The 70000-nt window shown below is 41.3% G+C and overlaps 2 protein-coding genes across 5 annotated transcripts in view; both read right to left on the minus strand.

The window, feature by feature from the left end:
* LOC127000642 (uncharacterized) overlaps positions 1–3295 on the minus strand; it is a 47873-nt gene extending 44578 nt beyond the window's left edge. The window contains exon 1 of one of the 2 annotated variants that reach the window (XM_050864589.1): positions 3160–3295. The gene's annotated coding sequence lies outside the window, so the exon portion shown is untranslated. Of the gene's footprint in view, positions 1–3110 lie in introns of both variants that reach the window. The other variant, XM_050864588.1, reaches the window with a different exon arrangement.
* An 11552-nt stretch (positions 3296–14847) lies between these two features.
* On the minus strand, positions 14848–47219 carry LOC127000643 (cyclin-L2-like). 3 transcript variants are annotated; one of them, XM_050864591.1, is made up of 8 exons: positions 46744–47217; positions 43279–43463; positions 36636–36756; positions 30902–30966; positions 24873–25077; positions 24295–24485; positions 22760–23017; positions 14848–20680 (listed from the first exon to the last, which is right to left on the minus strand). In XM_050864591.1, the coding sequence occupies exons 1-8, from the start codon at positions 47038–47040 to the stop codon at positions 20227–20229; spliced, it is 1776 nt and encodes a 591-aa protein (XP_050720548.1). In that variant the 5' UTR covers positions 47041–47217; the 3' UTR covers positions 14848–20226. The 3 variants fall into 3 exon arrangements, with proteins under 3 accessions (XP_050720548.1, XP_050720547.1, XP_050720549.1); XM_050864590.1 differs by having other exon boundaries at positions 22760–23029; positions 46744–47215; XM_050864592.1 differs by lacking the exon at positions 22760–23017 and having other exon boundaries at positions 46744–47219.
* Between the last annotated feature and the right edge of the window lie 22781 nt (positions 47220–70000).

Here is a 70000-nt window from a genome sequence, read left to right on the forward strand (position 1 = left end):
AGCCTCCTCTATTTCCTCTATTCGTTAATCTTTCTTTCCTTCTTTCGTCGTTTCTTCCTTTCTTTTTTCATCCTATTTGTTATTGCTTCTCTTGTTCCCTTTTCTCCATCTCTCCTTTCCTTCCTTTTCTCCTCCTCCTCCTTTCTTTCATCTTCCTCTTTTTTTTTTTTTTTTACAGCAAAGGAGACAGCTCAAGGGCACAAAAAAGTAAACATTAATAAAAAAAAAAGCCCTCTACTCGCTGCTCCTAAAAAGAATCCAAAGAGGTGGCCGAAAGATAGGTCAGTTTCGGGAGGAGAGGTGTCCTGATACCCTCCTCTTGAAAGAGTTCAAGTCGTAGGCAGGAGGAAATACAGATGAAGGAAGATTGTTCCAGAGTTTACCAGCGTGAGGGATGAAAGAGTGAAGATGCTGGTTAACTCTTGCATAAGGGGTTTGGACAGTATAGGGATGAGCATGAGTAGAAAGTCGAGTGCAGAGGGGCCGCGGGAGGGGGGGAGGCATGCAGTTAGCAAGTTCAGAAGAGCAGTCAGCGTGGAAATATCGATAGAAGATAGAAAGAGAGGCAACATTGCGGCGGAATTTAAGAGGTAGAAGACTATCAGTATGAGGAGGAGAGCTGATGAGACGAAGAGCCTTAGCCTCCACTCTGTCCAGAAGAGCTGTGTGAGCGGACCCCCCCACACATGAGATGCATACTCCATACGAGGGCGGACAAGGCCCCTGTATATGGACAGCAACTGTGCAGGGGAGAAGAACTGGCGGAGACGGTACAGAACGCCCAGCCTCGAGGAAGCTGATTTAGTAAGAGATGAGATATGAAGTTTCCAGTTGAGATTTTGAGTTAAGGATAGACCGAGGATGTTTAGTGTTGAGGAAGGTGATAGCTGGGTGTTGTCAAAGAATAGGGGATAGTTGTTTGAAGATTGTGTCGAGTGGATAGGTGGAGAAACTGTGTTTTGAGGCGTTGAAAGACACCAGGTTCTTCTTGCCCCAATCGGAAATAATAGTAAGGTCTGAGGCTGTTCTGCAGCCTCCAGCCTTGAGTCGTTAAGTTCCTGAAGGGGGGGTAGTCTATTAAAAGAAGTTGAAGAATGCAGAGTGGAATCATCGGCGTAGGAATGGATAGGACAGTTCGTTTTGGAAAGAAGATCATCAATGAACAACAGAAAAAGAGTGGGAGATAGGACAGAACCCTGTGGGACACCACTGTTAATAGATTTAGGGGAAGAACAGTGACCGTCTACCACGGCAGAAATAGAACGGTCAGAAAGGAAACTGGAGATAAAGGTACAGAGAGAAGGATAGAAACCGTAGGAGGGTAGTTTAGAAAGCAAAGATTTGTGCCAGACCCTATCAAAAGCTTTTGATATGTCCAGCGCAATAGCAAAAGTTTCACCGAAACGGCTAAGAGAGGATGACCAAGAGTCAGTTACCAGTAGAACGCCCCTTGCGGAACCCATACTGGCGATCAGATAGAAGGTCAGAAGTGGAAAGGTGCTTTTGAATCTTCCGGTTAAGGATTGATTCAAAAGCTTTAGATAGACAAGAAAGTAAAGCATTATCTACATTCTTCCTTCCCTTTCTTTCTTTTCATCTCACTAATTTTAATTCTTACTCATTTTCCTTTTTTTCTCATTCCACACACACACACACACACACACACACACACACACACATACACACACACACACACACTTGCCGTTTCCCAGAGGTCCATCATTTAGTTTAGTTAGTCATAAAACCTCTCCTCGAAACTTCCGTCAACCCCCAAAAGTATGTAGATAAATATATGAATAAATAAAAGAAACTGACGGTGAATGGAAATGAATGCTTCTCAGGTTGATAAATTGATAGATAATGTTAGATAAGGAGAGATATGAAGAAAAAAAACTATATTAATTTTGAGTGGAGAATAAGAAGAAAAATAATAATAATAATGAGAGAGAGAGAGAGAGAGAGAGAGAGAGAGAGAGAGAGAGAGAGAGAGAGAGAGAGAGAGAGAGAGAGAGAGAGAGAGAGAGAGAGAGAGAGAGATAATGAAATGTTTATTATAGCCTATTATTTGTTTGTTTGTTGTTGATGTTTGTGTGTGTGTGTGTGTGTGTGTGTGTGTGTGTGTGTCACCATTAAGAAGAGAAATGGAGAAAGAGGAAAATGAATAATCAAAATTAGTGTTAAGGTGAAATGAAAGGAACAGAGAAGAATGTAATGAAGGATGAAAAGAAGGAAGAAAGAGGAAGAAGAAGAGGAAAGGAAGGAAGCGAAAGGAAGACATGAAGGAGGAAAAAAAAACTAAGAAAATAAGAAAGAAAATGAGAGGAAGAATAAAAAAGGTGAAGAAAAGAAAGAAAGATGGGAAGGAAGGAGAATGCAAGGAAGGAACGATGGAAGGAAAGGAAGTAAAGGAAAAGGAAGGGAAAGAAATTTTATGTAAAGCAAAGACAATGAAAGAGAAGAAGAAAAAGAAGAAAAAGAATATAAGAATAGAAGACGACGAAGAGGAATATCGATAATAAAAATAATGAAAACAACAACAACAACAACAACAACAATAATAATAATAATAATAGAAATATATAAAGCACATTCCTTGGTAAAGAAATTAGAAGAGCAATGATATTAATATTCATAACACATATATAATAATAAGAAGAAGAAGAAAAGAAAGAAAAATATATATACAAACGAAAATTGTTAAAAGAAGAGGAAGAAGAAAGGAAATAAAAATAAAAATATACAAACAAGATAATTTACAAAAGGAAGGGAAGAATATATGAAAAAAAAGAGGAAGGAAGAAAAAAAGTAGATAGGGTAAAAAAGGAAGAAAAAGGTAAAGAACAAATGAAAGGAGATGAAAACGAGCAACAACAACAACAACAACAACAACAACAACAACAACAACAGCAATTAAGACGAGTAAGAAAAGAAAATGAAGAAGAAAAAAGATATGTATAAATAGAAGCCTCAACAACAACAACAACAACAACAACAACAACAACAACAAGAGGAGTAAAACGAAGAAAAAGAAGAAGAAGAAGAAGAGGAAGAAGAGGAGGAGGAAAACACAGACAGCGATTATTCAGCAATCAAGTATTTCCTTCACCCACCTTCTCCTCCTCCTCTCAAATCTCCCAGGCCCGCCCCTCAGGCACCCACCAAGACGTGCCTGGCGAAGCAGCGGCCGAAGCTCCTCCTCCTCAACCTGACATCAAGGTAGAGCACTTAAACTCCCTTACTAATCCAGGAGAGGCGGCGCACACCTTCCCTCATCACTGACTCACGAGGTACTGTGGAGTGTGGGCGGGGCGAAGTGACAAGGAAGGAGGGAAAGAGTTTCTCGATATTTCATGTTTTTAGTTCCCTATTCATTCCAGAAAACATATTTAGTCATGTTTGCAGTGATTCTAGGTACATAAAGGCTCACTACAGGTAACTAGGAGGGAGTGCAGGATCTCAGGTCATATTAAATTCCGTAAAATGATGAAAAGTAGAGGTAGTGTAGAAATGTGGTGCCGTTGTGAAGATGGATCCCACCATGGCCTCAGCCCGCCAACCAGACAAAACCGAGTGAAAAATTTATTAGCAAAGTCGTTCTCTGTGGCCTGAAGAGGAACAAAGGGTGGGGATCGAGAGGCTGGCTGGCTCCTCCTGAGTGGCTGTGAGAGTTTGGTGAATTACGGAACGGAAGAAATGGGATAAAAAAAAATGTATGACATTGAAGTAATGATTTTTGACGACAAAAAGTATTTCGGCGGAGTGGCTTGGCCCACGGCGTTATGCCCTCGCTCAGCATGAGTATATGGCGTCGATACCTGTGCAGGACAAAGACCCGAGTCTTGAAAATAGATATCTGTGCGGCATGTAGCCTACACTGAATAGCAACTTGAAGAGGATAATTGATGCCTTGATCTATTATTTAATGAGTGCCCACGTAGAATCATTGAATATCGCTGGAGTGACTAACTACTCGCATAGTTCTTGAACGCCGACTCCGGCCATACGGGCACGTGATACGCCACCCAGGTGACCCTGAGTGAAGAAAGCCACGGGACGCCCACAGAGTTCGTGACTTGAGTATGCTGATAGATCCTGCGACGAGTTACTTGGGAAGGGGGCCTGCATGGTGACTCGCATGGAGGAACCTCTGGGGTTGACGGCGCGGGGTGGGCGAGGCGACGCCCCCCACCCCCAAGGCGTATTCTCCATTGATAAATTGATTGATTGAGGTAACGATATGAGTGACAAGTTTTATAAATTGTTATGTAACGGATAATAAAAATAAATGAATATTTTGCTTATGATTACTTAAGAAAAGATTTTATTGTCATTATATTCACCTTTCGTAGACAAATAACCAGATAGATACAGAGATAATGATAGATAGATTAATAAATAAATAAGCATATAGAATGATAGACAGATAGATAGATAAATAAATGGATCAAGATATGGGGTGGGAGAGAAAACTGTCAATAGCCCACTAATATATTTCACTACGAAGACTAGCATTCAGAATTAGTTTTAAATAATAAGCAAAACATGCAGGTATGCGCTTAGCGCATCATTAACGGTTCTCCTTGTACTCTAACATATATATATATATATATATATATATATATATATATATATATATATATATATATATATATATATATATATATATATATATATATATATATATATAAACTGCCAATACCGCTCGCTTTGTTCTGACGTCAGTGAAATCGAGCGACAAGGGAAATGTTTTATCAATGTCACTATGGCTTATGGCGGAGGCAGAGCTATAAAAAAAGAGAAAAAAGTAGTAGTAGTAGTAGTAGTAGTAGTAGTAGTAGTGATGATGATGATGATGATGATGATGATGATGATGATAATAAACGTAGCAATAAGAGGAGTACAGATTTCACGTATACAGATAATTCATTAATAAAGAGAGAAATAGAACTGAAAAAAATATTAAGAAAAAAGAAGAAACAAATAAATAAATTAGTAAACAAAGAAAGGAGAAAATAAAAGAATGAATATATTAATGAATAAATAGATAAATAGGTAGAGATGACGGATAGATAGATAGATAGATGAGTAAATATAGTTAGATAAATAAATAGATAGACAGATACACAATGATAAAGTAAAAGCGAAGAAAGACGAAAAGAAAGACACACAGAAAGAAATTAAAGAGGAGGAGAAGGGGAGGAGGAGGTGGCATTGATCAGGTGAGCAGGACCGCCATGCACACACAGGTAAGCCAGCCCAGGTGAATTGGCTTACCTTACCTCACCTGCTCTCGCCTTACTGTACCTTACGTTACCTTACCTTACCTCACCTTATCCTTCCCTTACTTCTCTTGTTTTTCCTTATCTTACCTTACTTTACCTTACGTCACCTTACCTTACCTAACCTGCTCTTGCCTTACCTTACTTTACCTTACGTCACCTCATCTTACCTAACCTGCTCATACTTTACCTTACCTTACCTTACCCTACCTTAACTTATTTTTTTTCTTATTATAATTGAAGAAGAAGAAGGAGAAGAAGAAGAAGAAGAAGAAGAAGAAGAAGAAGAAGAAGAAGAAGAAGAAGAAGAAGAAGAAGAAGAAGAAGAAGAAGAAGAAGAAGAAGAAGAAGAAGAAGAAGAAGAAGAAGAAGAAGAAGAAGAAGAAGAAGAAGAAGAAGAAGAAGAAGAAGAAGAAGAAAAGGAAAAAGAAAAATAAGAAAAATAAGAAATAGAAGAAATAGAAGAAGAAGAAAAAAAAGAAGAGAAGGAAGAAAAAAAAGAAAAAAAGAAAAAAAGAAGAAGAAAAAGAAGAAATAGATGAAGAAGAAGAAGAAGAAGGAAAAAAAAAAGAAAAAGAAAAAAAAAGAAGATTAAGAAAAAGAAAAAAGAAAAGAAGAAAAAGTAAAAGAAAAAGAAGATGAAAAAGAGAAAGAAGAAGAAGAAGAAGAAGAAGAAGAAGAAGAAGAAGAAGAAGAAGAAGAAGAAAAAGAAAAGAAAAAGAAAAAGAAAAAAAAAGAAAAAAAGGAGAAAAAGAAAAAAGATGAAGAAAAAGAAAAAGAAAAAAGAAAAAAAAGAAAAGAAAAAGAAAAAAGATAAAGAAGAAGAAGAAGAAAAAATAAGAAAAAGAAAAAGAAGAAAAAAAAGAAAAGGAAGTACCTTACCCTACCTTACCTTACCCTACCCTCCTTACCTTACCTTGCTTTACCCTACCCTACCTTACCTTATCTTACCTCACCGTACCTTGCCTTATCTTACCTTACCTTACCTTACCTCACATCACCTTACCTTACCTTACCTTACCCTACCTTACCTTACCTCACCTTGCCTAACCCTACCTTACCTTGCCTAACCCTACCTTACCTTACCCTACCTTACCTTATCTTACCTTACCCTACCTTACCTCACCTTACCTCACCTCACCTCACCTTACCTTACCTTACTTTACCTTACCTCACCTTGCCTTACCCTACCTTACCTCACCTTACCTTACCCTACCTTACCTTACCTTACCCTACCTTACCTTCTTACCTCACCCAACCTTACCTTCCCTTACCTACCTACTGGACACTAATATGCGACCTTGCCTTCTTCAGTAGACTAATAACTCTGACACTCCACCAGCCTTGAGGTGAAAAGTGGTACCAATCTTAACGTAATTGCAAACGACTTGAAGAAAGAGTAAGAGAAGAAGAATGAAAAGAGAGAAAGAGTAAGAGAAGAAGAATGAAAAGGGAGAAGAAAGGAAGGGAAGAAAGGGGGATAAAGAAGCAAAGGGCAAGACGAAAACAAGAATGAAAAGGGAATGACAAAGAAAGAAGAATGAAAAGGGAATGACGAATACAGAAGAATGAAAAGGGAATGACGAAACAGAAGAATGAAAAGGGAATGACGAATACAGAAGAATGAAAAGGGAATGACGAAACAGAAGAATGAAAAGGGAATGACAAAGAAAGAAGAATGAAAAGGGAATGACAAAGAAAGATGAATGAAAAGGGAATGACGAATACAGAAGAATGAAAAGGGAATGACAAAGAAAGAAGAATGAAAAGGGAATGACGAAAACAGACGAATGATAAGAAAGAGTAAAGAAAGAAGAATGAAAAGGGAATGACATAGAAAGAAGAATGAAAAGGGAATGACGAAAACAGAAGAATGGAAAGGGAAAGACAAAGAAAGAAGAATGAAAAGGGAATGACGAAAACAGAAGAATGGAAAGGGAATGACAAAGAAAGAAGAATGAAAAGGGAATGACGAAAACAGAAGAATGGAAAGGGAATGACAAAGAAAGATGAATGAAAAGGGAATGACGAATACAGAACAATGGAAAGGGAATGACAAAGAAAGAAGACTGAAAAGGGAATGACGAATACAGAAGAATGAAAAAGGGAATGACAAAGAAAGAAGAATGAAAAGGGAATGACGAATACAGAAGAATGAAAAAGGGAATGACAAAGAAAGAAGAATGAAAAGGGAATGACGAATACAGAAGAATGAAAAAGGGAATGACAAAGAAAGAATTATTAAAACGGAATGACGAATACAGAAGAATGAAAAAGGGAATGACAAAGAAAGAAGAATGAAAAGGGAATGACGAATACAGAAGAATGAAAAAGGGAATGACAAAGAAAGAAGAATGAAAAGGGAATGACGAAACAGAAGAATGAAAAGGGAATGACAAAGAAAGAAGAATGAAAAGGGAATGACGAATACAGAAGAATGAAAAAGGGAATGACAAAGAAAGAAGAATGAAAAGGGAATGACGAATACAGAAGAATGAAAAAGGGAATGACAAAGAAAGAAGAATGAAAAGGGAATGACGAATACAGAAGAATGAAAAAGGGAATGACAAAGAAAGAAGAATGAAAAGGAATGACGAAACAGAAGAATGAAAAAGGAAATGAAAAAGAAAGAAGAATGAAAAGGGAAAGACCAAAACAAAAGAAAGAAAAGCGAATGACAAACAAAGAAGAATGAAAAGGGAATGACGAATACAGAAGAATGAAAAGGGAATGACAAAGAAAGAAGAATGAAAAGGGAATGACGAATACAGAAGAATGAAAAAGGGAATGACAAAGAAAGAAGAATGAAAAGGGAATGACGAATACAGAAGAATGAAAAAGGGAATGACAAAGAAAGAAGAATGAAAAGGGAAGGACGAATACAGAAGAATGAAAAGGGAATGACAAAGAAAGAAGAATGAAAAGGGAATGACGAAACAGAAGAATGAAAAGGGAATGACGAATACAGAAGAATGAAAAAGGAATGACAAAGCAAGAAGAATGAAAAGGGAATGACGAAAACAGAAGAATGACAAGAAAGAGTAAAGAAAGAAGAATGAAGAGGGAATGACATAGAAGGAAGAATGAAAAGGAAAAGACGAAAACAGAAGAATGAAAAGAGAAAGAGAAAAGGAAGAAGAATGAAAAGGGAATGACATAGAAGGAAGAATGAAAAGGAAAAGACGAAAACAGAAGAATGAAAAGAGAAAGAGAAAAGGAAGAAGAATGAAAAGGGAATGACATTGCAAAAAGAATGAAGAGAGAAAGAGAAAGAAAAAGAATGAACAGAGAAAGGCAAAGAAAGAAAAATGAAAAAAAGAAAGAGCAAAAGATGAAGAATGAAAAAAAGAAAGAGCAAAAGATGAAGAATGAAAAAGAAATGACAAAATGAAGAGAAAGAGAAAGAAGAATGAAAAAGAAATGACATAGCAAGAAGAATGGAGAGAGAAAGAGAAAGAAGGATGATAAAAGAGCAAAAGAAGAAGAATGAAAAGAAGGGAAGGGAAAAGAGGATGGAAAGGTAAGGGAAGGAAAGGAGAGGAAAGGGAAGGGGAAAAGATGGGAAGGAGAGGAAGGACAAGTAAAGGAAGGAAAGGGAAGGGAAGGATGGGAAGGAGAGGAAGGAAAAGTAAGTGAAGGAAAGGAGAGGAAAGGGAAGGGAAAAGGATGGGGAGGAGAGGAAGGAAAAGTAAGGGAAGGAAAGGAGAGGAAAGGGAAGGGAAAAGGATGGGAAGGAGAGGAAGGAAAAATAAGTGAAGGAAAGGAGAGGAAAGGGAAAGGAAAAGGATGGGAAGGAGAGGAAGGAAAAGTAAGGGAAGGAAAGGAGAGGAAAGGGAAGGGAAAAGGATGGGAAGGAGAGGAAGGAAAAGTAAGGGAAGGAAAGGAGAGGAAAGGGAAGGGAAAAGGATGGGAAGGAGAGGAAGGAAAAGTAAGTGAAGGAAAGGAAAGGGAAGGAGAGGAAGGAAAGGAGAGGAAAGGGAAGGGAAAAGGATGGGAAGGAGAGGAAGGAAAAGTAAGTGAAGGAAAGGAAAGGAAAGGGAAGGGAAAAGGATGGGACGGAGAGGAAGGAAAAAAGAAGGAAAGGAAAGGAAAGGGAAGGGAAGGGATAAGGATGGGAAGGAAAAGTAAGTGAAGGAAAGGATGGGAAGGAGAGGAAGGAAAAGTAAGTGAAGGAAAGGAAAGGAAAGGGAAGGGAAAAGGATGGGAAGGAGAGGAAGGAAAAGTAAGTGAAGGAAAGGAAAGGAAAGGGAAGGGAAAAGGATGGGAAGGAGAGGAAGGAAAAGTAAGTGAAGGAAAGGAGAGGAAAGGGAATGGAAAAGGATGGGAAGGAGAGGAAGGAAAAGTAAGTGAAGGAAAGGAGAGGAAAGGGAAGGGAAAAGGATGGGAAGGAGAGGAAGGAAAAGTAAGGGAAGGAAAGGGAAGGAGAGGAAGGAAAGGAGAGGAAAGGGAATGGTAATGGATGGGAAGGAGAGGAAGGAAAAGTAAGTGAAGGAAAGGAAAGGGAAGGGAAGGATGGGAAGGAGAGGAAGGAAAGGAAAGGAAAGGGAAGGGAAAAGGATGGGAAGGAGAGGAAGGAAAAGTAAGTGAAGGAAAGGAGAGGAAAGGGAAGGGAAAAGGATGGGAAGGAGAGGAAGGAAAAGTAAGGGAAGGAAAGGAAAGGGAAGGAGAGGAAGGAAAGGAGAGGAAAGGGAAGGGAAAAGGATGGGAAGGAGAGGAAGGAAAAGTAAGTGAAGGAAAGGAAAGGGAAGGAGAGGAAGGAAAGGAGAGGAAAGGGAAGGGAAAAGGATGGGAAGGAGAGGAAGGAAAAGTAAGGGAAGGAAAGGAAAGGAAAAGGAAGGATGGGAAGGAGAGGATGGAAAAGGGAAGGAAAGGAAAGGAAAGGGAAGGATGGGAAGGAGAGGAAGGAAAAGTAAGCGAAGGAAAGGAAAGGGAAGGATGGGAAGGAGAGGAAGGACAAGGAAGGGAAGGAAAGGAAAGGAAAGGGAAGGATGGGAAGGAGAGGAAGGAAAAAGAAGGGAAGGAAAGGAGAGGAAAGGGATGGGAAAAGGATGGGAAGGAGAGGAAGGAAAAGTAAGGGAAGGAAAGGAGAGGAAAGGGAAGGATGGGAAGGAGAGGAAGGAAAAGTAAGGGAAGAAAAGGAAAGGAAAGGGAAGGATGGGAAGGAGAGGAAGGAAAAGGAAGGGAAGGAAAGGAGAGGAAAGGGAAGGAGAAAGGATGGGAAGGAGAGGAAGGAAAAGGAAGGGAAGGAAAGGAGAGGAAAGGGAAGGGAGAAGGATGGGAAGGAGAGGAAGGAAAAGTAATGGAAGGAGAGGAAAGGGAAGGAAAGGAGAAGAAAGGGATGGAAAGGATGGGAAGGAGAGGAAGGAAAAGGAAGAGAAGGAAAGGAAAGGAAGGGGAAGGATGGGAAGGAAAAGGAAGGGAAGGAAAGGAGAGGAAAGGGAAGGGAGAAGGATGGGAAGGAGAGGAAGGAAAAGTAATGGAAGGAAAGGAAAGGAAAGGGAAGGAGAAGAAAGGGAAGGAAAGGATGGGAAGGAGAGGAAAGGAAAGGGAAGGATGGGAAGGAGAGGAAGGAAAAGGAAGGGAAGGAAAGGAAGGGGAAGGATGGGAAGGAAAAGGAAGGGAAGGAAAGGAGAGGAAAGGAAAGGGAGAAGGATGGGGAGGAGAGGAAGGAAAAGTAATGGAAGGAAAGGAAAAGGAAGGAAAGGAGAAGAAAGGGAAGGAAAGGATGGGAAGGAGAGGAAAGGAAAGGGAAGGATGGGAAGGAGAGGAAGGAAAAGGAAGGGAAGGAAAGGAAAGGAAAGGGAAGGATGGGAAGGAGAGGAAGGAAAAGGAAGGGAAGGAAAGGAGAGGAAAGAGAAGGAGAGGAAGGAAAAGAAAGGTAAGGAAAGGTGAGGAAAGGGAAGGGAGAAGGATGGGAAGGAAAAATAAGGGAAGGAAAGGAAAAAGGATGGGAAGAAAGGAAAAGGAAGAGAAGATGATTATAAAGAATAAGAAGAATGTTAAAAAGAAAAAACATGAACAATAATAATGTATATGAATCAACGAGGTAATTCAGATGTAATTTAAATAGTCAGAGTTTATTAAGGAGAGAATGAGAGAGGAAAGGGAAGGAAAAAGGATGGAAAGGAGAGGATGGAAGGAATAGAAGGTAATTATAAAGAATGTCAGAAATAAAAAGCATGAACAAAAGAATGATAACGTATATGAATCAACGAGGTAATTGAGACGTAATTTAAATAGCTGGAGTTTATTAAGGAAAGAATAAGAGAAAATTGCTTAAAAGACACGAACAGGAGAAATAATAGAAAAGTAATAAAGAAAAATGAGTAATGAGAAAAGAATAACAAGAAAGATAAGAATAAGAAAAATGATAAAGAAGTAAATTAGAAAGGAACGGAAAGAAAAAAAAAGAAGAAAGTGATAGAAAAATGATAAAAATAAGGAACAGAAAAGATTAACAAGAAAAATAGGAATAAGAAAAATGATAAAAAATTGGAAAGGAACGGAAAGCAAAGAGAAAAAAAGTGATAGAAAAAATGATAAAAATAAGGAATAGAAAAGATTAACAAGAAAAATAAGAATAAGAAAACTAATAATCACTGTATTTAGAAACGAACACAAAAACAAAAGTAGTAACAGAAGTAACAATAATAAAAGATAATAAAAATAATAAAAAAAAGAACAAGAAAAAAGGGAAGTTATAATTACAAAAAAAGAATTAAGATGAACAGAAGGAAATAAAAAAAATATGAATAAATAGATAACAAAATGAGAGAGAGAGAGAGAGAGAGAGAGAGAGAGAGAGAGAGAGAGAGAGAGAGAGAGAGAGAGAGAGAGAGAGAGAGAGAGAGAGAGAGAGAGAGAGAGAGAGAGAGAGAGAGAGAGAGAGAGAGAGAGAGAGAGAGAGAGAGAGAGAGAGAGAGAGAGAGAGAGAGAGAGAGAGAGAGAGAGAGAGAGAGAGAGAGAGAGAGAGAGAGAGAGAGAGAGAGAGAGAGAGAGAGAGAGAGAGAGAGAGAGAGAGAGAGAGAGAGAGAGAGAGAGAGAGAGAGAGAGAGAGAGAGAGAGAGAGAGAGAGAGAGAGAGAGAGAGAGAGAGAGAGAGAGAGAGAGAGAGAGAGAGAGAGAGAGAGAGAGAGAGAGAGAGAGAGAGAGAGAGAGAGAGAGAGAGAGAGAGAGAGAGAGAGAGAGAGAGAGAGAGAGAGAGAGAGAGAGAGAGAGAGAGAGAGAGAGAGAGAGGGGGGGGGGGGGTGCCGAGGTCACCCGCCACCCAGCACCAGCGGACCTTCACCTCCAGGGTGTCCCGCCTGTGGAACACATTCACTGCATCAGGGCCAACAGTGAGGGAAATGATTGATTGATTGATAGCACCCAGCAGGTAAAAGTGGCTGCTCACAGGTGGCGAATAACATGCCCCACACCACTAGTGATGCTAAATACACAGTGAGCAAGTGTAAAGGGCTTTTAAAATAATGCACGAGAAAAAGTGACATTTTAAGCCCTGAAAAGTGCACAGAGAAACATATGCTACTCGAACGATCGCATAAAGTGTCGTCGGCGAAATACAAATATGTTGTGTACAATAGATTCGTCAGTTTAAATAAAAAAAAAGAAGAAAAAAGAGAGAGAGAGAGAGAGAGAGAGAGAGAGAGAGAGAGAGAGAGAGAGAGAGAGAGAGAGAGAGAGAGAGAGAGAGAGAGAGAGAGAGAGAGAGAGAGAGAGAGAGAGAGAGAGAGAGAGAGAGAGAGAGAGAGAGAGAGAGAGAGAGAATTACATATAGAATTACATAGAAAATCAGACCACACAGACCCCATGGTCCAGACTTGGTGGTCTGTCTGTCCTTAAACCTAAGTGATTTTACATTAATCAGAAGGCTCCAAAGCGTTGCATTTCTACTCTAGTTGATATTAAGTTGAAGGAAGTGACGGTTGAGCTTATTTTTGAAGGAGTCAATCGTGTTACACTGGACCACTGATGGTGGAAGCTTATTCCATTCTCGCACAACAACGTTGGTGAAGAAAAATTTGGTGCAGTCTGAATTTACTTGTCTACATCTGAGTTTTACGCCATTGTTCCTCGTGCGCAAAGTGTCATCGATCATAAACAATGTTGATCTGTCTACATTCGTGAAACCATGAAGTATTTTGAAACATTCGATCAGTTTTCCTCGGAGGCGACGTTTCTCAAGAGAGAACATGTTAAGGGTAGAAGGCCTTTCTTCGTAGGATTTGTTGCGCAAGGAAGGGATCATTTTCGTTCCCCGACGCTGAACACCTAATTTAGCAATATCCTTTGCATGGTGGGGAGACCAAAACTGTACCGCATATTCTCAGTGGGGTCTGACTAAACTATTGTAGAGCGGGAGTATTACATCTTTATTCTTGAATAAAAAGTTTCTTTTAATGAAGCCCAACATTCTGTTCGCTTTATTTGCTGCATCGATGCATTGCTGTGAGAATTTGAGGGTTGACGCGATTTTGACCCCCAAGTCCTTGACACATTGAACGCTTTTGAGAGAGAGTCATAATGTTCTTTCAAGGCGAGATTAATGGTGTATGTGTGTGTGTGTGTGTACAGCTAGGCATGTCAAGAGGAAAGGGGGAAGAGGAGGAAAAGAGGAAGGCAAGGGAAGAGGAAGAAGAAAGGAAGCAGGAAGATGAGGAAGAAAGAAAGGAAGGAGGGGGAAGAGAAGGAAGAGGGAGGAGGAGGAAGAAAGGAAGGAGAGGGGAGAGAAGAATGCTAAAGTGGAAGAGAGAAGGAAGGAGGAAGAGGAGGAAGAAAGGAAAGAGGGGGAAGAAGAACAAAGGAAGATGGTAGAAGAGGAAGGAGGAGGAATAGAAAGAGAAAGGAACAAGAGGAAGAACAATAGTGGAGGAAAGATGAAGAGGAGGAGGAGGAGGAGGAAGGGAGACAGAAGGAAAGGAATAAACAGGAAGAAATGAAAGAAATTAAATAGAAAAATGAGAGAGAGAGAGAGAGAGAGAGAGAGAGAGAGAGAGAGAGAGAGAGAGAGAGAGAGAGAGAGAGAGAGAGAGAGAGAGAGAGAGAGAAAAATCAATGTTCAAACACAGGTTACTATGTGGAAAGGACTACCACCACCACCACCACCACCACTACTACTACCACTACCACCACAACTACTACTAACACCACAACCTAATACCTCTTCAGGATAATAGTAAGAGGCTAAAGTATATTAGTATAATTTTTTTCTATAGTAGTAGTAAAGTTGTAATTGTAGTAGTTGTAGAAGTAGAGGTATTGATAATAAAAATAATGATAAATAATTTTACCATAGCAAGTTATAATTATTTTCTTTTAAAATAATAATAATAATAATAATAATAATAATAATAATAATAATAATAATAATAATAATAATATTAAATAAATAAATAAATAAATAATAATAAAGCAAAAAAGAAGAAAAAAAACAAAAAACAAAACAAAAAAATCAAAGTAGCAAAACTGATCGCAATATATCAAGTAAATAAACAACATGAAAAATAAACATAATAAATAAACCACCACCACCGCCGCCGCCTCCAGGTGCGGACACACAAACACAGAGCGGTAATAAAAAATATTTATTTTGTACAACACGAAGGTAACAGACAGGCGTGCTTGCTCCTCGGCACAGACACACAGACAGGCTCGGCTGGTACCAGTGCTCTATTTACACATCACAGCTCGCAGGTTTTTTTTCCTTAATGAAGTTCCTCGCATACCCTTCAAACACACACACACACACACACACACACATGTATGCAGACCTACATAATACCCATAAATACATACATGATTTGTTTTTCCATTTACAATTTCTTCACACATTCTTTTAACACACACACACACACACACTACTCATAAATACATACACAGGTTTTAGTTTTTTCATTTACAGATTTCTTCACATATCCTTATAAGATGCACACACACAAACAGATGCACATGTGAATATCAGGTTTCTTCTCCACATTTCCTTGTAACATACACTCACACAGATGGACATAATAATAATCATACAAAACACAATCACTGACATAATAATAATCATACAAAACACAATCACTGACATAAATACTTACATAGCTCTAAGTATTTTTTTCTTGGTCATTGCTGTCACACACACAACATAAGTATACAATTCAAAAGCATATATATGCATTCACAGATATACGGTTTCGAGTTTTCCCTGAATTCTCATATCCTTGTACACTTATGCACACGCACACACATACAGTTGGCCATGCAAATACATATATAAATTCTCACACACACACACACACAGATATGCAAACACATGTACACAGTTTTTGCTTTTCTTTCAATAATTTCGACATTTGTAATGCACTCTCTCTCTCTCTCTCTCTCTCACACACACACACACACACACACACACACACACACACACACACGTAGATCAAGAGCTTTCAACATCAGGACTCTCTCAACTTTCAGGTCACTATGCAAGTCAAAAATATTATAGAGAAGTACTTATGCATGTCTGTCTGTCTGTATGTGTATATTCTGTTCCCTGAAATACTTAAATATGGAGGAGGGGGTGGGTGAGGGGGTTCTACATTGTTCCTAATTCAACTGGGGTTCTTATAAAATTCTCGACCTGACTCAACAGAATTTGGCGTTCCTTTGCAGTTTCTGAACCTCAAATATGTTCCGTCTCTCCCCTGAACTCAGCACTCCATTCCTGGCATCCTGAAGCAGTGGGTTCCATGCTTGCCTGAACCTAAGACAGAAAGGTTCACTCCACTTTCTAAACCTTGATGATGGGGAGGAAGAAGATGGGGAGAGGGATGGAAGTAGGTGGAGGTACAAGAGAGAAAAATGGGATGATGAGAGAGGGAGGGAGATAAAAGGGGGAAGAAAATGAAAGATGAAAGGGTAAATGAGGGAGGTACATAAGGAAAGAGATGATGAGAGAGGGTACAAGAGGGAGATAAAAAGAGAGGAAGGAAAAATGAAGGGGTATAAGAGGAAGGTTTATGATAAAAAGGGGGGGTTCTGTATGGCCTCAATTTCACTGGGGTTCTCACTGAAATACAATAAAAAAATAGGTTTTCATGGAGCCAAAAACATCACCCACCCACGCATTCACGAACAGGGTTCTCTACACTCCAAGTCACCCATCTCTCCAGTGGAAGGAAGATTGTCAGTGGGTGAACCATGGCTGCAGACCAACTGACCTGAGCACTCCAAATGTGACCTCTCCTCTCTGCCTACCACCCCTGCACAGTGACCTGTTCCCTACCCTGCTTGTACGCACCCAGAGATTCAACATATGACCTTCACACTCAACAAAACCAGTTACTGCGCTTCTCAACACAATATACATGGTCATCTTTCCTCACTCTCCCATCTTCACATTCCTGCACCTCTTTCCGGCAGCATCACACACTCTTATTCCTGCCTTCATGTTATTAACTTCTATCTTTTCTTCTTCTCTCACACTGCTTTATTGGTTTCTTCAACATCTGACTCTTCTGACATCTTCAAAAATATGTTACAGCAATCCTTAACACAACACATGCTCGTCTTTCCTCTCTCTCCTATCTTCATATTCCTTTGCATCTCTTTCTAGTAACATTACACTCTTTTGTTATGAGCTTCTCTCTACAACATACGCCCCTCACATAATTCCTACACATAGTTCCTACACTTTTCAATACACAGTGCCCTTGATCTTCATATTCCTACACCTTGTTCCCAGTCATAATACCCTCAAGTTCCTAAGTTTTTCTCTTCAGTACACTCAATGCAACTCACAACAACAAGCACCTCATTGTATCATCTTCAGGTTCTTACACATGTCTCTTCAACACATCCCCTCACGCTTCCAAGCACTCATGTTCGAACGCCTTTTTCAGTAACACTCATCCTTGTTTCGCACTGTTTTCTTTTCTTTCCTCTTCAAAAAATAACCCCAAATCACTCTTAACATTCCTCACACTCCTTGTCCTCCTCCTCCTCCTCCTCCTTTCAGTTCCTTGCCAATCAGTTCACGGTGTCTTTCCTTGCTTAGTTTGTCCTCCTGTCATAACTGCACCTCCAACTCAACATGGTAAACTAAAGAAAATGTTGGTATGACTTTGCACCTGCGACTTAAGGCATGGCTGAGGGGTGTGTGGAAAAGAATGGAACATCTTTACTTTTCCAACACAAGATATGGTAGTAACTTCAGTAAATGTAAAAGATAGCAAACAATAATCAAGAAAATTAAAACACAATATCAATGATGTGTTAAGAAAGTTTCCCTGTAATCTCTGAACCAACAAGTCAGAGGGTTTTAGTGTAAAGAAAACTATGATACATATTCGCACTCCCACCTCAAGGCTTGGCAAACTTGAGGGCAAAGAACACAATGGCCATAAAGAGTAAGAAAAGAACAACAAATGGGAGTAATGCAAAGGTAAACATTGTACCTGAATGTTATGTTTGGCATCAAGACTGACCACCTGAATGGCAAATGCATCTCATAGCCTCTGGACGTACAAGTTCTTCGTCATCCTAACACAGTGAATGTATAAATAAATAAAGGAGCGGCAAAATAAATAAAAACTGTCGGCTTGTGCAAAAAGTATCAGGTCTGGAGCACAAAATAAAAGAATAAGGGAGTGTTCCTTGCTTCACACACACACACACAAACACACCATTTCGGTCAGGACTCGTGGCAGGGGAACTAACAAAGAAAAATTAAAACAATAGCCTCCAATAAGTATGCATGGGGAGTAACAAATACCCTCAACAAAAATGGTAACTAGAGAGGTAAATTGAGGAAGTACTGAAATTAAGCATGGTAAAAGAGTGCGAGACAAGCTAATAACCTCCAATAAGTATGCATGGGGAGTAACAAATACCCTCAACGAAAACAATAACTAGACGGGTAAATTGAGGAAGCATTGAAGTTAGGCAAGGTAAAAAGTGTGATGAGCTAACTTTGGATGATGTTTCTTTCATGGGAAATAACAAATAAAGAATAAACAAAAACAGTAACTAGTCAGGTAAATGGAGGAGGCACTGAATTAAGCCATGAAAAAAACAAAAAAAAAAAAAAAAAATTGGACAATGTTTCTTCCATGCTTCTAAAATCTCATCACTCATTTTCCTTCTCCTGACATGAACACAATTACCATTCCTATTGATAAGTATTGACAGTTATCTGACATGGCTGACACCTTTCTGGAGCATTAATTTGCTTCTCAAAATATTATGGCTAAGGAGGGGGGGGGAGGGGGGGGCATTTTTAAATAACAACTTTAACATGAGCGTTAATTTTCTGGGGCACAACTTCACTTCTCAAACATATTATGGCTGAGGAAGGTATGGAATGGGGGCACTTTTAAATACCAAGTTTAACATAAGCATTAATCTTCTCTGGCAAAACTTCACTTCTCAAACATATGGCAGAGGAGGAGGGTAGAGAACGCTGGGCACTTTTAAAAACTTTGACATGAGCAGCACTTATCTGGAGGTCAAATTTACTATTCAACCAATTACATTATGGGATTGAAAGGGGAGCAAATATGGAAAGGGTAGGAGGGTAGGCACTCTTCAATGTCTTTTATATGGGCAACACTTTTCTGGAGGTTAAATTTACTACTTAATCAAACACAATATGAGCTTGAAAGGGGAGAGGATGGGTAGAGGTAGGGAGGAGCACTTTCACCTGGGTATATACACTAATTACAATGGTGTGTGCGACTCGATGAACATCTCCCTGATCAAACGACCACCTGATGGGCATCCTAACCAAGGGCAGGCAAGTGGCTGCCACCCTCGTCTGTTGTGGTGGCTGTTATACACTCCAGCACTTAGTCTACTTTTGAACTCTGGGTATGGCTGTGGCCTCCGAGTCCCTGTGTGGCACCAGGGACTGTATGTGACCGTGTGGCCCATATTCTTAAATGTATCAGCACCTCTGCCTTTAAAAAGTCTCTTGTAGGAGTTCCTGGGCTTTTCATGGACTGTTTTGCAATCCTAGTGATAGTTTGACCCGACTTGTGCACCTTGAACTGGAAGGGGGAAAGGATAGGAAGGTATGTTGGGTACTCTTACACATGCTGACCCATCAAAACCCAGTTAATCCTCTCTGTGGCCTTGAAAAATAGTTGTAATGGGAGTCTGATACATTTAAGAATATGGACCGTGTGTGTCTGTCAGCTGCTCGGTACGCACCACGGCAATCAACTCAGAGCAGGGGAAAAGATTACTGTGGAAAATTAAGTTGTATAAAAATTAGTTAAAAAATAATGTAAATGATGTACTTTCTTTTGACAATGTTGTATATACTCGCATAAAATTTAGTTGTTTATTGTGATTATTTTTTTTAGTCAAGTTCAAGTTAGGTTTTTACTTTGTTCTTCACTCTTACTTGTACTTTACCATGGATACTATTATCCTGAGGGTTAAGTTTATTCTGCAGCCTTGGAAGGGGAAGTCAACTTTAAAGGGATTGGCTTTTACACAAGCATATTCTGTATTTCATTCCTGTGCCTCAGCTCAATTTTCCATCTTTTTTCCCTGCTAAGAGTGCTAGGTGGAATGCTGCGTATGAATTGGTCAACACACCTCATGATTGTTGGCATTAGAAAAATAAGATGATCTTTATTTGCCTTGGTAGTAAGGCAGGAAGGCTACACTACACACACAGGCAGCCAAGCAAGCATGGTCTAGAACTGATTGGCAAGGAATTGGTTACAATGATAGGTATATATGGTATTCATATATATAATATAATCTCTCTATATATACATAATATATATATTTACATAAATATACAAATGGTACCATAAAAAAACATCAATAAAATAGAGTTCAAAACATCTTATCAATTATGCGGAGGAAAACTGGTGAGGCCTCGAAAGGTTACCGTGTCCCTGGGGGTAGGGGAGGGCAGTTACAGGGGTGGCATCAGCGGAGTGGGCAGGACCAGCCTACCGCCGCCGGTCCCTGGAACGTGACCTGTGGCGGCCGTTCTTTTTCGCCTTGTGGGGTTTGCCGAAGCCATTGTCGTAATACTTCTTGTTGTCGTCGCGGTCGTACTTCTTCTTGTCCACGTCGTAGCGGTCAAACTTTGCGGTGGCGGCGGAGACAGCGGAGGACGAGGTGCTGTTGTACTTGTTATACTTGTCCGTCTTGTCCTTACTGCTGGAGTTCTCGTATTTATTGCTGCCGCCGCTGCTACTCTTCTCCTCCCTGATGTAGCGGTCATTCTTCTCGTACCTCTCACCACCACCACCACCACTTCCACCCCCACCACCGCCGCTGCCCTTCTGTGGGTAGCGGTCCACCTTCTCATACTTGTCGTAGCGGTCATACTTGTCATAGTTCCGTGGCGGTGAGCGGGAGTGTGAGCGTGACCGAGAGCGGACGATGAGGCCCTTCTCCCTGCAAAGTGCAAAACAGGCGTGTGTTAGTTACTGTGAAGGTGACTAGTGTGGGAGTGATGTAGAAAAAGTGACCCTTAGTACACTTAAACGCCACAGATTTGCCACAAAGAAAAACTTACACCTGGCTAACCAAGATTTGCCACAAAGAAAAACTTACACCTGGATAACCAATCACAAAATACTTAAAACTAAACACATTCTCACCATTCTTTCAAGCTGTTACAAAAGAAAAAGCCCCAATAAATGAGAACTTAATTTCAAGATGCAAAGTTCAAAACCTAACAATGAAATTTATAGGAATACCAACACCTATTTTGCCATCACAGTAGGAACGGTGACTGTGGTTCTCACATCAGCAGGGTTCAGGAAGGAGAACTATACCAGTTTCATGTTAACTTTGCAAATAAGTCCCAGTCACATCAATAAGATTTCACCTTTCCTAAGAATCATCATTTATATTCAACCTGCTTATGGACAGGTCAGAGATATATGCTTGATATGACTTATTTCTAAAGTTAAAGGTATCTATACATAAAAACTTTAAACGATAGATGGCATGCCTTCAATACTTGATACATGCAAGGGAGGAAGAAAGGCCAGAGCAAGTGCCAGTTCCAACACAGTCTTAATAAGCGTCCATATCAAGCAATGCCTTTCTATGTGTCTTTGTGTCGGTGTGTATCAGGATTGTTACGAAGCAGGTAGGGTACTGTTTGTAACACTTGCAAGGGAAGGGCTATCATAGTATTCTTACTGTCACCACTACCAACCCCATGTACAGAACTTACTACACTACGATAGCTAGTAGGTTCAGATTCACAAGTCATGCACAACAAATGGGAGAACAATCCAGTTATTCACACACACACACACACACACACACACACACACACACACACACACACACACACACACACACACTACAGCCACACAATCACATACACAAATGCACATACAAGTACACACATACAGACATGCATGTTTATGTCTTTTTGGGACATGGCCAACTAGTTCTTTTTTTAAATGAAACTGCAAGCTTATGTAAACAAACAAACAAAATAAATAAAGAAAAAGAAATATGAAAAAATACATATTTATACAAGAAATACCGTAAAAAAAATCTCCCATCCTTAGACGTCTGTTGTGTGGTGGTATCCTTATACAGTAACCCGTAGATGACAAAGAATACAATGCAATACAAGGAAACAGCACAGTACCAAGTCTTTCAAGAATGGGGGGGAAGGAAAGGGGAGGAGGAGCATATCGAAGCAGGCAATAGAGCCAGATGCTTATAACAGTGGTTTGCAATGTTCTTGCACTTGCAACCCATATCCTATTATCTTGAAACCCACATGACCCCTTGATATCAGGAGTTTAACACTTTAATATACTATTTTCATCCATAACCAGCCCTGACATACCCCAAAAGATACCCTGAGGTTCCCAGTCAACATGCACCAGCAGAATAACAACACAGAAAACAATCGCAAAAGGGAAAGCTACAATGACCATTTCCCAAGCAGTTTGAGTCTGGCAAGGCTTCATGACCCCTAGCCAATCCTCCTCAACCCCCCAGGGGATCATGACCAACTGGTTGGGAACTCCTGATTTATCATGAGGCTGCCTGCTTTAGGGGTTCAATAATATTGTCAGGCGCTTCAGTCCCATGCAGAAAATTCAAACACATGCTGAGCACAGATTTGGGACATTTCTATCCACATGTGGCAATGAAGTTATTTTATCATATATTGCACTAATTACTGCAGAAAGTTTGTTCCAATGATGGATGAAACATTCAAAGAAACCTTCCTGTAAAAGTCAAGAAAAAGGAGAAAAGTGGAGGCCATCACAACATGATTGCACATGCCAGCAAGCTCACAAATGATTCTAGCAGGAGGATATATGACTGGGTGGGGGAGGGCAAGCAAGGGAAGGAGGAGGCCAAGGCCTGAGAAATGTGTTGAGGAAGGGAGACAAGGCAAGCAAGTGAGGGGGGTGGGGGAGGGGGGGGAGGATGATCTGGGAAGGATAAACATTTTGAAGGGAGGGGAAGGAAGGGGAGGGGATGGATACCTACTTGTTCTTGGTGAATCTCGGTGGGGGGGTGACAGCGGGTGAGGGGGTGCGCGAGTATTTATTTTTGTTCCCCCCGCGGTGTTTATCCCTCGACCGCGACCTTGACCGTGACCGAGACCTGGAGCGCGACCTTGAGTGTGAGCGTGAGGAGCGAGAGTCCCTGCGTTGCTTCTTCCTTGAGCGGCGGTTGTGAGGGGAGTGGGAGTGACTGCGCGTCCCACTCCTAGACCGACTGCCGCTGCTGCCGCCACTACGCTTCCTGCCGGAGTTCCTGGGGTGTTGGAAGGAGGGGGAGGAGGAGGGGAAGGGGGAGAAGATAGGAGGGACAGGAGGGGGGGGGGGGGGCATACACTAAGTTAAGGGGATTACACTTAATGGTGGGGGCTTAAGTTTATGACCTATCTATTTTTTGTGTATTTGTGGTAAAGGAGGAAAGTATGGTATGCATCCACACAACACATTCAACATCAGTTCCTGTCTTGATTCATCTTTGTTTTCATTCCCCTTCCCTCTCACGACTGCTTTTCCACTCTACATTTCCTTAGTTTCCTTCTCTATCGCATGCTTTCTTTTTTCTTTAGTGGAATCGATAAACCAAGGAAATTTTACCTATGACTAGGCAACAAAATAATAAAAGATTTTCATAACACTGTTGGTTTGGAGCTGGTTAAAAATAAATAAGAAATAAACAAAGTAATATGGAGAAATCAATATAAAACATGATAATTTTTGAGTAACAGGAGATGGTTAAAATCAGGGAAGAGGAATATGTCTGCCCAGTTTGAACACCTTCCTCCCAACACACACACACACACACACCTCACAACTCTTGCCACATAAACAAACTCTGCAATAGTCTTGCCACTACATCTGAGTAACTACAGTCCTCCTACAAACTTCAACATCAAATACTGTGAGTTGACAAATTCTACAAAAACACTTATTAATACAGATTCAGATAAGACCTCATAAATTACTAGTTAAATATACTGCCCTCCAAAATGTAATAATAATAAAACCCACGGGACAACTAGAGTTAAAACCAAAAATATGATATAATATGAAACAGCGATAGAAATAATGAAGATCTAGAGTATGAGAGGATATTCTTCCGTGTGCACAGACCACCCCTGAACTATGGCCCTAAACTACTACTACTACTGCAGTCCCCTTCACAACACTGCTGGTGGCGTGGGGTATTGCCTGGCCAGTACTGGTGAAGGTGAGGTGTGTGCGGTAAGCTACACAGGTGGTCAAAACACAAGTGCAATTTCCTGAGCTGTCTATGGTGACATACAATACTCTTGGTCCACACTACCTTAGCAACAGTAGACGGAAACAATATTGACGAAGCTTCCTACTTTACCGATTCAATCTATTCTTCAGCCACTTTGGGACCTGCTGAACACCTTAAGGCATTTGCTGACTTGCTGTGCATAGTGCAAGGCCTTCACGTCACTCCTGCTGCGGTCACACTTACTCAACAAAGGAGATGAAGTTGAAGAGGAGGAGTATCTTATTCAAGCACTGACTCACCTGTCTGGGGAGGAGGATCGCTTGCGTGCAGGTGAGGCCGGCTTGCTGGGGGAGTTGGCCCTGGAGGCGGGGCTGAAGGCAGTGTTGGTCTGGGGGGTGACGATGGAGGCAACCACCTTGCTGCGCAGCCGAGCCTCCTGCTGCTCCTTGCGGATCTCCTCGACACGCGTCTCCAGTGCCTCCAACTTAACCTGTGGACATGATAGGGAGGTTACTGCTGTGCTGTGTGCCTTCATGGACTCTACCACACTTCTTTTTCCAGTTAGGGAGACATACTTAGGAGTATGCATAAAAGAAAAAAGCTTGCTATGCTGCTCAAGCAAAGACTAGTGATGGCAAACAGGGAATCATATTTAGGCTCAGAAGTCTTTATGCTCCCATCCAACAAACGTTTAAGTTGTAGGAAGGAGGATTATAAACAAAAAAAGTTAAAGCCTGCCTACTACATGCTGCTCTTGTATAAAATGAAAAACAGTATCAAATTAACAACCATTAACAGGCATGTGCAGACATTCAGTGCAACTCAACATCAAGCCAGTCTACCAGTGCTACACACACACACACACACACACACACACCTTTTTCCTGGTGTATAGCCTGAGTATGGAGGCGGCAACGTCCTCTATGTGTTCCTGCTTGACGCGCAGCACCAGGTACCATGGCGGCTGTTCGGGCAGAGGCACCTTGAGCAGCCGTGCCGCCAGCCAGATGCAGGCGCAGGCGATGGTCTCAGGACTGTAGCGCACAAACACGTCGGTGCGAAGGGCATCGTTCATGTAGTTCCTGGAGGGGAGAGAGGGGGGGGGATGCTGGGGTTGAGCGGTGGTGCCATCTCCTCAAGCTGATGGCTGCTGATGCTGATGCTGTGGCTGGGCACCTGATACATGAGGCAGTGAAGCTGCTGAGGTTATCACATCATGACTCTTATGTCAGCTCTACTCTGTGTGTCTTCATACCCTTCCTCTGAATGATGGATGCTGCCCTTTAGGAGGACACAAAATACTCATCAATGTTATCTACTATGTCAACAACACTTAGGAACAGGAACATGTAAGTGGTGAAGCCCTGCAGGCTGCCTTCCCTCCCCCGCCACCTGCCAAACCTGACCCTCTTCATCCATCCCTCCACCACTTTTCCTTCAACTCCTTGCTGCAGCGGGCCAAGCCGGTGCCTGCGGCCGCTCGCTGCCGGTCCACGTTGGGGGTGTGGCACCCTGACACCTGCAAAGAGAGCTTAGTGCACGCAATTCCACCCAGCTCATCATCACTACACCACTGTCCTTCAGTTCCTCAGTCTTGACGGCACAACCACTGTCACCACTTCCACTAGTAAGGAAATTGTCAGGTTATGTAGGTAGCAAATCTTTCCACACTGATTACTTAGCTCCACAAGCTTCATGATGATGATGATATTAAGATTATCTTTATTTGATAAGCAAGTTTACGCACATTTAACTTGATGATGGCAGGTAGGTAGGTATTCCTTGTCCATGATCCATCTGCATGCAATCAATCAATCCCTGACAACCTCTGAGAGCCACTTGTTACTACCACCTAGAGCAAACAAGCAACAACGCTGATCATGTCTTCAGCTCTGAAATGACTAGTACAAAGGGCAAACTTGTGTCTCTTACTGCAACAAAATGTACGTTTTCCAGTTAGTCTGAGTGTGCAGCCTCTTGACGCTAAGTTACCATTAGTTGATGATTACTGTGACTAAACGTTTCCTACTGAACAATTACATCCCAGGACAAGGCAAGGCCTGAGGAGCTAGACAAAAGTGGATGCGCTGTGTGGTGAGTGGTGCAGCCAGGCCAGCCACTGTCTGAGGGAGTTGCTGGGGAAGCCAACTGCCCGACACCACACACGACCGATCGCAGGGGAGCCCACAGTGACAAGAGCCCAGCCAGACTACGTGCCACGTGCCAGCCACGCTAGCAGAGGGGAAGGTGGTGGTGGTGGAGCTGGAGGTCAAGGTAGCTGTGTGGTGGTGGTGGTGGTGGAGGTGGTGGTGGTGGAGGACGCAGGGGCAGTGCTGGCCTCACCAACACAACTTACCTTGCCCCACCTTCCTCTGAGATGGAATAAAACCTCACATTAATAATAGGCAACCACAACATTTTGAAAAATTAGCACCAGATTTGGTAGCAAACATCTTCAGCTGTGGCACATAAGAGTAGGGAAAAATATAACCCTTACTTGTAATAATATATGTATTATTTTTTCATTCGAACCCTCCCCGACTCAACAGATAGTCACACAAAAACATTAAAGATGGAATTTGTGCTGAGGAAGAGTAATACAGTCCACACATCCTTCCCATCCCTTCCTTCTTCCCTATTTACTTTTCTTCCCATCCCTTCCTTCTTCCCTATTTACTTTTCTTCCCATCCCTTCTTCCCTATTTACTTTTCTTCCCATCCCTTCCTTCTTCCCTATTTACTTTTAAGTTAACCCATTCCTATCCCTCCCCTTCTCTCCTACCCCTTTGAGGTAGTAAATAGGTACAGCAGTTCACATTTCCTTTCCATGCTTCTGTATTCCTTCCTCTTTACCTATTCGTAACACACGTTAGTCACCATAAACCTTCATTCCCGCCTCATTCCTCCCTCCATTCCTTCTCCCTTGTTTCATTCAATTGCTCAGCCCTTCCCCCTATCACCTCTTTCCTTTTTCATAATTCCCTCTCTGTTCTTCTGCCATCCATCAACAGACTTCCACTGTTCTTCTGTGCATTCACACCGGTCCCTCCCCTTCCTGAACAATCACACAGCTCGCTCTCTGCTGATTTCTTATAATCATTCAGCGTAACACCTGAACTCCAAAACTGCCTCCTGTTATCTAAGCCATTTGGTCCACCTGAATTGTCAGGCAAGTTGAGAGAACTTTTGGAGCTTTTAGGTAAAACCGCTTGGGTGGTGACCACCCTCAGAAAGCAGCAAATTCTCAATTGGAACATTGACAATTCACAAGAAAGTATGAATGTTTCTAAAATACAAGTTCTACTTTAAATGCAGGGAGTACTGAAGCTCCTTCGGTGATTTTTTCTTCTTCTATTAAAAGAACCTGAACTCATTTAAAGAAGCAAGCCAACAACACCAGAGCTAAAGCTGTCAGGTCTTCCACCTGATTCCCTGAACAGTATGATTTCTAGCCATCTTTTCATAAGAAACCAACAATTCTTCCACTCCTTGTTACCATTACCATTATTCTTATTGTTACTATTAATATCACAGGAAATAAATGAATGATGTTGAGGGCATTTGCTTACTGTCACTGAGGTCTGCCAACGCACTCAGCCTGGACACCTCAACACGCGGCCCATGTTTCAAACTGATTAAATCCAAACACTTGCTTCAAGCACTGAATCAAGTTTGGGGGCTATACCCTAAATATTTATTCATTCTTCACTCTTTCTCTCTGTCATCCACCTCCACCTCACTATTGTCATGTTATGTTCCATAATGGAAGTTTTCCACTCACTGTTTCAAAGTGTCAGCATTCTCAGCCATTAACTTTGAAGTAACAATTAGTCATTACAGAAAATTTTGAGGCTGTAGGGGAAAAATCATTGAGTGATAAATTGGCCCCCCGCAACTTTGTCTTCAAAAAGGATGAAAAAATAAAATTGCCCTCATGTTTCAAATGCCTAGCACACATCAGCCATCAACTTAAAACTATCAAACCTTATAACTACGAGGAATAAATGTGGGGGGTGTATGCCAATATGTACACACCATTCCAATAACTGGGCACCCCAGGGAAGAAATTAACTTGGAAAATTGAGCTCAGGAATAAAAGTGAACTGTTAAAAATAACATTACTTCAACTTTTTTATACCTCAACTCAGTTTTCTAAAAGATAGTTTTCACCTGATGTGAGCCACTTAGAATTATCGTGTTAATTTTGAAGTGAGAGAATAATTATGAAGGATGGACTCATCTTTGTCATAAGATTTACTGTTATGCAAAGCCATTCTGAACCATTAGAAAACCCTAATACCTCAACCCCACCACAAGAAAGAGGACACTTTATAGAACATGTTGCTGCCACAATTACTATTTTGGCCTCAGCAATTAGAGATCTCAAATAAGTTAGTCACATCTGGAATGGTGTGCAATAATGAAGAAAAGTCAAGTTCTCTTGTGTAGGTCCAACATCCTGTAGCCTACACGCACAGTACCAAGTAACTAACAACACATAAGGTCTCTCTGCCTCCTGCCTGGCCTTTGCCTCAGGCTGTCTGCCTCCCCCAGCTTAGTGCCTGCCCTGCCCTGCCCCACTTACACCCACATGGGCCTCAGTGATCGTGCCCCATCACAACTAATGGGAGTGTGTCACAGAGTATGGCAAGTAATTTGTAACCACCTTTCCAATTAGTATTCATATCGAGAAAAAAACTACTAAGGACAATGAATGATGTATAGATAATCTATTGCCAAAACAAAGAATGTTTACCAATTTATATTTTGACAATGCAGTCTGTGTTTTCTCCAAACTTAAACTTTTTGAAATGGTTTCAAAATCTATCTTGAGTAAACTGTATTAATATTCTAATAAGGAATAATGCTTTCAGGTGCAGATGTGTTCCAGGAGCAAGTATAACAGGTGGTAATGGCAAGGATTAAAAGGCAATGAAACATTTTACAAGTAACAAAAACAGTCTGACTTGCTTTTCTTCAGGCTCCTACTTGTCTGCCTCGTGTCTAGTGGTGGCAGTGATGTCAGGTCAGCCCATTCACAATGTGCTGACTTTTACGGATATGTGCTATTTTTACAAAACTCAGACTGTATTTAATTTACATTTCAGATCAATTTTTTGCCTAATGAGTAGTAATGCTATGAACAAAGTGGCAAATATACACAGTAGTGGTGAGTGAGCCGGAGGTGGCCATGAGTGTGGGGGTGGCTGGGGCAGGGCCTGAGGGGGGGGGACTACTCAAACAGCCTTTAAGGAAACACTCTTGGGGGACCTTGCCAAGACCAACAAGACAGAAGTTGTTGAGGTGAAGCCCACAACTGTCTGTCACAGGTGAAGATAGCATGGCCCAGCACACTCCTAACAACCACACAGGTATGCTTGCCTATTTTTACACACCACCATTCCAGTTAATGCTCATGTCAGGGAAAACCTACTATGAAATATTGAACCAAAACAAGAAAGTAAAGCTAAAATAAAATGGATGATAAAGCTTTACTAGGCACTAATGTATGTTTTACACCACAGCTTACTTTCATGCAGAATGGTAACTGAGAGTTTCCGAGAATCAAGTGGGAGGGTGAGGGTGGCTAAACATATAGATGATAGAACTGAGGGAATACATGAAGGTGAGAAGTGTGAGGGTGAATGATGCAAACAGTGTATAAACAATGAGAACAAGAGTTGTGTTTCCCATGACCACCCCACAATAGGGAGTTTTTAGGGGAACAGGGTAGAGACAGAGAGAGGAGTAGGGAGATAAAAAGCTCAAAATTCATAGTAGCATTTTCCCTGTTATTAGTACTGTATGAGTGTACAAATTGGCAGACATACCCTACTCACTCTCCACAAGGCCTTATTGCAACCTCCACAGGTCTTTTGGGACAATTACAAGCTGTCCTGCTCAAACTAGGGTACCTTTGCCAATATGTACACACCATTACAATTAGCACTCATTGGAGAGAAAAAAAGAAACTGGAAAAAGTCACTGAAGTATAAAAATCAGAGAAAGTATGTCATATTTTCCAGGGAATTATTTTTTTTCACTTTGACTGCTAATCAGGATGGTGTGTACAAATTGTCAAACATACTCTTATCTTTGGTCTGTCCCAAGTGAACACAGTGAATGGGGGCTGCTAAGACATTCATTATTGGCAGCGGTCACTGGGGGTGGGCACACACTACTATCTTCACCCACTGTGACCACCAACCAACCACTGGAAAACAAAGGTAGTGTGGGGCGCTGGCGGCTCCATCCCGGCGGTTTATCACGGAGTTAATTATCAAGTGGGAGTCTGGATTAACTTTACAATTATAAGATCAAGTTAAGGAAGTGTCTGGATGGGGGAACCTCTTTATAAGCTCTAAGTTAGGTCAGCGTTAAAACAACAAACTAGTGACTGGATGATTTATATGCAAAAAAAGTAAAAAGCAACACCTCAAAAGCTAAGTGCCTGCCAAGACGACGAATACGGTGATAAAGAGGATGGTACTTAAAAGACTTGGAGGAGGCAATGGGGGACATTAAGAGTAATTACTGTGAAGGAGGCGCTCAATGAGGAAGGTGACAGAGGAGGCATGGATAGCAAGAGGGTTTGGAATAGAATAGTTCTGTCCCCTTTGAACTAAGCCTCTTAAGCATGAGCATGTAATGAGTCTCAGGAGGCAAGGTTATGTGCAGGAGATATGCATTGCTTGGAGAGAGCAAGTGGTTTAACAGGCTGGCTGGTGAGTGATGAAGACTGTACAGATCTGGCATGGATGTGAGGGCAATGGAGTGGCAGAAAGAGTGAAGCATAATTAACTGAGGTGGTTTGCACATGATATGACACAGGTAGTATAGCAAGGGTGGGGTGGGGGGTGGGGGGGAGATGGAGCCGCCAGTAACAACAAGACACAAGACACTCACCATGAGGACTGGGCCAGCCGCCGGTTGTCATCCGCTTCCAGCAGACGCAGGTACATGATAATGATCTACAAGAGGAAGTGACATTAGTACTTCATGCCATACATGTGTTGGTTGTGGTGTTGTAAACAATTAAGTGCTGACTCATTGCTAAGAGAGGAATTTACATTAGTCTTCCATAACACACACTGGACTGTTGTGGTGTTGTTAACTACTGAATGCTGCAGCAAGGGCAAAGAAGTTGCTACGCTGGCATGGACTGATCATTACACACAGACACGTGACTCTTGCTAGCTAGAGACTTCACCAGGCGCGTCAACAAGTCCATGGGTGACGTAGTCCAGTGTGGCTTCAGTGCACAGTGGGGGGCAGTTCTGTGTGGTGGCTTATTTATCATTCTTTGTAAATCAACATCAGGCAACCTAAACACCCTAGAGAACAAATTCTAACCCTGGGATCACAACTTTGTTCATGAAGCCCAGGAAATGTTCATGGCACACTTATTTGTTTTATTTTCCATATATTATTCAACAAACTGGCTGATGAACACTTCCATGGAAGAAAAGAAAAATCCAGATGTCAATATAGCTCCAGCAATGTTGAGGTTGTGGAGATGAAACATTCAACACGGGAAACTGTATCATTGAGTACCTTGAGAATTTGACTGATGAATCTGACATGACTTTCTACATGAAAATGTGCAACCAAAATACAAGCGAAATATATTTGTAATACTTTTCTTTCACCTTGCTGACTCTAGGATGTCCAGGTCAAAAGTCTTACATTCAAAATCTCCAGGAGGAGGTGGCGGTGGCCAAGTGGTTAGCGTGTGGGCGTAGTAAGTCCGAGGACCTAGTGTGGACTAGGTTCGAGTCCCCACTGAGACATGCTGATCATTCAAGTCATTGCTGAGTGGCAGAAGATTACCTACATGCTATCCAGATCTTCAATAAATCTTAACTTCAGCGCCTTCGGTCAAGAGGAGCACTGGGGGGGCCGCATGGGCCAAGCAAAAGTCATACATCACGGCAGCCACTATAAATAAAATTAGCCTGCGCCACTAACGGGCTGGGTCTGTCCATAAAGCCCCTCAAGAAAGCCTTCCGGCACTACAGTAAAATAATATATATATATATATATATATATATATATATATATATATATATATATATATATATATATATATATATATATATATATATATATATATATATATATATAAAAATAAGGTCCTACAATTGAGGCTTGAAAGTTCATTTGCTACTTGGTAACAACTTTGTGTAAATCCAGATTGCTCTGGCTGCAATTACAGCAGTTACTTTGCAATCTAACCAGAAGGTGGCAAGACTCAATGCAAGATGGACCACTGCAGGGGCTGCCAAATGGGACCAAGCTTAACAGGGGAACATGCCCGAGAGGACCCGCCAGGTGTACCTCCCTGCACTGAGGCATCATGGGTTAAGGAGAATTCCCAGTAGTCAGTGGCCCAAAGGAGCCCACAAAACCTTGCTCCCAGCAGTCCAAGGACCATTGCCCAGCCTGGAGGCTCAAGTCTTAAACCACTCTGTCTGCCTACATTTCTTTCCTTTTATAGCGCTTGGGAGGCGGCTGAGCCACCAAACACACTCCCTTTAACCCGGTAACAGCGACGGGCCAAATTTGTGGCTTTACCGTGTACCAGCAACGGGCCAAATTTGTGGCTTTACCGTGTACCAGCAACGGGCCAAATTTTTGCCATGATATAAACCCCCCAAAATAGAGGATGCATAAATTGATCACAAATGCGTTATATATTATGAAATGGATTGCGTGAGTGATGATTTTTTCCCCCCATTTTTCTAGCTTAGACGGGCCTTTAGAAACATGATCCCCACAGCTACTGGGTTGATGCAAGCCAGACACTGACACAAACCCTGGCCCCCAAATTATACCTGTGCCTCCCATCACACACAAAGACCCCAAACTTATAATAACACAACACCTGCTGCCAATAGAACCAAAACACTCTGCAGTCCAATTATTCAGACCACAGACCAATGCTCCACAGCCTGGAAATGCTTGAATTGCACCCCTAAATTTGTCTGTGTGTGTTTTTGTAATGCAGCGGCGCCACAGCATAGTGTGACACCAGCCTAACACGACTATAGTTAACAAAAGCAACCAAATTCTACAAACTCACATACTACAAGTAAAGAAATTTCAAAAACAAACACCAAGAACTAAATCAACATACAGTATTCATAGAAGTATCAGATCCAAATTCACAACCTACACCCAACAGTATACTCCTCACTGATTCAATGCAGGGAAGTACAAACTAAGGACAACGAAGACCAAATGCACCACATCAAGATTTACACAAAGTGGAAACTATTGTTCAGAGTAGCTTTCTCCTGAAATGTGGCTCACCTTTTCAATGCAGTGCCAAAGGCCATCAGAGATCCAAGCACTATAAATAACACAACCATAGAGCTTCAAAAAAACAAATTGGCTGTGCTGCCAAGTCACAACAGAGGTCTACCTTAACTGTTCACAGAAGACGAAAATTACAGAGATCTGAATCTGGAATTATGATGTGCAGGGCACCTGTACAGGTGCATACCTCAGACCACTGACCTGCAGCATTCTCCCCTGATCTCCCATCATGATCCAGGCTACCAAACCTTAATACTGGGGAAAAACTTCAGTGCACATCCTGCACGGCTAAATACCCCAATCCCACCTCATGTGTTAATGTAACTGACCAGTTTTATGACAAACATACTCCACAACCAAACCCAATCCACACAACCCTCCCCCCACCTAATATAGTGAGATTTTAACCTCCTTACATGACTCTGCTCACCAATCCAACAAACAAGGTCCTTGGCAAACACTTTACAGTCCCATTTCTGACCACCTTATTTTAGAAACTTTCAAACTCACACATAAAAACTACTGGAGCTACAAACTAGCTGACTGGCCAGCCTTGACATGGTTCATAACACCCTACATGTGTTATTTTACTAACACTGTCAAGCAAGAAGGCACATCCCTTAAGCACAATGAAAACACAAAACACCTAATTGCTGATTAGGAGTCAAACAAATAATACTTGATCAAATACCCTCCTACAACTGTATGACAGATGGTGGATATAAGAAACCTACAGACCCTGCACTAATGACATTCTCTTAATGATACGCAGTCCCAGAACATGTTCTTTCCAGATCAAGTCTCTCACTCACTTAAAACACCCAACACTTTCAGAGAAAACTGTTCCACAACAACCATTAACAGACCTCACTCGTTATACTCTGACCCGACTTAATGAATCCTTACTCCCCAAACACATCTTACTTGCTACCGTAGACATAAGCAAAGAATCTGACAAAGTCTTGAGTCTCACAATGAGCCAATAGGCTTTCTGCTGCCTGCTCATTCCTATCCTCTCTCAAAACATTCTTCACACCCATTCATTCATTCATTCATCCTTGACACCTGCTCCTAGGAGCTCCCACCAGGGGATGGCCATGGCAGATACCCATAAATGTTCAATGGATTAAAGCTTTCCTTTCAGGACAATAAGGTCAAGGATTATAAAACTCCCCTAATTCTAGCCCTCATATACTGTATAATGGAGGTCCCCAAGGTGACACTTTCTCTTCTACCTGGTTCAATGTATTCATTGATGACTGCCCTGCCCCCTCTTGCATGACAGTAAAAACCAACTCCTCTACAGATGACCTCACCATTACTTCTCCCCACCTCAACACAGAAATGTCTGCCCAGCACCAGCACACCTTCAACTTCAGAAACAATTTTTGCACTACCCAAATCAGATGTCGGCTTCACCCCTGGCTACCACCAATAAAATACAAAAATAAATAAAACTCCCCACTACACAGCCAACCCCACAATATTGGGCATCACCTAAGCACTCACATGACTTTCACTCCACACTTCAGAAAAGCCCTATGTACATTAGGAGGCACTAACTTTTATTGTAAAGTCACACTGACTTTATTAAGTTAAAGTTGATTCACACTTCCTTTAACAGGCCTCTCTCACAGTATCCTATCATATGTGAAACTAACTGCTGTAATCTCCAGGCCATTCACCATGAGACCACAAGATCACCAGTCAACTCTAACTCTATCCAAACCAACAAGTAAAAGCACACGAATGTCAAAACAAAGGTACCGGGCACCAAACATCACCTTGACATGACTAGAACAATATCATTCCATAGTGCTTCCTTATAGTCACCCCTCAACCAACCCTCCACACTAAAATAAAAATTACCCCCCCCCCCCCAACCCATCATACTACCCACAAGTGGTCAACCATCTCCACCCATACATATATTCTACTGCCAAAAATAGCCCCTGTAGCCCAGGCCCCTCACTTTTTACTTCAAGACCTCCCTCCACAAGGGCCCCAGCAAGACCACCTTAGACATGTGGGACAGACTAGCACTTGCCTGCCTCTAACTTGGACATCATCCATCTCTTCAAGCTGACATGGAGTGAACCTTATAGTCTCCCCAAAGGGCATCACAACAACCAAAAGCTGATTATTAACCATTCAACCCAACAAAGCTTAGACACCTATTCAACAGTTCCTCTATTTGAGACCTGTGGTCAGCAATGGTGGCTGTCAGGTTTCCATAAAACTTTCCCTGACAGGGTGGGGGGGTGGGGGAGGAGGGGAGAAGTATCTTAGCACAATCTGAGTTGCATTGTCAATGCGAAGAAATATGCAGCCAGTTTTAGGCCAACACTCATTAGATTAGAGTAGGTATCTCCCTTACTTTGATGGGGAGATTTCATATGAAATTGAATCCATTTGTTAACATGATTAGCATAAAAGTGAAGCTTGATATCTTCAACTCTGTGCACAGAATGCTTTTAGTTATGTAACGAAGGGTTAATATAATGTAACTAAACTAATCACTGGGGTCGAAGTCATGGTTTGTGGCATATAACTGAGGTAAAAAAAACAATAAAAAAAAAATAATAATAATAATAAAAAAATAAATAAATAAATAAATAAATAAAATACAAGTTTCCATGAAGCACTCATCATATTTGTATAAACACGTCAACTGTATGCAAAACATTGCCTAGAGACTGTCCAGGTTGCCTGATTTAAATATACAAGGAATAATGAACGATAATATTCACGTGTGCCCTCCCCACGGCACAGTGCAGCCAATGTACACTAGGTCATCCAGGGACTTGTTGGCGCCAGGACCCAAACAACCTGGCATGAATCATGTGTGTATTGCACATCTTTGTCAGGAAGTCATGCCACTCACTCAGGCAAAGGACACATCCTGTAAAGATTGCAATGCCATTCATTAAAGATACACTAACAACCTTGTTGAAAACAATGATGAAAAAACTGACTTACATAATTATTAAACATATTACAGGGAAAAAACAGTAGTCATGACATATGTAGACATACAGAGCAGACGAACAATATTTTTTCATTGAAAGAAACGGACCAAGGGCTGAACGAAAAGTATAAAAATGCCCACAATGCACTGTTCCATGATAAATGACTGCCGCTTGATTGATTATCAATACAAGAACACAGAACACCGAGTGCATATCTTCAGTACATAACCTACAAAGTACTGCTGCTTGGTTACTAGCTAATGAGCAACAGTACTTTGAAATATACCTAAGGTGTATAAAATGTGTAGGTGCAGGTGTTGGTGTAGATTTGTAACAGGACAGCACGTTCTTACCTTATGTGGGTGCTTGACGTGGCAGCAGAAGCCCAGTTCCTTCAGCAGCCTCCGCTCGGCCTTGATCACCTGGTTTTTGAGGGCAATGTAGTTGCTGTCAAGGATCACTGGCTGGATGGTCCTGCAATGGAGACTTAGTAAGCACACCAGCTGTGTGGAAAGGAACTATGAGGATGTGACATGACACCTAAAGACACACGCATGCATGCATGCATGGATACACACTAGGAGGCTACTAGCTGGTGATCATGAGTTCAGCACATAATTTAGCCACGGTGAATTACACACACTACCCCATAGTCCAGAGGACTAACGGCCATAGTGTTAGACTTCCCCATTCCCATCCCTTACCCATGGCCATAAACCGTAGTGTAAAGCGTCCCCATGTGGTTGGGATTGTTTTATGCTACCCCGTGAGGGTGCGGATGGGGTGGGAAAAGTGTTGACTCCACGGAGTAGAGAGCAGGACATCTTCGGCTTTTCCTTCGTATATTTCATGAGTAAATAGTGTTCTATTTGTTATTATAGAAGGACATATATTGAAAAGCATCAGAATATTTGTATGACTGATATAATATCGCAAACTTTGCTTAAGTTAATATATATTATTTAGTTTGTAAAGACTCTGGTGTTTCCATTTGACTGTAAACGTACAGTTATTCCTGAAGATTCATTTATAATTGTCCCCAAGAAAGGCAAAAAAATGGCAGATTGGTAACTAAATATGGCATTATTAAGGGAATACTTAACATATACCATAAAAAATTGCATTTCTTGGCGACCACCTTGATTTAAGACAAAAATGCCATAAATGACACGACCTGGCAACCCTGGTGTGACTGCCCAGGTGTGTGATGAGTCATGGATACCAACCTGTCTCAAAAATTAACTTACCCACATTACTTGTTACAGGTAACTCTCGATTTACGCGAGTATTGTGTCCTTGAAGAGGTAGGTTTCTATAGAAAAATAAATATTCACTTCATTCAGTGGAGAGAGAGAGAGAATATCCATATCACCGAGATATCCACTCAGGCACTAAGCCTCACTCGTGTGAGGAAGAAATGAGGGACACCATGAGCGACTGGCTAGTATTGGTACCGGTACCGAGCAGTCTCGTACCGGTACCGTACCGTATAGCTGGTACCATCAGTACCTGCCCACCCCTATTGTTGAGAAGTGTGGCAGCATGGGTACTGTATTGTTGTTCAAGTGGCGCACGGGAAGAACTGAGCTCAGCTGTGTGGCCGCGGCGCCGTGAGTCCAGTTGCGTGAGACATCTGGTGGCCACTCCATAAAATATCGCGTATAAGTGAAAAAATGTGTAAATTAAACATTTATTTAGATTTTGGACCCCGCGTTATTTAAAAAACACGTAAACCAAACTCGCGTAAATTGAGAGTTACCTGTATTTACTTGTAGATCAACAACGCTATTGTTTTGTTTTATAATATATAATGTATATGAATACAATGGTGTAAAAAATGCATTATTTATTTCGTTTTCTGTAATTACTGGTTTGAAAGTGCTCCCAACATTATTATGACGTGCGGATTGGTCCCTCATATCTGTCCCGGGGATGGGAAGGTGACGGGGCGGATTGTCCATACCCCAGTCCCGCGTATGGGGTTGGGGATGGATAGGGAATGGGGAAAACTAACACTATGGCCGTAAGGCTCGGCCTAGCAGGCTCCCTAGGCAAGAATCTGCCTGTTTTTATAAATAGCCCTAAGGTCTTGATTTTGATGTATATTATGAAGAATGATACCCTGATCATCATACCACAAAAATCGAATGAATCATGCAATTGCTTTTGTTATTTTTTTGGGTGGGGTGGGGGTGGGGGGGGTCAAAAATTTTGAAAACTATCTCCTCCATCATTTATGCACCAGTCTTCTTGTCCTTTACACAAAAAAACTTTATAACCACTTAACAATGCTAGAAAAAAAGTCAATTTTATTTCATTTAGTCGAAAAAAAGAAAATTTGCAGTATTAATACTGTATTATGCAAAAAGAAATGAAATTCATTTTTTTCCTAACTTTGTTCTATAACATGTCTAGCTCCCAACCCTAAAGTTTTATGGCAGTTGCACTAAAACTAAAGAAGATCCATTTTATGTGTATTACTCCTAGTTTTGAGAAAATGGTGATTTAAGATTTTTTTCCCATTTTCGTGTCCTAGTGCAATCAAAAAGTTATAATCTCCCAGACCTGTTATTGTTTGATTTCTCAGGGTTCATTAATCACATATCAATGCATTTATCTATGATGTGACTCCTGGCTCCCCCTTTCAAAGGTATTAACCACTCTAAGCGAAGTATCTCAACGCGCCAAGTCATTCATTGTTGCCAGGTTTGATCTTCCAAACTCGCCTGGTTTATACTCATTGCTTAGTGTCATCTGCTTTTCTTTTTCTTTTGCCTTTGGTTGGAGTGGTTGTTCTTTGCTCTCCGCGTTTCAACCCTTTTCTTTTTCTGTCTTGATGTTTGTTCCCAACATGCTTTTAAGTGGATGACACTAGTCATGGCCAAAACTGTGTTCTGTAACTCACTCGAGTGGCAATTTCACTCTTAAGTGTCCTGCATATTTGAATTTCATGCATTTCAACCATACTTTTGAACGAAACAATTAGTTTGGTGGTGGTGAGTGATCTTGTAGTGGCGAGTCACTTGAATTTGAGTGTGGGGGTGTAGCAGTTATTTGTGTTTTCCTTGTATAAGCTGCCGTGCACTCTGTGGTTCTTCTCCACATAACGTTTCCGCCTTGACCTGATGTCAGTGAAAGGCTTCATGGCAAAAGTAAATGCTCTAGTGCCTTAGCAAGAGCTCATGAAAGAAGATTGCAGCATAAACAAAAGTCTTCCCTCAGGCACCAGTTCATCTGAGTGGGAGGTGGACAGAGGAAAAGTTGCCAGATGCACGAAAATATTTTATCATATTTACTGAAAATAATGTAACGAAACGATTCCTGTCACCCGTACTAGGACTGGCTCGCCACACCCACTTATTAAGCATTTAAACTCAGGCTCAGTGGGACATTTAAATTCACGGGAAAAAAATAAAACAAATAAAATAAAGCTGCCATTTGATAGCTTATGCATAGACGGTCATGCCAGAGCATTTAAATTATTTTCGATGTTTTCAAATCATTTCTAAAAATGGGGTGGCAGATCCTCCCATTAACCCCTAAAGGACTGGAGGTGGATACAGCCGCTTTACTGGGGAAGGACCAGAGGCAGTTATAACCGATTTACTATTTAAATTTAGCTACTTTTCACCTTTTTTCGTGGTACACTCGATGGCAACGATGCCCGCGAGCGACTCGAAGCACTTATCTGTCTCTCCCACGCTCTCATCATGGAAGGAAGCACTGACAGTGATTTGGACGTGTCTGATTCCCTTACCGCTCCCCACCGCCCAGCACAAACTAGGCTATAATGGCTCTCACACTTCACTATAGGGCATAAACAAGATGGAAAGGTCCGCTAGCCACACACAAGAGGCGCTATATAACGTGGAAGGAGTGTAGATTATAGTATATCTTGCGTAAAGAGAGCGCGGGGCATCCGTTTTCTTTACTCCCTAGACATAGCCAGGGAGGCAAATCGGATACATGGCGCGCTCACCCCAAAAGTCTCTCCCATTCAACTCGCTGTTTCTCTGTAACCACGGCACGTAGAGACTTCTGGATGGCGTCATTAAAAAAAGGAAGACGATGGTTGGTACAAAATCAATCTTATTCACTCATGCAATGTAGGTTAAGCGTAGTGTGTGAATACAGGCAATTTTCGGGGTTTAGCACGGGAAGGCTGGTCCCAGCGGTACCGAAAATACAGCCACCCCCGGTCTTTTTAGGGGTTAAGCAGTGGGGATGTGGTGTGGCGTGCATGGTCCAAGCAGAACCTAATGATTGGCTAATGAGTCCACAGCTTCCACACTGAGGGTGCTGGCTGCAGTCAGAAGTCCATCACATCATCACACTATGATGAATTCTAACCCTGCTTTGTGTAGTCTAATGGATTTTTTTTTTTTTTTTTACACAAAATGGTTGCCACCCTCTTCTTATTTACTTTTTATATGTAGTTACAACTGTGCAGCTAACATTTATAAATTTAAGAGAAGCTTCCACAACCATAGCCAAGCCAAACTAGACATTCAAAGACAAGAAGAAGCAGACGAGAACAAGCTCGAGAATGAGGGACTATGTAGAGGTGTGTCCCGTTTACAGGACACTCCCAACCTTCAGTGTACTGCACACCACCTCCCTGGCCTGGTAACCTTACACTGCTGTTTTTCTGCACTCCAGTGTAAATGGATATTTGGAGAGCATGGAACCTGCCTTTTGTTTGACTTGCACACCAAAATGCACCTTAGGGTGTGCATCCATACACAGAAGTACACCACTCTCTCCCATGCACTTGACAATTTAACTCTCAGATGATGCATCAGTTTAATATTAAGTACATAACGACGTAAGGAGACTGCAAGAGGCCTAATGGCCTACACAGGGCAGCTCCAGATTCCCCCCCACTACCACGTGTCATCCTCGTCCAGTCTACTCTTAAAACAAGCTATTGTCCCTGCACCCACTATGTGATTGCCGAGTCTATTCCATTCCCTCACCACCCTATTACTAAACTAAAGCTTGCCTATTTCCCTCCTAAATCTATACTTTTCTAATAGGCGCACCTAACATCACCAAATGTGGGGTACAAACTTGGCGGAGAGATTGTTTTTTTGGGGCCACTGAAGGTAACGGGCTAAAGAGTAGCCTATCCAGATATTTTGTTTTCATTTATTAATGATCCACAAGACATACTAGAGTTAAATCAAAGTATGTGCTTATCTTTGTATTCATTCATACACACATTGGTAATATTGCTGTGGGGTCTAATTCACTTATTAAAGTGAAATTCTATTGTGATAAGCAGTCACAAATTCATGTCACTAGTAAAAATGAAACTAGTAATTTAAGTTTTGCCACCATGAAATATACAGAAATAGATAAATATGAAAGCTCACAAAGTCAATAATTGACATCACCTGCTGTGCGCAGTAAAAATATGCTATTTCAGGAATCTGATACTCTCAAAATGGTGTGCGCGCTGCCTCTGGCCTCGGAGCTACAGCCTCAACGTTGCCAGATTGTCGTACTCAGCCGATTATATTTCTCGACTTCCTACCCCAAACTGTCTTCTGGGCTCTAATAACGAAACTAATTTATAGTTATCGTTAAAGAGTTAGATTCTGATGTTTCTTGGCCATAGTGAGGCGTCAGAAAACAGTAAATACTATGCTCTGAGTACGACAATCTGGCAACGGTGGCTATATATATGGGGTTATTTATTCAATGTTGTGTTCAAGAAAAAAAAATACTCATAATTTTAGTTAGTTTTTGGTTATAAGGATTCTTTACAAAATATAATTATAACGCTACCTCCTCTACCTTAGGAAACGTCCTGAATCCTGGATTGGCTATGGTGATGTTTGGTGCACCTATTTAAATCCATTACTGCATGTTCTATCCTGCTGGCTAATTCTCAGTACTTTACTTATATTGCCTTTGTTGTAACCCTTGACCCATCTGAATACTTCTATCAGATCTCCCCGCACTCTTTATCTTTCTAGTGAATGTAAGTTGAGATGTTTCAGCCTATCTTAATATGGGAGGTTCCTCAGCTCCTGAATCATCTTGGTCATCCTCCTCTGACTGATTCTAGCAAGTTGATGTCCATTCTAAGTGTGGGCACCAAAACTGGACAGCATAATCTAAGTGTGGCCTAACTAACGCTAAATAGAGTCTGAGGATGACCTCTGCACTTTTGTTGGTTACCGTCCTGTTAATAAAGCCTAATACCCTGTTAGCCCTATTCCTGGCACTAATACATTGTTTCCTTAATTTTAGGTCAGAGTTCAGTAACACTCCCAAATCCCTTTCACACTCTGCTCTACCTATCGCTGTGGAGTCTAAACTATACCCGTGTAATGGGTTGCGTGTTCCTACACTAAGTACACTACGCTTGGTGATGTTAAAATTCATCTGCCATTTCTCTGACCAAGCTGACAGTTTGTTGAGATCCTCCTGCAGTGCTCTAGCATCCTCCCTTGTCCTAATAGTGCGTCATCTGCAAATTTACCTGTAGCTTTCACCCTTTGCCTTTCATTGCTCAGAAAATAACTTTAACAGGTAAAGTATGGGTGGCGGGAACTCCCGCTCAGGCGAAGAAAAGCGAGGTGCGGGAATTCCCATCATAAACTCTTACGCCAAGATTTGTACTTCCCAACATCATATCTCAGCCATGCTGTAACCAAGGGATTTCTAGTCTCTTTCAACACGTAAATAAAAGATTGGTGGTGAAAAAGCACTATGAACTATTGTGCTTTAGTCTGATACTTCCACACAGGGCATTGCTGAACAACACCTATTTTGCCAAAATTTATCAACACGGTACCGCTCTGCGAGCAGAAAATCCCTCTCTAGCCTGTCCTTTAGGGGTTAACAAGTAAGGAAGAAGAGGGAGGAAGAAACAATGTTTGAAAAAAAAAAAAAAAAAAAAAAAAAAAAAAAAAAATTGGATGAGAGAAAGGAAGAGAGGAAGGAAGGAAGGGTAAGGAAGAGGATGGATGGGGTGCAGATACTCACTTTCCATTCTTGACTTGTCTGACGTGGTTGAAGACATTGATGACATCGCGTATCTTGCGCGGCGCCTCCTCGATCTTAGAGGCGAGGGCAATGCAGGCCATGGCGGTGGTCTCCATGGGATAGCGTACCATGGACTTGGCATAATAGAATCTCTGGAACAACACCTGGCCGGCTGCCATGGCCACCTGTGGACACACAAACATATACATGATACAGTTTTGTTTTAACCTAAAGCTTATTGTTCAGAGATTTGCTCTATCTATTGTTGTTTATGTTGACAATAATGAAAAACATGAGTCTGTAACTGAATTGCAATAGATGTTGTCTGCGGAATTTAAACAAGCAACTGCCTTACTCTGAGCAAGGTGGATCAAACTCGTTAACTGATAAATTTTCCCGTGCTTTAGAAAAATCTACAAGTCTTTCGTTACTCAACCCAGGATTGGGGGGGGGAGAAAAATAAAAGATGTGTGATGAAATCAGTGATCAGATTATGAGATACATCTGAAAATATTAAGAAAAAAGTGGTATGTAATATTTCTGTAGCCTTCAACAAATACTTCCAAAAATAAATGGAATAAAACCATGTTTTATTTGCTAGAAAATAGCTACAATAGCACTACAACAAGTTAATTGCAGAAAGTGCAGTTGTGGCTATTAGAACAAATGAATATTGAGGCCTTGATTGTTCAGTCCCCTTGACCCCAAATTATTTAGGAGCCCACACCACACACCCTGATCTAACTAAGACCTGACATAAAAATTACTCCAGTCTCTCACAAACTTCACTCAGGTGGTCAACACTTATTTCTTTCTGATAGATCTCAGAGTGCTCTTCAACCCTTCTTTGTTATGTTTGTTGCCAATTACTCCCTTCTGTGATTATTTTCACTAAAATGTAGGGGGGAATTGGGGGCAAAGCCTTGTAATTGGCAGGGGGTTGAGAGGGGGAAGCCCCCACGTTAGTCTATTTTTATTTGATTTTGATAAATCGTAATCAGTTTCATCATGCTGCAGCGGTGACTGGCGAAAACTGGCAACTAAGGAGCAAAACATGGTGTGGTGAGCATCAGACATTAGTAAGATCAAGTGTAAAAAACAATTATCAGAAACAAATACAGAATTTGTGATGTAAATGGCTGTAAAGAAAAGAATAAATCGTTGCAATCTAAAATAGTGCCAGCCACCAAAGTTAGGTTGGTGAAATAATTGAGTTTTACCAACTCTGGAGGGACTTAAAATGAGCTAACTTTCTGATGCCAAATGAGTAACTATCTCTGCTAAAATTGTAAGCTCTTGCCATATTCATATTTGTGAATCATACAATGAGTGAAATAAATAAAAAAAATCAAGATACACAGGAATGAAGAAAAATCTGCACTCAAGCCCTCACTAGACACGAGCAGATGGACTCTGCTGCTGCTAAAGTTGAGCCGCCGGCTCGCCCACTGGTTGCCAGTGACATCACAACACCACAGTGCAAAGCATATCTCGAGTATACATTGAAAACAAATAAAATCAACAGTAAAGATTTGTTCTATTAACGTTTCAAACTTAGACATGAAAATTTCAATTCTGGGTGTCTTTTGGTGTTTTTAACATGGATTCTTTTTTTCCTTGGAAACCTGTTATTTTCATGCAAATATGAATTTTATCATTAAGCATAAATATAACAGATTTCCAAGTGGAAAAAAATATCCATTTGAAAATTCATCAAAATACACGCAGAATCAAAATGTTCCTGCCACTTGTGGAAGCAATGTATTAGTGCAAGGAATAGGGCTAACAAGGTATTAGGCTTTATTAACAGGATGGTAACCAACAGGAGTGCAGAGGTCATCCTCAGACTCTATTTAGCGTCAGTTAGGCCACACTTAGATTATGCTGTCCAGTTTTGGTGCCCACACTACAGAATGGAAATCAACTTGCTAGAATCAGTTCAGAGGAGGATGACCAAGATGATTCAGGGGCTGACGAACCTCCCATATCAAAATAGGCTGAAACATCTAAACTTACATTCACTAGAAAGACGAAGAGTGTGGGGAGATCTGATAGAAGTATTCAAATGGGTCAAGGGTTACAACAAAGGCGATATAAGTAAAGTACTGAGAATTAGCCAGCAGGATAGAACATGCAGTAATGGATTTAAATTAGAAAAGTATAGATTTAGGACAGATATAGGCAAGCATTGGTTTAGTAATAGGGTGGTGGGGGAATGGAATAGACTCAGCAATCACATAGTGAGTACAGGGACGATAGCTTTTTTAAGAGTAGACTGGATGACATGGATGAGGATGACAGGTGGCAGTGGGGTGTGGGTGCAGTAAGGAGACAGGGTACTGGAGCGTACGCCCGTACCAAAGGTAAACGAGGATCAAGCCTCTACCTGTAACCCCTCAAACTACTCCTCACCCATCGTGAGTAGTGGGGGGGATTCTGGAGCTGCCCTGTGTAGGCCACTCGGCCTCTTGCAGATTCCCTATGCTCTTATATAACCCGGGAAGGAGGGGAGGATCAGGTGCCGCCAGCGCGTTCCCGACCCAGGGTGAGTCAAATATGGCGGCCTAGCCAGTGGTAGCTGTACGGTAATTATTTCCTATTTTCAACAATAAAAATCCTTGAATTTGGTATAAAAAGCATTTCCATGATTGTTGAACATTTGTAGAAAAGATATATGAAGAGCTAGTGATGTTTCATAAGGTAGGTAATAAAATACTAGCACGTCAATAAAACGAATCTTAACCAAATCAACTAATCTAACCAAAGTAAATCAAACCTAACTAAACCAAATCTAACCTAACGAACTTAAACCTGTGGCCTGCTGCCTGTTCTTATGTTCTTATGTTGCCAAAATGCAATAAACAGCAGTAGGTCTCTAGCATAGACTAATACCTGTCTTTCAAAACTTTTTTCGGAGAAAACACCACTTAAGTGTTATTTCGAAAGAGCATAAAATTTTACCTAAAACCTGGGTGATTTTGAAATAATACTCAGTCCAGCTAAATTAGATCAGACTACCAAAACTACCTGAAGTTCAGATGATGGTGATCGTGGTCGTGATGGCAGGGTGGTGAGGGGCGAGGAATGCCCCTGGCCTGGGGGGGGGCAGGGCCTGTACACAGGTGCCAGGGTGGGCCACGAGGTCAAGGACAGGGGAGGTAAGCCCCTGCAGCAGCACGTTAGGCCGTGTGTGTGCCCCTGATGTAATAGTGTTGTCCCCTGCAGACACCTTCACCCCCGCCCCTTATACACCCCGGGGCGGGGCGTGGCCAGCAGCCCCTCAGCCCCCACAGCCCGCGTGGGGCCCAGGCCCAGGCGGACAGAGGAAGCTTTGTCCCGGGTGGCCACCACGGTGCTGCTGGCGGTGCCCCCAGCCCGCCCCGCCACACACACCACAGCGCCAGGCCCTCCACGGCCCCGGCAGCGCCCCTTGCAGCCCCAGGGGGCGCCAGGCCCGAGGCTTACCTGTGGCAGACGCAGCAGGATGCCGCCCGTCTGGATCAGCTCGCAGCCCAGGATCCGCAGGTCCATCTCGATGTCCGCGTCCAGGCCATCCTGCTGCGACGGGCTCGGCGACAGCTTCTCCGGCGGCAGGAGGACGTTCTCGAGGGTGATGACCACCGAGCCGTATTTCTTGGCGGGCGGGTTCATTGGCTCCGTCGCCACGGCCGCCATCTTGAGCCCCGAGTGTGCGAGTGGCCGCCGCGGCGTGGTGCCGCCGAGGCCGCCACCAGCGGGGCGAGCATCGCCGCGCGCATCCATCACGCTACCCAACACCACAACGCTCGCCGCGCCTTGCTATTCGATCCCCTCTGCACAGCCGTCACGTCGTCCACAAACGTTTTGCGCGTGCTATTTTATCGACACCGTTAATATCAAACTGTCTGCCTGTGCCGCTATGCCCTGCTGTACCGGCCGCTGCCTGGACAGTGGTGGTGGTGTATTCCTCGGTGCTGGGGATGGCGGGGAGCCGCGGGGGGCGGGGACCAGTGGCGGGGAGGGGGAGGAGAGAAAGCTTCCCGGAAAAGTTTCGTCATCCTTCAAGTGTGCGCGTTTCCGCCTGGGACTACAAAAAGAAGTCCTCACACTCCTTAGACCTCACCTCACCCGTCAGATGGGGCTGCCCGATACCTGAGCCAGCCATTATTAAGGGATTATTGAAACTGCATGAAACCATAAAGATTATTAATAGCCTATTCACAGCCACATAATGGCACGTACTCAGTCTTCTGTATTTCCTCCTTCTAAGAATCTAAGTCATGACCAACTTTGCCAAGACAGGAGTAACGAGATCTAAAACACATTTTAAACTTACCATGATATTTTCTCTTGTTGTCACGACATTAATTGTAACTACTAGAAAACAAATCATAATACTGCTGCTACTATATGTATCACTGCTACTGGCAGGGTAAGTAAAATAAATAATAAAGAACCACCCTGTTTGCCAATTACGCATGGCAGACACGGTATAGATGTTTTGAGCACGTCATGTGACAAAACACCCTGCAAAAGATCGATGCTTTCTTCGTATGTAGTACAGTAGATAAGTATACCTACTGTATAAGGGTCAGCAGTACTCTACACCTGGGGTAAGGAACATTAGTAATTTCCAGGGGGGTTGAACCCTGTAGAAAACTGAAATCTTTCTAATTATATATATTATCAAAATAAGATCATAAAAATGCTAGTGTATCCCCTTTTATAACTTGTTTTCTATAGTCTACTTCGGCTTCCCATTGTTTATTACATTTGGAAGGGAAGTTTATCTATATAACATGATGCAAGGCTTGTGGGTCGTGGAGGGGAGGACCCATTCCGAGACGGGGCGTGGTATGGTAAAAGGGTTAAGAACCACTGGTGTTAGAGTTAAATACTGGCGTGCCCACTATCAAGGCCATTCTGCAGCTGCTCTATTTTTAGATTAGACGGAGCGATCGAGTGCGGTGAGGTGGAGAGCCTGCCCCCCAAACCCTTCCCTTGACCTCAGTTTGGTCACCGACATTCGCCCCACCCCTATTATAGCAAAGTCGTTTCAAGTTTAGGTTTCCGCAATGTGAATAAGTGTAATGTTATAAATACCGTTGTGAAAATTAAGTGAAGAAAGCTAATTAAGAAAGCTTTGAAATACGTGACAAGGAATTCCAACTTACAATTAATTAAACATCAGGAAAGGAGAAGGATCTGGGAGCTTGTGATAATCAACAAAACTCCAACACATCATGAACAAATGATAGAGAGCAATGAATAATTACGTATTGCTTGCAAACAAGAGAGTATATGTGTGGCCTTCACATATTTAAATGAAAATGTCTAGGAATTATATAATTAGTGAGGCCAACTGTATAGAGTGTGCAACAACCGGTTGGAGCCCCCATGTGATACAAAGAAAAGAACAGAAAGAGACTGAAAATGTACAAAAGACCGCTACGATATGGGTTAATTCCAAGCCTCAGAAAGTTACCGTAAGAAGGAAGATTTGAAGAGTTGTCAGCCAAAACCTGGAGAAGAGAAGGGTTTTTTTTTTTTTTTTTTACAGCAAGGGAAGCAGCTCAAGGGAAAAAAACAAAACAACATAAAAAAGTCCGTTAGACGCTAGCTGCTCCGAACAACAGTAGAAAGAACGTGAGGCCAAAAGAAAGGTCTATTTCGGGTGAGGACTCCTCTTGGATGAGCTTGAAATCGTAAGCAGGAGGAAATACAGACGAAGGAAAGCAATTACAGAGTGTCTACGTAAAAGAAGATTCACGGAAATCAATATAATCATAACAAGTGTCAGTCGAGGGCTGTGAACATTATTATTATTATTATTATTATTGTTATTATTATTATTATTATTATTATTATTATTATTATTGTTATTATTATTATCATTATTATTATTATTATTATTACTATTATTATTATTACACAATTTCCTTTCAGTTCGATCTATCTCCGCTGTGGTAGACGCTGTGGTAGGCTCTGTTCTATGTATCACTGTCTTTATGTCTCTTATATCTTTTCAAAACAAACTATTTCATAGCCACTCTGCATTACTCAATATTTTTTTCAGCCAATAATAAAAGAACTCAAACCTGGAATCGGAAGACAAGTAGCTAGCTATATAGTATACTCGCGGGAGGAGAAACACGATCGAGAAGACACACATAAATGATATCATGAAATGGGCAGTATAATGTGCATGGGCGTGGCCGAGGAATTGGCAGGGAGCGAGGAGGAGGAATGAGGCGGGTGACGGGGACGGGAAGTATATTTCTGAACCTCTGAGCAGTATGTGACGCGCGGGTTTATTCTCAGTGTATTTCCCGCCAAAACAAACTAGTGTGTCATGAGAGGGCATAAATTTATATATGATTAAGTTAAATTGAGTTAGGGTAAGTTAAGATTCAGTTTCCGGATCGGAGTTCATTTTACCGAGAAATACAGTGACTAATTAAAAAGGAATAAATTGAAGAGGATTAGTCTAACTCAATCTATCCTAGCCTTCTTTAATCGGTGCTACCGTAGCGTGAGGTCTACCTCAATATGTCGTCTACTCAGGTGCAGCGCGGAGGTCTACCGTGCCCTTCCCCTAACGTGGCCATCAGGTCAGGTGAGGTCGAACATGGATATTTATATATATATAGCGTGAGGTCTACTGTAACTGACTGGTACAATATGTGCCGAGAGGTGTGTGCAGCCATTGTTTCTCATGAACGAAAAGGGAAGATGGTTGAAACAAACGATAACCCCATTCAAATTGACGAGGCAAGATTTGCTGGTCGACGGAAGTACAACCGAGGAAGGATGCTGAATGGAAACAACACTCCTCTCTCCGAAGACAGTGATGCAGAACAAGAAAACAACAAAAACCGGGCGTAGAATTGACGGGCCTTGGGTTTTTGGTCTCAAACAAGGCTCAGACTGTCGGTACTAATGGGTGGAACGGCGTGATCGAAACACTCTAATCCCTATTATTGAAAGGGAATGTGCACATGGTTCGGTGATACATTCAGATGAGTTGCCTGCTTACAGTAATCTAAATGCCATGGGTTACCAACATTCAACAATGAATCACCAGCGACATTTTGTGGATCCAGCGACAGGAGCACACACTCAGGGAATTGAGCGATCGTGGTTGGATGCTAAAACGATGATTCTCAAGAAATGCGAGGTGTTGGTAGTCAGCTGTTCCAGTCACATCTTGACCATTTTTGCTGGAAGATGATGAGAAAAAATTCCAATGATCTATTCGTGTCATTCCTAGAAGATATACGAAGTGTTTATCGCTAAAATAAATGTATGTATTGTATTTGATAGCGTGTTTATTTTTGCCTCTCTGCTTTTATCGCTAAAATAAATGTATGTATTGTATTTGATAGCGTGTTTATTTTTTCCTCTCTGCCTTTAATATAAATATAAATAGTATATAGATATATAAATGATAATATAAGGTTTACATAAATATGTATACACATACAATATTATATTATAGTTCGATGTTGCGGTAGACCTCACACTATAGTCGAAACGGGAGGTAGACCTCACGCTATATTGAGGTAGACCTCACGCTATAACAGCACCCTTTAATCTAACTTATCGTATTGATCTACTACTTCATTCCTTTTATTATTATCTGTGCCTTGAGTGAATTGGGATGGCAATTTATAACACACACACACACACACACAGGAGGGAGTGGGCGTGCTGGACGGGGAAGGATCATGAGAGGTGAGGGAGGTGGTGGGCGGGGCAAGCAGCAGATTATGTCGGGGAGTGGAGGTGGGGTGGAGAGCAGGATTAACATGACCTCACACCAGACACCTGACCAAAACGTCGTCAGGTAGTCAGTAACCTCACCTGACGTTACATTGCTCGCATTATCAAGGATATTTCAGTCTGCTTCCTCATAGAATTTCTTTAACACCCAAAATTAGGCTCCCAGCAACTGGGAGGCTTGGGTTCAAGTACGTTTTTTCTACTCGAGTCCGAGTGGGATTACATTGCGATATCACGAATCCAAGTACAAGTTCAACTACTGAGGTCTACAACTGAACTCGAGTTCAAGTTCGAGTTTTTTTATTGTATTGAACTCGAGAATACAAGTAGTTATTACTGATTTAGCCTTAAGGTTTTTTTCTGCTTTTTTTTCCTTTTGATAAGTGGGAAACTGATCACCCCTCTTAATTTGCCCTGAGTCACCTCACATGCCTTCAGTGGCCCAGGTCACCTGGCCTCCCTAAGGCAGGGTCACAAACTGTCAGCTTGGTCAGAGAAATGGCAGTTGAATTTTAACATCACCAAGTGTAGCGTACTAAGTGTAGGAACACGCATCCCATTACACGGGTATATATATATATATATATATATATATATATATATATATATATATATATATATATATATATATATATATATATATATATATATATATATATAATTTAGACTCCACAGCGATAGGTAGAGCAGAGTGTGAAAGGGATTTAGGTGTTAGTGAACTCTGACCTAAATTTAAGGAAGCAATGTACTCTAGGGCGAGGATTAGGGTTAACAGGGTATTAGGCTTTATTAACAGGACGTTAACCAACAAAAGTGCAGAGGTCATCCTCAGACTCTATTTAGCGTTAGTTAGGCCACACTTAGATTATGCTGTCCAGTTTTGGTGCCCACACTAGTGACACTACAAAATTGACATCAACTTGCTAGAATCAGTTCAGAGGAGGATGACCAAGATGATTCAGGGGCTGAGGAACCTCCCATATCAAGATAGGTTGAAACATCTCAACTTACTGTTATGCCGGACGTGTTACTTGGGTTCCGTGTCGCCGTTAGGAGACTCCGTGGGAGGGAGATATGTAAACACCTTGCACAGCTTCTGTAGTTTAATATTCTTCCTTAGTAGTACAATTCACTCTGACTCTTCACTGACCACTAGCTTACTATGACTGGGACTGACTCCTCTAGCCCTCTTCTCCTATAAATACCGAACAGTACAGTCTAGAACGTTACAGTATATATTAGATTATACAAGAACATATAGCAAAAGTATGTGCGAGTTGGCAACACTTCCCGCGAGCCCCGCGGGGCGCGGGCGGAGCCTTGCTCTCCGCCCCTCTACTCGCTCCTTCCGGAGCCTTCCAGAGACCCATAGATCCCGGGGGAAGCTTCCAGCACAACATTACATTCACTAGAAGAACGAAGAGTGCGGGGAGATCTGATAGAAGTATTCAAATGGGTCAAGGGTTACAACAAAGGCGACATAAGTAAAGTACTGAGAATTGGCCAGCAGGATAGAACACGCAATAATGGGTTTAAATTAGAAAAGTATAGATTTAGGAGGGAAATAGGCAAGCATTGGTTTAGTAATAGGGTGGTGGGGGAATGGAATAGACTCAGCAATCACATAGTACAGGGACGATAGCTTGTTTTAAGAGTAGACTGGATAGCTACATGGACGAGGATGACAGGTGGTAGTGGGGGGAATTTGGAGCTGCCTTGTGTAGGTCATTAGGCCTCTTGCAGTGACCCTATGTTCTTATGTTCTTATATAATTATATATATAAGCTTAGGCCACACTTTTGTTATAATTCCCTTACCCTGACGTACCTTTAATCCTTTACCCTGACCTCACCTCCACCCATGCAGGTCGTTAAGCACCATACCAGAGCTACATGTTAGCATGTTTCAGTGACAAGATTTTATTTTTTATTTTTAAGTAGACGCACGGCGGTTACTGAACTATCTCCAAAGGCCAAAAAGGAAATTAATCGGCTTTTCATGAGTATTTTTTCACGTTCATATCACAGGAGAATGGTCAATCTACTACCAGGGTCATAAACTACCCCTGGATATACCTACAACTCCTACGAAAGCCTTGTCAAATGTGTGTGTTTGGGCGACGAAATGTTTAACACTTGGGCAGAATATAATTGTTACCGCTGAGTCAAAAAAAAAAAAAATTCGAGGGACAAAGAAAACCAGTACTTTTAATGGTCAACCCTAGTGAGTATGATCATTTTCGGAGAGAGAGAGAGAAAATGAAAGTGTATGCAATGAAAGAGAAGGAGAAAGAGGACTCTAGAATGCAGAAGACTATAGAAATGGAGGGACATACGGGTAGGGCAATTAACATCTTAAAATGAACAACAAACGAACTACTGAGATGAGAGGTGAAAGAGGATGCGAGAATATAGATTATAGAAATGGATCGAGGGACATACGGGTAGGGCTTACAATATCTTAAAATACACAACAAATGAACAGCGACACGCCAGTCCTCGTCGACAGACCGACTTGGTCGGCTAGATTTCGATCGCCGATAGAGTCGGTCTGTCGGCATCCTGGTACGGGCCGCCCGTGCTCCCTCGTGCAGGGAGGTCTTCGGACAAGGGTCCGTTTCCCCTAGTGATAATAAATATTTATAAAAAAATAAAACATGAAAAAGCGAGAAAAAAAAATGTTACTGTTTTGTGGTCTTCTGCTATATAACCTAAGCACACCCACACCCACACCCACATAATAGAGCCTGATTTATCTCCTTTCCGGCTTTGGAAATAGTTGATGAGAGAATGGATGCGTTTGAGTATACACCTCGACCCAAAACTCCCTCTCTCCATGCAGATACAATTCATGTTATATTTGTCTCGGCGTTATTTTGTTTGTTACGCGTTCACTTGTCATTCTGTGGGGCGTTTCTTCTTCCTCTTCCCCTCCGCCTCCTCCCCTCCATCTTGCAGTCTTTCTTTGTTCTTTTATCATTCTTTCTTTATTTCTCTCTCTTTCTCGTTCTGTCTGTCTGTTCGTCTATCTCTCATTCTGTCTTTCTCTTCTTCTCTGTAACACGAGTCATACATCACGGCAGCCACTATAAATTAAATTATCCTGCGTAACTAACGGAGTGGGGCCGTCCTTAAGGCCCTTCAAGAAAGCCTATCGGCGCAACAGGTTTGTTGGCTGGCGTACGAGAGCCAGGCGCCCGTCTTACACTCAAAGATTTACGCTCCCCAACGAGAACCGGTGCGGTTCTCGAACCTAAATCGTCGGCAATGTTGGTATAACTGGTCGGGCGAGGTTGGCGAGCGTGAGCATGAAAACGTAAACAAAGTCACGTGATTTCTCGGCGCGTACCATGAACTGTACAGCGACCAAAGTCGTTTTTCTCGAGATAAATCATGTTTTCAGGATTACCTCGTCTCCAGGTAAAGTTGTGGGCATGCCTCAAAGCTGCGTGCGGCCTCTGTGTTTGTCCGCCTTACTTGTCCTTGAGTCTGTGGTGGGTAATAATAATAATGACAGGGCCAGTGTGATATTCCTGCTACCCACAGTTTATCTTCCCAAAGTTACCTAGATACAGATTAGTTGGTCAGCCCAAAAGGGTCCATGAACAGCTGGGTGAGCTGCGTGTAGACTTCAAATTATAATGGTATTGAGTATTATTGATCTGAAAACAATAAGGAACAAAGCAGGGGGAATTGTTTCTTCACTCAAGAAATGGATATTTGGGAAAACCTGGGGAAAGTAAACTGGTAACTCTCCTGTTACACTAGCCATGTCCCAGGATACTTAGTTCTTACCAACAACCAGCTCTAGGGCCAGCAAGATGGAGATGAGCAATGAGGCCACATGCAGCTATAGCATATGCCCCCAACTCTACCTTTATTTATTTAGCATGGGGGTAAAGGTAAAGATTGTATCATTTCACATTAATATTTTATTGATAAAATAGTTTTATTTAGCCTTAGTATGTGCGATGAAAAAGGATTACACAGTCTAATAATTTATTTTTCCATGTTGAAAATACAGGTAAACTTACTACCAGGTAAAGATTTTCTTACAGCAAAAGGTCTTTTACGATATTTGTATCTTGACTGCTCTTTGATGCTATAAATGGACACAGTCACCACAGGACAGCCCCAGGGAGCAGAAATATTGGATGATCCTGTCACTATTCTCCCTCCATTTCATCTGGCCTGTACGGTTCTCTTTTCTTCTCTTCTGTAGCTCACATTCCATTGCTTTGGACTGTTAAGCCCTAGTAAATGAACTTATCTACCTTTGCCAACTTAATGAAACCTTACTGTACCATCTCCATAGGGCTCACTCACATGCACTCAGGCTTGCTCCTCCTAGTTCATTTTCAGTTTCTTTCCTGCCTTCACTACACATCACAATGTCACCCATAAATATCATGGTCCATGGAGACTGCTGCCTCAACCAAACAGACATAACCTAACCAAACTTAACCACTGCAGCCGCCGCCCTGACTGTCCAGTGCACTGACAGTTCTGGTTCGGTTATGTTAGGTTTTCTTAGATTAGTTAGTTTTCTTTATTACTTCTATTGAATTACTTATTTGTATATTTTCTTCAAATTATAATGGTTTTGAGTACTATTAATCTAAAAATACTAAGAAATAAAGCAGGGGGAATTGTTTCTTCACTCAAAGAAATGGATATTTGGGAAAACCTGGGGAAAATAAACTGGTAACTCTCCTGTCACACTAGCCATATCCCAGGATAATTAGTTCTTACCAACAACCAGCTCTAGGGCCAATAAGATGGAGATGAGCAATGAGGCCACATGCCGCTAAAGCATATGCCCCAACTTTACCTTTATTAATTAATTTTGCATGGGGTAAAGAATTTATCATTACATATTAATATTTTATTGATAATATAGCTTTATTTAGCCTTAGTACGTGTGATGAAAAAAAGGATTACACAGTTTAATAATTTATTTTTCCATGTTGAAAATACAGGTAAATTTAATACCAAATAAAGATTTTCTTACAGCAAAAGGTCTTTTATGATATCTGTAACTTGACTGCTCTTTGATGCTATAAATGGACACAGTCACCACAGGACAGCCCCAGGGCTTTGTCCTGGAGCAGAAATATCGGATGATCGTGTCACCATTCTCCCTCTATTCCACCTGGCCTGTACGGTACTCTTTTTTTCCTTTCTGTAGCACACGTTCCATTGCTTTGTTCTGTTAAGCCCTAGTATTTGAACTTATCAACCTTTGCCAACTCCACTCACTGAAACCTCACTGTACCATTTCCGTAGGGCTCACTCACATGTATTCAGTCTTGCTCCTGCTGATTTTCATCCCTCTTATACAGTGCATACCTCCACCTCTCTAGTTCATTTTCAGTTTCTTCCCTGCCTCCACTAAATATCACAGTGTCATCCACAAATATCATGGTCCATGGAGACTGCTGCCTGACCTCATCCGTCAACCTGTACATCACTACTGAGAATGAGCAGACTGATCCTAGGTGTAGTCTAACCTTGACCCTGACACTCTTTGTAACTCCTGCCATACCAGCAACATCATAAACTTTTTTGGACACATGGTGTGCTTCCTCGGATAGAGAAATTATATGTAGAAAGTGTACCAGGTATATCATTTGACATCTCCAATAGCCCTGCTACCTGATGACGACAATTTATATGCAGTCAGCTATGGTGAAGGAAATTGCTTGTGACCAGGTATTTCACTGTGACAAGCATCTTAAGATTCAGAAGAATTCCACATCCTGTGGGAGAGACATATATGTACATAAAGTATTATTAAAAAATGCTGTCATGTTGAAATTAGGATGAAAATAAATAAATGTTGGGTGTGCAGAAAACAAGAGAACTGAGAAAGAAACAAGCTGGAAAATTTAAACAAGTACACTATAACAGTGGCTGAGGGACAGAGTGATGAATGGAAGAACAAATTGTAATGCTAATGCAGCTATAGCATTTCCCCCCAACTTTATTTTTTCTAAACTGAAAGATAGGAAGGGGGCCGAGCCGAACCTATCCTGCACAATCCTACATAACCTACCTGAAGATTTTGGCCTGACCTGAGTGGTATATTTCAGAGACTGCCTTCAATTTTTTGGGTAACCTATGATGCTTTATCGTATGGAAATAACTGTCGCACCAGAATACAACGACGAGAACAATGGAGCAAAATATTTACAAAATAACAACACAGCTATTTCAAGAAAATATAAAAAAATCTCCTTAACTGCCATTCCCATAAATTATTCAGAAATTAATATTGTAGTCAGTATTTTAAATAAATGAGAAAAATCATCTTATTGCCATGGAAACTTGCTGTAAAGTAGCTGTCAGGGCAAATGACACTATCCTAGAGCTGCAGCTCAACATTAGGATAATAACCTATCACTGCTCAGGATAATAACCTATCACTGCTCAGGATAATAACCTATTGCTGCTAAAATAAAATATGGCGACTTAATAGATTGAGAATCATATATGATTCCACGGAACTAAGCAAACCTAATAATTAGTACCCTAATGCTGTCTGAATCAATCAGAGCTAAAATAGTTACCTTTCACTGTAAGACAGTAGCCTATCACTTCTTATCTAGTTATTCATAACACAAACAGTCGTACTGATTACTACATAAAAATATATTCAAAATAAACTGGTGACCACCCGTGATAGGTGTATTTCTATAGTTTTTGTTTTTTCTCCCCCTCTGCCTAGGACCAACTACTATGAATAGTTCCATTATACCTTGAATGTTTTTTGGGTGGCTGTCTTATATATTCTTAATATTTCATAATAGAATTCATGTTGATTGAGTGCCACCAAATCCACAGGTATGCAATAGTTTGTTAACCCTATCAGCACACTCGTATGAGCTACGAAGACAATTACATACAACATTTTCAAAAAGAAATGTCAACAGATAAATAAAACACTAAATGTACTTACCGAAAATATCCATTGCGTTGGCTGAGACGACAAACTGTTGTGCTGGCGGTGTACGATACGCTGCCCAATAAAACGCTTGTACAACAAAAATAAAGGTGTTTTGAATAATTATTTGCCTTATATATGCTCTCTGCATGCTAGGTATGTTATATCATTGCATATTTACTTATTTACTTTGAATTCATAGGTTACAAATCTCGTTTTCGTCACCTCAACCGCTCCCCAAAATCTCCTTACCAAAACGCCGATTTTTCGTTCGCGAGCGAGCGAAAAGCAGCGGCCAAGAGCGACTGTAAGACCCGATCGCGCGCGGAAGGCTTTCGTTCGCTGGCTAGCGAACGAAAACGGGTGACTGTAAGACCGGCCCTAAAGCCCCAGTCACACATTCACGACAATGACTCCCGGCGCCCTCCCGACATCAGACCACGCGCTGCCTGTTTTGGAATGTCGCGTTGCCAGACGTACGTAACGACCATCGTAAGTCCATCCCCTTGGGTGCCGATCATAGCCGATGTCGAAACGACGTTGTTACGACGTCGTTGAGGTGGACATTCGACGACCGTAGCTTATTCGCGACAGGTGACAGATATCGGGGAGGGCCCCGCTTGTTTTGAAAATGTCCAAAACTGTCAGCGTGCGGCCCGACGGTGGGAGGCGTGGTCTGAGTCGGGAGAACGCCGGGAGTCATTGTCGTGAATGTGTGACTCTGGCTTAAAGTACTACCACTACTACTACTACTACTACTACTACTACTACTATACACACCCACACCTTTGATCTTTGTGATATGTCGACTCTTAATTAAGCCAACCTTCCTCCTTTTTTTTTTCAACTAATACTGCCGCCTACATCCCCCCCCCCCCCCCTCTCTCTCTCTCTCTCTCTCTCTCTCAATCGTAAAGTGTTGCAATAGGACCCAAGGGCACGGCACACGGAATATCTTGCCTGTTTTATGATAAAGGGTCGTATTTTAAGACATTACGTCGCCCAGGTTCACATATTCGACAAGGCTTTCGTAGGATTTTTGGGCATTTCCATGGGTAGTTTTATGACCCCGGTGGTAGATTGAGTTTTCTTCAGTAGCATGAACCTTAAAAAAACATTAGAACCCGACTACTCCCCTCTTTGACCTTTATAAATAGTTGATGTGAAAAGCCAAAGTGTCATAATACCGGCCACAGGGAGGGCAGTGTGGGATTCCCCTTACTGAGTGTCTTAGGAAGTGATGAATATGCAGTTAGATCGTCCTTTAAGATAAGTTGGTTTGCTCTATGCGAAGGACAACCCGGACTTATAATAGCGCGTCGTTAAATGTATGTGGAAAAATGCTTTGTGAGAATTAGTAGAAGGCATGGAGCAGTGGCGGATCCAGCTCCAGGTGGAGGGTGGGGGTGGGGGGGCTGATATGCAAGATGGGCGCCATACCTTAATATCTATATATATATATATATATATATATATATATATATATATATATATATATATATATATATATATATATAGCTATATATATATACACAGTATAGTAGCAAAATCCATCTTGCGCCGCTTGGCGCGCATTTTCCTTCTTTTACAAATACAAATACGATAATGTTCGCAATTTCTTTTATTAATTTTGTATGTTTATTATTTATTATTATTATTATTATTATTATTATTATTATTATTATTATTATTATTATTATTATTATTATTATTATTATTATTATTATTATTATTATTATTATTATTATTATTAGTAGTAGTAGTAGTAGTAGTAGTAGTAGCAGTAGTAGTAAGAGTAACAGTAGTAGTAGTAGTATTGTTATTATTATTATCATTATAATTAGTAGGCTAGTAGCAGTGATCACAGGAATGATATCCCCCCCCAGATCTCAATGAATCTTTGAAAGGACGCAATTTAGGTCCAAAGGGGGGCGCCCCCACACCCGCCCCCCCACTGGATCCGCCACTGGCATGGAGTACTAATAGAAGATATAAAAATGAGAGAGAGAGAGATTTACATAGAAAATCAGACCACACAGACCCCGTGGTCCAGACCTAAGCGATTCTACATTAATCAGATGGCTCCAAAACGTTGCATTTCTACTCTAGGTAATATTAAGTTCAAAGAAGTGACGGTCGAGCTTGTTTTTATAAAGGAGTCAATCGTGTTACACTGGACCACAGAAGGTGGGAGCTTATTCCATTCTCGCGCTACAACGTTGGTGAAGAAAAATTTGGTGCAGTCTGAATTTACTTGTCTACATTTGAGTTTTATGCCATTGTTCCTCGTACGCAAAGTGTCATCGATCATAAACAATTTTGTTCTGTCCACATTCGTGAAACCATTAAGTATTTTAAAACACTCGATCAGTTTTCCTCGGAGGCGACGTTTCTCAAGAGAGAACATGTTAAGGGTGGAAAGCCTTTCTTCGTAGGATTTGTTGCGCAAGGAAGGGATCATTTTTGTTGCCCGACGCTAAACACCTTCTAATTTAGCAATGTCCTTTGCATGGTGGGGAGACCAAAACTGTACCGCATAATTATTCCAAGTGGGGTCTGACTAAGCTATTGTAGAGCGGAAGTATCACATCTTTATTCTTGAACAAAAAATTTCTCTTAATGAAGCCCAACATTCTGTTCGCTTTATTTGCTGCATCGATGCATTGCTGTGAGAATTTGAGGTTTGACGCGGTTTTGACCCCCAGGTCCTTAACGCATTGAACGCTTGTGAGTTTAAGGAGAGAGAGAGAGAGAGAGAGAGAGAGAGAGAGAGAGAGAGATGGAAAAAATAAAAAGAGGGGAGGGCGGTAAACGCAGATAAGCAAACAAACTAAAAACATAAATAAATATAAAAATGATAATAATTGTAGCTAACCATGAACAGGCCTGCAACAGTAAGATAAATGCACGAGTCTAACTGCAAACACCTTAACAACCTATCAGCGGAGAACACACATCTTTTCCTCATATTACAGGCGAAAAAAATAAAGAATACTTCCTGAATTAGCCCTTTTTTTATTTTAATGAACTTAATTATTATATATCTCTTTATACTTGGTTCATAAAATCATTCTCTCTCTCTCTCTCTCTCTCTCTCTCTCTCTCTCTCTCTCTCTCTCTCTCTCTCTCTCTCTCTCTCCTTCACATCGGTATGGCGCGAGGATATTGATGGGAGGACAGTGGGATGGAGGAGACGACTTGGGCGGGGCCGGGGCGGCGGCGGCGGGGAATGACGAGCGAGGGCCCTGACCCGATATTTAAGAAGGGAGACAAATTTTCTATATAGGTAAAATGCTTGAGTCAATAATAGCAGATAGTATTAGGGATCATATTGACAGACATAATTTAATTCACGACTCACAGCATAGGTTTATTAAAGGAAAGTCGTGCCTTACTAATCTTTTTTTCCTTTTACAGTAGAGTATACGAGACAGCTGACAACGATGAGAGTTACGATGTAGTTTATCTTGATTTTAGTAAGGCCTTCGATAAGGTACCTCACCAGAGACTGTTAAATAAAGTCATGGCTCATGGAATAGGAGGGAAGGTTTATGATTGGATTAGGGCGTGGATTAGCGACAGAAAACAGAGGGTTACCATTAACGGTAAAAAAAATCCGAATGGGGTAATGTTACAGTGGGGTTCTCCAAGGTTCTGTTTTAGGTCAGCTTTTATTCATTATCTACATCAATGACATAGACAATGGGATAACAAGTGACATAGGTAAATTTGCGGATGACACCAAAATAGGGCGCACTCTTAGGACAGGGGAGGATGCTAGAGCACTACTGGACTTAACTGAAGGATCTCAACAAACTGTCAGCTTGGTCAGAGAAATGCCAGATGAATTTTAACATCACCAAGTGTAGCGTACTAAGTGTTGGAACACGCAACCCATTACACGGGTATAGTTTGGACTCCACAGCGATAGGCAGATCAGTGTGAAAGGGATTTAGGAGTGTTAGTGAACTCTGACCTAAAACTAAGGAAACAATGTATTAGTGCGAGGAATAATGCTAACAGGGTATTAGGCTTTATTAACAGGACGGTAACCAACAAAAGTGCAGAGGTCATCCTCAGACTCTATTTTGCGTTAGTTAGGCCACACTTTGATTACGCTGTCCAGTTTTGGTGCCCACACTACAGAATGGACATCAATTTACTAGAATCAGTTCAGAGGAGGATGACCAAGATGATTCAGGGGCTGACGAACCTCCCATATCAAGATAGGCCGAAACATCTAAACTTACATTCACTAGAAGGACGAAGAGTGCGGGGAGATCTGATAGAAGTATTCAAATGGGTCAAGGGTTACAACAAAGGCGATATAAGTAAAGTACTGAGAATTAGCCAGCAGGATAGAGCACACAGTAATGGATTTGAATTAGAAAAGTAAAGATTTAGGAGGGAAATAGGCATGCACTGGTTTAGTAATAGGGTGGTGGGGGAATGGAATAGACTCAGCAATCACATAGTACGTGAGTGCAGAGACGATAGCTTGTTTTAAGAGTAGACTGGATAGCTACATGGACGAAGATGACAGGTGGTAGTGGGGGGAATCTGGAGCTGCCCTGTGTAGGCCATTTGGCCTCTTGCAGTCTCCCTATGTTCTTATGTTTTTATGTTCTTATCAGTAGTTACAGTAGTAAAATGGTAAACGGTGTAGGCCTACTGGTTAAGTAATGGCAATGACGAAACATTTGGTGGTAGTATTAAAAGGAGAAGGAGAAGGACGTGCAAGAGGAGGATTAGGATTAGGAGTAAGAGTATGAGTAGGAGGAGGAGGAAGAGGAGGAGGAGGAGAAGGAGTACAAAAGAGTAAAAAGGAAAAGCAAACAGCAACAGACCTCTTGGTCCTAACTATAGTCTGTTCGGAGCATGAAGTCGGTTCAAGGTGTGGCAGATTCCAGAATTCCCATGAGTGCAGCGCTGCCAGTTCGACCGCCAATTATCAGATTAGCACTCTCTCCCGGCCTACCCACCCACAACCCACCTGTTTATCTCTCTCTCTCTCCCTCTCGACCCGGGGGAGGGACCTAGGAGGACACACCGACCACCACCACCACCACCACTACCAACACCACAACGTGGCAACATGGGAAATAATCGCTGCCACATGTCATAGAATTTATACAAATCCTTGTTATAATCCTAAACATCGACACTCATTGTACTATGTAGCTTCCTTTACTATATACAGAATATATAAAATATCACTTTCAAATAGCACATGGATGGGAAATAAGAGAGAGACGCATGTACGAAGGGTGATTTGGCAGAATGGCTAGAGGTAAACGACGATACCAGCTCCACCCTGAACCGACTTCATGCTCTGAACAGACTATAGGCTGTTTGTTGTTGCTACCATCTACTCTAATCTACGAGTCAGAGACACAGGACAGCAAAAGTGAAGGCTCCTCCCCTCCCACCAGTCCCTCCAGCCGAGGCTGGCACGAAAAGGAAGAATACCATGTAGTATTGAAAAACTACAATGTAATTTTATATTGATAGAAGGAAGATCATATACGACGACTAAGCTAACACTACTTTCTGTTAGACCGGAGAAAAATAGCGGATGTTCGGGTTAGCTTCTAAATATTTGTCTAGTCGGTTTTTGAACGTGCAAATAGTTTCGCTTTCGACGACGTTTTGAGGCAGACCATTCCATACATTGATGACACGGTTGAAGAAGAAGTGTTTTGATTCATTTGAGTTGAAACGCTTCCTCGTTTTTTTTTTTTTTTTTTTTTTACAGCAAAGGAGACAGCTCAAGGGCACAAAAAAGTAAACATTAATAAAAAAAAGCCCGCTACTCGCTGCTCCTAAAAAGAATCCAAAGAGGTGGCCGAAAGATAGGTCAGTTTCGGGAGGAGAGGTGTCCTGATACCCTCCTCTTGAAAGAGTTCAAGTCGTAGGCAGGAGGAAATACAGATGAAGGAAGATTGTTCCAGAGTTTACCAGCGTGAGGGATGAAAGAGTGAAGATGCTGGTTAACTCTTGCATAAGGGGTTTGGACAGTATAGGGATGAGCATGAGTAGAAAGTCGAGTGCAGCGGGGCCGCGGGAGGGGGGGAGGCATGCAGTTAGCAAGTTCAGAAGAGCAGTCAGCGTGGAAATATCGATAGAAGATAGAAAGAGAGGCAACATTGCGGCGGAATTTAAGAGGTAGAAGACTATCAGTGTGAGGAGGAGAGCTGATGAGACGAAGAGCCTTAGCCTCCACTCTGTCCAGAAGAGCTGTGGAGTGGAGTGGAGTGTTATTTTGTATCCATTGTTTCTTGTTACACTTGATTGAGAGACTGTAAAATAATCATGAACATTAACGTTATCGAATCCCTTGAACAACTTAACAACTAACTAGATTAATACGAGTAAGAGTACATTAAGAAGAGTAAAGGACGAAGGCGGTTTGATAAAACCATCCAAGGATGTTATAACTCTGTTTATTAGCGAAGATAATTTTTCAGCATCATTATTCGCATTAAAAATATAAACAGTGCCGTTAGTGATCTATATAATGGTAAAGACTAAACCATTAAACATCAGACAGAGTATAAGTCTGCTAAAAAACAGGAAACTAAAAAGAAAAAAAATTCAGTTAACGGGAGTTTATTACTGGTAAGCTGGAATCTCTCCCCTCAGCCGTCTTTGTGCGAGAGCGGCGAGTCTGAGTAAACAAATGCAGAGGCGAATGAACGCCGTCACGGCGCGACTTATGTTCAAAGGCGATTTTGACGCTCTGTATGAGATAACCTGCACCCCTTGTATATCGGTAAAAGTGATAAATGAGATAACCTACACCCCTTGTATGTCGGTAAATGTGATAAATGAGATAACCTACACCCCTTGTATGTCGGTAAATGTGATAAATGAGATAACCTACACCCCTTGTATGTCGGTAAATGTGATAAATGAGATAACCTACACCCCTTGTATGTCGGTAAAAGTGATAAATGAGATAACCTACACCCCTTGTATGTCGGTAAATGTGAGAAATGAGATAACCTACACCCCTTGTATGTCGGTAAATGTGAGATACTAGGTAACCTACACCCCTTGTACGTCGGTAAATGTGATAAATGAGATAACCTGAACCCCTTGTATGTCGGTAAATGTGATCAATGAGATAACCTACACCCCTTGTACGTCGGTAAATGTGATAAATGAGATAACCTGAACCCCTTGTATGTCGGTAAATGTGATCAATGAGATAACCTACACCCCTTATATGTCGGTAAATGTGACAAATGAGATAACCTACGCCCCTTATAAGTCGGTAAATGTGATAACCTGCACCCCTTGTGTCTCGGTAAATGTGACTAATGAGATACCTTACACCCCTTGTATGTCGGTAAATGTGATAAATGAGGTAACATTTTTTTTGTTTACATCTCAGCCTATAGCGCCGGTAGGCTTTCTTCAGGGGCCTGGTGGTCGGCCCAAGCCCGTCATGGCGCAGGCAATTTTTATAGTGGCGCTGGTTATGCTTGGCTCATGCTGCCCCCTGGAACTCATTTTTGATTCGCTTGTACGGTTTCTTCTAGAATCCGGGATGATAGGTGGTCTTCTGGACAGCCTGTGGGTCTTAAGCCACTCGGCGGTGACTAGAAAATCCCAGGTGGTAGCGTGGGGATTCGAATCGACATTGTCCATGGCGTGATGAATGCTGGCCCCGCACACTAATCACTCAGCCACCGCCTACCCTTGTATGTCAGTAAATGTGAAAAATGAGATAACCTAAACCCCTTGTATGTCGGTAAATGTGATAAATGAGATAACCTACACCCCTTGTATGTCAGTATATGTGATAAATGAGATAACCGACACTCTCTTCTGATTGATGGTCATGTTTCTCGGATTCTCTCCATTTAATGGTAGGCTATCTGAATTATGGGGTCCATGTCATTCTTGAATTTGGCCATTTTCCCATAAAAGCTGCCATGCTGTCTTGCCGCCATCTTGCCTGGACAAACTATGATATCAACACTGTGTTTGTAAACATCGGGTTCCGCGCATGCGCAGATCATATGGGATGTCTTAGGATACGTGGATGGCAGATAACACAACACCGGCTCACTTAAAATCAAAACCTTATTGCTTATGTTCTTCTTGTAACTAATTTATTTATGGATCAATATCAATATCTTTTATTCAGAAAACTATTTAATCAGGAAGGATAGGAGATTAATGATCACTATCGCTCGTTTTTTTATAGAATAGTAACAAATATTTCCTAGATATCGATGATAAATTATTAAAAAGTTGAAAAATGTTTGTCAAAAATCTAAATCAACTTCAAACAAAAGTTAAAATAGCGAACATAATTCCTTTTTCAAACTTTCAGAAATTGAATAAAAGAGTAGACTTTAATAAATGCCTAAAATAAGAAGTTAAGATAACATTTTTTCTTCTATATACCAAAAGGAAGAGGAAAAATAAAAATATCTATAAGCATATAATTAAGTTATTACTTATTTGAAATTATTACTTAAAGAACGCCTAAAATAGGTGTTTCTTGTAATTATTATTTTAAAAAATAATAGCAATTATTACAAGTTTTAATGATCGGATGATCGGAATGGTGATCGGAACAGCAGTACTTAAAAATGATCGAATGATCGGAATCGGTTCAGTTGCCCAAACTGATCGGATGATTGGGGATCGGAACAGCAAAACAGTAATCGGTGCCCACCACTGATATACACACACACACACACACACACACATATATATATATATATATATATATATATATATATATATATATATATATATATATATATATATATATATAAATTCATATATAAATAAGAAAGAAGGAAGAACATGTGAAGCAGTTGTAGAGGAAAGGTATCAAGTCTACATGTCCTGTACTGATCCTGTACTGGTCCTGTTGCAAGTCAGGCACCAATGAATCATTGCCATCTCTTACAAGAAAAATATTCAAAATCATAAAAAAATAAACTATTAGCTCTACTTATGATTTTTATGTGAAAATTTATCATGGGTAATGTGTGTTAAACTATGGTTTCATTTAACATTGGCCATATTTAATACAAGAAAATGGCCTCATAAGACTGAAACAAATAATCAGTGGAAACAAACAAGGATTAATGCAAAAAAAAAAAAAAAATTAATTTATATAAAAAATCGATTAAAAAAAATCCGATTTAAATAAAATAAATCGATTTTTTTTTTGAAAAATCATTCTTTCTTTCAAACTCTGGTCCAAATATATATATATATATATATATATATATATATATATATATATATATATATATATATATATATATATATATATATATATATATATATTTTTTTTAGCAATTTAAAATTCAGTTGGACAATACCATGTAATGGAATGTTTCACATTATACAAAGCAAAGTGATTATAAAGGCTAAATTATGCAAATGGACGCCATGAGGGAAAAATACTACACTAACTACAACACTCAGTACTACAGTAGACATAGAAAAGACTAGCTGTCATGGTGATAGATTCATGTACCTGTTGCAAGGTCTATCAATACACCAAAACGTAGTATCTCATATTTTACAAATGAAATTAGAAATCCGATCTCTCTCTCTCGCTCGCTTTAGCTCCTCTTTCTTTCTTCTATCTTTCTCCTTTTCCCTCGTCTTCTCTCTTCTTTCTTTTTCTTTTTCTTTTCTTCATTCTTCCTCATCTGTCCGGCGGGTGTTACACCATACTCTAAACATTTCATTCAATTTTTATTTCATTATAACTACTTAACTAAAAAAAAATGTTTTGACGTTATTTTCTAAAATCATGAACAAAACAAAAAGTCATTATTTTATAATAAAGCTATTTCGCGGACCGGCAAATCGTAAGCCACGGCTGGCACCGGTCCGCGGCCCTTACGTTGGGAACCACTGCCCTACACCATCAGAATCAGAAACATAACATGCAGATTTAGGGTCTGTGCTTATATATAAAAGTGATGTGACGAAAACCAACTGAGTACTAAGGAGCTGAAGGGAAATAAGTGCAAGAAAATGTGTATTCCCTACTTTAACTCTGATTTTCATATGTGTTTTATTACATTATTGTTACAATTTTATGATGGTGGTCTCAGGTTTTTTTTTCAGTGAATGTTGGGGTCAGGAAACCGGGTGGGAATGAGGTGTGTGAAGTCGTAGGTTTTGGATGAACTGGGCACACCCAAGGTCTAAATAAATGGGAGGTCAACCCAGGGGCAGATTAGGTGACGTCACGTGGTCAGTGGGAGGAGCCTCCTCTCTCTCTCTCTCTCTCTCTCTCTCTCTCTCTCTCTCTCTCTCTCTCTCTCTCTCTCTCCACATGTATAAAGGAACCTAAGCTAGCTGGCAACTCCCAGAGACACGCCAGTCCTCGTCGACAGACCGACTTGGTCGGCTAGATTTCGATCGCCGATAGAGTCGGTCTGTCGGCTCCCTGCTACGGGCCGCCTTTGGCAAAGGCCTGTGCTCCCTCGTACAAGAGGGAGCAATCTCCCCTCCCCCTGGCAACTCACTTAGCCCCTCTCTATCGCTCGCTCTGGTAAATTCTCTCTCTCTCTCTCTCTCTCTCTCTCTCTCTCTCTCTCTCTCTCTCTCTCTCTCTCTCTCTCTCTCTCTCTCTCTCTCTCTCTCTCTCTCTCTCTCTCTCTCTCTCTCTCTCTCTCTTTGTGTGTGTGTGTGTGTGTGTGTGTGTGTGTGTGTGTGTGTGTGTGTGTAATAATAAAGGTAAAAGGAAGAGGAATCATTAACAATATTTTGCATATGTGTTGTACTACTTTATAGTTTCATACATCATGCATGTAGCATCTTAGCCAGAAATTAATAGAACCTTTATTACATACTGGAGTTCTTGGCAGCTTTCCAATAAATCCCGTATATTTTATAATTTATTAGTGCAGGATATAAAAGGCATACACGTGCTTTGGAAGTATTTTATTTGCTCTTGTACTTTTCTTCAGTATGTACAAGCATTACACAAGCTATTACATACTATATACCTATAACTATGTATCTATCTATCCATCTATCTGTATTTATTCATTTATCCATCTATATATCTGTCTATATGTAGCAAGGCCCGACCACACTTGCCCCATCCACCTGAGGGATGATCTTTAGTCAAGGTCAGCATCCACCCACCTGACTGATAACCACTCCTAGCTAATTAAGTCACACCCCAGTGCAAATGTGGACAGAGTTACTCACGAATCGGCTCCTAAAGTGAGGTAGGAGACCTGCTCACCCCCCACCCTCTCCGCCACACACACATACACAGGTATACACACACATACATACAAACAAGTATGCACACACACAAGTATACCAACACACACACACGCACACACACACACAAGTACTACACACACACACACACACACACACACACACACACACACACACACACAAGTATACCGGGGCACAGAGAGAGAGAGAGAGAGAGAGAGAGAGAGAGAGAGAGAGAGAGAGAGAGAGAGAGAGGGGCCAAGTCCCTTCACTTGTTGCGGTGTGAATGTAACTGGAGGGGTTGCCTGCTCGGTCAACTTTTTTTATACCCTGTGCTACGTCACTTGGTCAGAGGGAAGAGCCTCGAGAGGATGCGCGGAATGGGACGAGTTTTGAGCCGACCTCGAGTTGGCCTCCCTTTCTTTAGATCTTGGGCACACCCACGGCCCAGGCCGGCGTCACTTGAAGGGCTTTGGCGAGCAGTCTAATATTTAAGTCTGTGGCAGGTGCCACATCTATCAAAATTCCCGCTTTGTAGGTGGACAGATGACATGACAGACTTTATACATACAACTACTACTTTTGAAAAGATAAAATAGATAAATATTGAAAAATAGATAGAGATAGATAGATTGATCGATATATAAATATAGACATATACAAATACGGAGATAGATAGATAGCTAAATAGGTAAAGACAGATAGACGGATAAATAGACAGAAAGACAGACAGAGAATAAAACAAGAACAACAACTCAACTAATAAACAACTAACACCAAAGCAAACACTAAC

Source organism: Eriocheir sinensis, chromosome 19, assembly GCF_024679095.1.
Source record: "Eriocheir sinensis breed Jianghai 21 chromosome 19, ASM2467909v1, whole genome shotgun sequence".
In the NCBI taxonomy this organism is placed as follows: Eukaryota; Metazoa; Arthropoda; class Malacostraca; order Decapoda; family Varunidae; genus Eriocheir; species Eriocheir sinensis.

Excerpts from the sequence above, each read along its gene's own strand:
- LOC127000643 (XM_050864590.1), bottom strand. The coding sequence starts at position 47,040 with ATGGATGCGCGCGGCGATGCTCGCCCCGCTGGTGGCGGCCTCGGCGGC. Across the intron at positions 25,078-30,901 it reads CGGCTGGCCCAGTCCTCATG|GAACTACATGAACGATGCCC; the intron begins GTGAGTGTCTTG and ends TCTCCCCTCCAG. Across the intron at positions 23,030-24,294 it reads CGATCCTCCTCCCCAGACAG|GAACTCCGGCAGGAAGCGTA; the intron begins GTGAGTCAGTGC and ends CCAACACCCCAG.